At 48.0% G+C, this 71,915-nt stretch overlaps 2 protein-coding genes across 2 annotated transcripts; one reads left to right on the top strand and one right to left on the bottom strand.

Moving 5' to 3' along the window:
- The first annotated feature begins 9,720 nt into the window (after positions 1 to 9,720).
- Positions 9,721 to 38,302, top strand: LOC144153433 (NADH-cytochrome b5 reductase 3-like). Its single transcript, XM_077685079.1, has 4 exons — positions 9,721 to 9,942; positions 20,906 to 21,118; positions 35,025 to 35,290; positions 37,826 to 38,302. The coding sequence occupies exons 1-4, from the start codon at positions 9,721 to 9,723 to the stop codon at positions 38,034 to 38,036; spliced, it is 912 nt and encodes a 303-aa protein (XP_077541205.1). The 3' UTR covers positions 38,037 to 38,302.
- A 14,377-nt stretch (positions 38,303 to 52,679) lies between these two features.
- LOC144152827 (uncharacterized) lies at positions 52,680 to 54,952 on the bottom strand. The gene is made up of 3 exons (XM_077684308.1): positions 54,708 to 54,952; positions 54,348 to 54,580; positions 52,680 to 53,246 (listed from the first exon to the last, which is right to left on the bottom strand). The coding sequence occupies exons 2-3, from the start codon at positions 54,470 to 54,472 to the stop codon at positions 52,814 to 52,816; spliced, it is 558 nt and encodes a 185-aa protein (XP_077540434.1). The 5' UTR covers positions 54,473 to 54,580; positions 54,708 to 54,952; the 3' UTR covers positions 52,680 to 52,813.
- Between the last annotated feature and the right edge of the window lie 16,963 nt (positions 54,953 to 71,915).

The following is a 71,915-nucleotide window of genomic DNA, read 5'->3' on the forward strand; positions in this document are numbered from 1 at the left end:
TCCTTGGCAACGGGGGGAGATGGGCGCGCGCTGCCTGGCCGCTGACATGGCACATACCCACGTGGGGGATTGGCCAGGAATCGGGCGTTAGAAGGGCTAATGCACCCGCTTAAAGGAGTACTGACAGGAAATTTCAAAGCTGAGATCCGCTCTAGCAATCAAGTACAACGACAACACAAATAGGTGTCTGTGCATGGCACATACCCACGTGGGGGATTGGCCAGGAATCGGGCGTGAGAAGGGCTAATGCACCCGCTTAAAGGAGTACTGACACGAAATTTCAAAGCTGAGATCCGCTCTAGCAATCAACTACAACGACAACACAAATAGGTGTCTGTGAATAAATGCATCTTTCTTTCTTTGTAGTTGTGTGTGTGTGTGTGATCTCTCTTTCGCAAACATTACCGAACCGCGCAAATTCAACTCCTGCATTCGCACTTTCACATTCTTCCCCTCGGGGAAATGCGGGGAAATTTTTTGATCCTTCGCGTTTCTGCAGCGTGTTTAGGTGTTCTCAAGTATGTACCCACTCACCGAAACGACAATACTATTGGGCTATCTCTTTTAGCGTTCTGTGCATTCCAGAGCAATCAACGGATTCATTAAGCGTAGTCTTAACGACGCGTACTTGGTTTCTTTCAGTTTCTTTTTATTGTATTCTTTTATTGTATTTTTATTGTATTCTTTTATCTTTGTATTGTATTCTTTTACAGAGCTACCCTATATGTGGTAATTACAACTTTGCTTTACTAAAAGAAGCAATATAGATTTTAAAATCCGTAAACACGACGGCGCAGCGCTTGTGCCAGAGCACACAGAAGCCATTGCCGTTCGCGGCCTAAGTCAACGGTAATTTACTTAGAAAAATAAAACCCCATTGAAGGCAGGTGATATACACAATGACTGGACTGTTCATCGCTAACTACTACGCAAAAAAACACACTTAATCAGCGCGCAGAGACCAAAAGCAGCAAGCATTTGCACGCCAAGAGCTGGCCAATACGCCGCACGCGCGGCGGCTGCATGACCTTCGTGCGGCGGTGGCGCCTGTAGCGGCGCGCGCGGTCCCTATATGAAACGAGCGCCGAAGTTTCGTGACCAGTAAAACATTGAAAGACTCTGGTAGTAGTCTACGAAAGCTCTAATTGCAGTAATAGAGCTTTCGTGCGACCGAAAGCCACTATCGGCTTGTGTTCGTGTACCTAAATTCGGGTAAATGAAAGTGCAGGCGGGCTACGCGTACCGGGCACTTGCATGTGGCCAAGCACAAAGCCTGCTCTCGGTCAGCGCAGCCGCAAGTAGGTGCACTTCGCTCCTGGGCAATTCTGTGCAGAAGCGCAATTTGCGAGAGTGGCCTCAGGGGTAGTTTATCGGCTTGATTGATTGATTGATTGATTGATTGATTGATTGACTGATTGATTGATTGATTGATTGATTGATTGATTGATTGATTGATTGATTCATTGATCGATCGATCGATCGATCGATCGATCGATCGATTGATTGATTGATTGATTGATTGATTGATTGATTGATTGATTGATTGATTGATTGATTGATTGATTGAACGTTTATTACCATTCGTGACATGAAGGTTACAAGTGCTGATCGAACCCACAGCCAAAGGCTAGTGCAGGGTCCAATAAAAACGTAATGGACAGAAGCGGGAAATATCAATTGCAGGTGATACAGGTATAGGTGCACAAACACGGATAATGTCACTTACAGCTAAATATCAGCATGCATTTTTACCAAGTAGAGGCGTATTTTTCTCTCAAACAATCTGGTCACAAATAAAAAAAAACATGTGACCATACAACCAAAACGTTCCAACAGAGCCCTTCGCAGAGCAATTTATGAAATCCTTTATGGAGAGTTATGCCAAGGGAGGTGCCCAGTGTGTGTGCGATATTGCTTAAAAATTGCGTAGGTCAAAACGTCCACATACCCCCAAAATTCTCCTGTACCCGCTGAAGAGGCTTACGAGGGACGATGGCAGCGCCCGTCAGAGGTTCACGGGGAATTCATCAATTAGTATTAAGTGCGAATGCACTTTATAAGCGACCCTGAATTCCGGCGACCGCCGTCCGTCCACATAGCAACAGCTGCAGGTGCGCGCGCTCCTCGTCTTCCTTGGCAACGGGGGGAGATGGGCGCGCGCTGCCTGGCCGCTGACATGGCACATACCCACGTGGGGGATTCGCCAGGAATCGGGCGTGAGAAGGGCTAATGCACCCGCTTAAAGGAGTACTGACACGAAATTTCAAAGCTGAGATCCGCTCTAGCAATCAAGTACAACGACAACACAAATAGGTGTCTGTGCATGGCACATACCCACGTGGGGGATTGGCCAGGAATCGGGCGTGAGAAGGGCTAATGCACCCGCTTAAAGGAGTACTGACACGAAATTTCAAAGCTGAGATCCGCTCTAGCAATCAAGTACAACGACAACACAAATAGGTGTCTGTGAATAAATGCATCTTTCTTTCTTTGTAGTTGTGTGTGTGTGTGATCTCTCTTTCGCGAACATTACCGAACCGCGCAAATTCAACTCGTGCATTCGCACTTTCACATTCTTCCCCTCGGGGAAATGCGGGGAAATTTTTTTGGCAGCGACGTCGACCTACCCCTCACCCTTGGTGTGCAATTGTTCTGCCCATCACCTCATATCCCAACACCTCTATTTCTCAACAACCATGCTCTACATGCCATAGGTGAATTCGCATCAAGACTGGAAGGTAGAGAAGCGGTATGCAACCTTCACGACGATCACAAAGCCCACGATTTAAGTTCCCGAGTGCAGCCTATTTGCTTCTTATTCTTGGCCGCAACGACCTTCACTTTATAGTTTTTGCTATAAGCGTGAGCTTTTTTGTCCTGGAACTGTTAATAATTGGACATCACCTTGCAGAGGCGTACACTACGACGTGTCTTTCTCGTTCCGAGCAACTGTAGCCGCAATCACGGTGAACGCTGGAGATTTTTTTTTTTGGTCAATCATGGCCAATCTCCCAAAGTGATATGCTTGGCTTGACAGGGGCTGCCATGTACGATGGGCGGTGGCTGCGAGCACGCACACAACGGCGCCCGGCATTTTACTGGGTTTTTCAACTGCCGGGTGGTCGCCGTAAACGTGGCCAATCTTTCTAAGTGGGTATGCGTGGCTTGACGAACGTGCGCAGGGGACGCTGGGCGGTACTGGCGAGGCCCACGCTTCTTGGGTATGTTAATCGCCATAATGTAAAAGCATTTTCATGGTTGTGTTAACTGTTTCGTAAAAGCATTTTCTTGGTTATTGTAACTGCCGGACCGTCGCCACGAAACCCAGGCTCACCTGCGTGCGCTCGGCAATTTCTTGGCATTTTTAAGTGCGGACACAAATAAATACGATTTGCTAAACGGCTTCGTTGTTAAAAATGTTCTTCCATGCGCAACGCAGCGCGCTATAGGCTGCTAAACTTCTAGAGTCATGCACTTCATCTATATAGAATCGGCAAAGGGATAAAATGAATTATCATCAAGACTGACAAATCAGGCCCAATCACTTGCACTCAAAGAACCTCCCCGCTCTCCCCTGTTTACCACATGGCTCAAAACCTCCATAATGTTTTAATAAAGGTCTAGGAACAACAAGAAAGGGTTTTGTAGCGTCTACTTATATAGACGCTACATAATGTAGATGCCCAAGGAAGTGAGTTTCGGAAAAAATGAGGAACCACAAACAAGCAGGCTCCCTTCACACCTGTACCCAGAAAAACCAGCACTTGCCTAACGCCGAAGAAGTGCCGGGCTAGTTTACGACGTAGTCGACAACAGGAAGAGGAATCAATACAACGTGAAACTGAATTTTAACGATGCAATCGGGAACATTATGCAGACTTGAGACAACGCGAGACTTCCACAAACGTCGGAAGCGACAACAAACCCGCAACAATACCTTAAACGAGCCATGAAGAGAAAACACAAGTTTGGTTCATTCAAAAGATTGCCTCGTTAGAATGATGCTGACACCACTTTTAACGTAAACTTCGCTCAAATAAGCTACATAATTAGGAAAAAAGGGTATGGTCATGCGACCCACTAGCTCATTTCCCGCAACAGAACCTACGATGTCATACCAGACAGCTCTGTGATTGGCGGAGGGCGGAAAAAGCAAACACAAATTAGGCAGAGCTTATAAGCTTGCCGAACGAGCTATTTGCGCTTAAATATAGGGCACATTCTTTTGAAAGCCCTGAGACTGGTGGTACAAACAGTGGAAGTTACGAAAGCACACGTAAGCATAGAAGTACCGATGCGTATGCTGCTGTTGGTACTGCGCGCACCATGCTTTGTTTAGCTGCACAGGACTGCGGTGCTTTGGAGTTGTTTCAGACGACACTGGCCGATTGACGCAAGCGACGATGTCTTACGTGACCGTATTTGTCGAGCGAACACCATGTTTCACGAAACGATTGTCTCCATGAACAAAACAAGCCAGGTACAAAATTACGTTCACAAACTAAAGGCAGAAAACGGCTTGCCGTGGTGTGGTGGGGCCATCTAGGTTCACTAACGGTAAACAAAGCCTTTGATGTCATTGCAGACCATGAAAACGCATGATTTAGCGGGAAAATCAAAATTTAACCTTAAATTAATAAATTTCTCAGTCAATAAAGCATCGTTTGCATTCGGACAAGCGCTTGGGTTCTATAAAACACGTAATCTTTCGAATAACAAACTTGGGTTTTGTCATCATGGTCCTTTAAGCGTCTTTCTAAATTGTTGATCTGTGTACTGCATATTTTAATGCAACAGCGACGCCCCCCGTTCCACGTGAGTTATGAGTGGGGATACGCTAGGACGTCGACGCAGCCAATGCTATACGAGGCATGCGACGAGCAAAGGTGTCGCATCATTCCGCCCAAAACTGAATATCTAAAATGTGTCAAACGAAAGAAAACTAATGCTTAAGCCTTAGTGTAGCAGGTTAATAGCCCCTACATTTGAGGCGGTCTTTTTTCGGAATGAGCCTAATCCGCCTAAAGCAAGTTTGAGAAAAAAGCGAATGTTTGTTACAGGACTTAAATGCAACGCTGTTAAAGCTAGCATATGACATGTTCTACATGTGAGCTATAGGAGCTTTATGGCCACAAGTAAAAAAAAATACGCAGTGAATTTGAGGATTATGAGGATGATAAATTGGGATTTATCATCCTCACACACCCGCAAAGATGTATTTGTCGCCCATGGTAGTGCGCCTGAGAATAAGATACAACGAAACACGGCGAGCAAAGAGGAACCCACTTTCTGCAGCTAACACCACCACCAGCCGCACACCACCGCAATTACGGCGACGCGAAAGTTGCGCTCCAGGCATAGATGCCCATTTGATGACGAAGGTGTTGTCTCAACAAGAGATGGCATACTCACCCCACACATACATTTAGACTTCCAGGATAGCACAGTTTGAAAATGTACTCTTCCGCATCACTCCGGATATGTAGTATTTAGTGTTAAGTGTCTTTCTGAAGTTAACTGTTGTGGGTTATCAGGGAAGTAACACTGCTGTGGGAAGGATTATGTGGTTTGTGATTACAGATAAAGGAAGGACCAGATGGCCCTGACCTCCCTTTTTTAACAGCGCATAGGTAAGCGGTTTGCCCCAGATCAATAACCATTGCGTCTCTGTTTATTGCTGGTTCGAATTTCGCGTGTTAAAACCAATGGTCTGGATTCCGGTTCCGCTGTAGGAAAAGACCTGTTCTGTGCTTGCGCGACACGTCGTTCTCGACGTACAAGTTTCGTTTAATTTGTTTCGTCTGCTTTACTTTTGTCTGATACCCTTAAGCCTTTTCGGCACTGCTGTTTCGCCCGCCCAAGACTGTGCCGCGTTCTCAACACATTGCTACAGCCAAAGGGAGCCACTGGTGCCGGCGGAAACCTTGTTGTCGTGTGTACCTCCATGGTCCCCACAACAAGGACATCATGGCGGCGCACCTTCACTGCCGGACCCCAGCACGCTGGTGCTCTGCTGCGGTCCACCCAAGCTGCTCGGCGATATATGCTGTCCGGGACTGAATCAAATCGGTCACACGTACACCTCACCCGGTTCTCCTATTTTAGCCCGCATAAACAGCAGCCTTTTTGCCACTACATAGCGGACGTAGAAATTAAAGAAACGGCTGCATGACGAAGACTTAAATGGTGTCTGTTTATTGTGCATTAGTAATTACTCGCTACTGTAGCTTTTTGCTTTTGGTGGGGGAATTCACGAAAGCAAGCCACTGCTTTGTGCAAGAACCTTGCGAAGACGTCTCGGTACCAGCGCTATTTTTAAGGTCGATAGCCTCACGAAGCCCGTTCTCCGAAGCCGGAGGCGGGGGTGCGTGACTGTGATACTACGGCATTTGTTATTGACGGATATGTCAAGATACCCTCCCAGAATTCCCATTACTATGGCTGTATACACAGATATGTGCCTGCCTAACATGCCAATCCGATTTGAAGCGCCATATGGCCGCGAAAGCAGGCAAGATGGGGCCACGAAATGCTTTTAAGAAAGCGCGATGATGAGTATTGTTGTCCTTCTGACGCGTAATATGCGCGTATTGCATCGTGTCTCAGTCCTGCTTCAAATCTTCATGACAGCACCCAGCCAACAGACATAGTGAAATAAAAATAAAACAGTTATAAAATATGGGTGTTTAGTAACAGAAATAAATAAATTCGCAAAGATCGTTTTATTTGGGTGTTTAAGCGGAGTTGTTTTTAAAAAGAACAAAAGAAACAATCACCCACTATATATCTGCTCAAATCCCTGCATCGTCACTAAAACAGATCGCCGCTCTTCTACATTTCCTGTCCGAAATTACGCAGTATGTCCAGCTAGGAAAATTCACAAGCAAAATCACAGCCGTCGTCTTCGTTAGTGCCACACAAACCACGAAAGGAGACACTCACAATCCTAAGGTTCTTCGTCGACCCGGATGCATACATACGCTTCCTAGTCAGCACAGCCAAGTGATATATGACTCCATCTAGGGGCATGTTTGAAGCTATATCCACGTTCTTCTGGCGCTCAATTGAATCGCTCAGAGTTGCTTTGTCTCTTCTATTGGTATCGCTCTTGCATAGCGATAATCCCAACCGGAGTTAGAATTCGAGAGAGAGAGAGAGAGAGAGAGACAACTTTATTACGCAATAATGCGAGAGTGGTTCCTCAGTCCAGGAGCCCATGTGCTGTCTCGGTACCATGCCCTGGTGACCATGCCCTGGTCACAAGCAGTAGCTGGTCCTCAGGTCGACAGCTGGACAGCAGTATCTCCCACTGCTCAGGGGAAGGGGACGGTTCTCATTTTTCATGGTTTGTCATACGTGAAAATTAATATTTTCGTTGTGTTTACGAATTATAAATTGTATTTCGGGTAGCTTCCTTACCTTAGTTTTAGATACTATTTGTTATACGTTTTTTGTTATACGTGTGCTGTACTTCATAGGACACTACAATCTGCGTCAGCCAGGTCATTAGCCCGTTGATTCCGAGCGACGATGTAGGCCAGCTGCTTTGCCGGGAACGGGAGCTGTTGTGAATGGGTTAGAGAACATAGTTGGTGGCGAGATGGCGTAGGATTTCTCGAGTAACTGTCAGGGCGGCAACGTTATCGGCTTCGTAGGGTTGTGGCCTAATTGATCAATGATGAACTCCGTCGAAGCCGGTGGCTGCCGCTCAATGCCAATAGGACTGGTGGCAGATTGCCCATTTTTGTTTATTACTATAGCGGTTGTGTAGGGTTACCCGTAAAAGACGAATACTCATAAGTTCAACCATACACCCCATAATTGAAATGACAGAAACTAACTGTCCATCATACCGAGTGTTTGATGTACACTTCAGGTCCCAAATGCATCACGTTCCTTAAAATACACTGAAATATATTGTTTGAATTTTTGCTGCACTGTAGATGCTTCTTAGTAACTCAGATGCTGTCCTTAAAGGGGCCATGCATACAAAATACACGTTTGCTTTATTCGAAAGATTTTGTGTTTTATGGTGCCCTCAGCGCTTGTCCGGCAGCAAACGAGGCCGTATTCACTGAGAAATTAATCAATTTAGGTTAAAATTTTGATTCTCCCGCCAAATGGTGTGCTTTCGTGACGTCTGCCATGAAGTCGTGAGGGCGGGTATTCAGAGAAACTTCCAGTGCATCATTAGGCTCTGCAGCCTTTTTTACCGTCAGTCCTACCAGATAGCGCTACCATAGTCAGCCGTGGACTGTTTTCCGCCGTTGCTTTGTTTTTGACCTTATTTGCACCTAGCTTGTTTTTCTTACGGTAGAAAATTTAAGTTTCGTAAAACATGGTGTATGCTCGGCAAACACGGTCACGTAAGATGATCTGGGCTACACCAACCCCAAAGCGGCGGACTGCTGTGCAGCTAAAACAAACATAGTGACCCCAGTACCAACAGCAGGGTGAATCGGTACTTCTATGTTTACGTGTCTTTTCGTAACTTTCATTGTTTACCCCACCATTATTACTACTTTAAAATGAATATGCATTACATTTAAGCGCAAATAGCTCATTCGGCAAGCTTATAAGCACTGCCTAATAGGCCTTTGCTTTTGCCGGCCTCAGCCAATCGCACAGCTGGGCATATGTCATCATAGGTTCTGTTGCGAGAAATGAGCGAGTGGGTCGCATGGCCATTCCCTTTTTCCGTAATTATAGACCTTATTTGAACGAAGTGTGCGTTGAAAGTGGCGTCAGCATCATTCTAACGAGGCAATATTTCGAATGAACCAAACTTGTGTTTTGCCTGCATGGCCCGATTAAAGGTGGCTTTCAAAGCGATACTGTTGTCCCCTGGATTATGTGCTACTCTCTACAGTACTAGCAACTAAAGCATCAATGATGTTAGGACGCTTCGGCAGCTAAGGACAATCTAACTGGAACTGACTCAGTACATGTCCGTTCCTTTTTTTAAGTTAATATTTATTGCTGCCTATAATATTGTTGCTTATAATATTAAGTTAGTATTTATTGTTGTTAATATTTATTTACGCTGCTGTATTGTTGGCCAATCTCACTACGGTACATGATTCCACCTTCATTGAAGCCATCGTCATCATGATTACGTTAGGTAGTAGTCAGTGCACCGTTCTTAATTCCCACATTTACACTTGACAGTCGAGCTGATCTTGCATTCAGAGCTCCAGTTCCATTCAGCATTCAAAATGTGTCTTTTTCAGCGCACGTGAGGCTGACAAGCGTTTACAATAAGGACACTACTCGCTGACTGCCATTCTTGCGTAGCGAATATCACATGGACCGAAGGTTTGTTGAAATGCTCTCCTTTGAACTTGGTGGGGATGAGAAGAAACACTCACTGAGCTGCGCTACCGGAGTGCGAAGCTAAATGTACATCTCTTCAGCTCTGGAGTTTCGGCTACTGGACGGTATGTATGCTGTCAGGTCCTAGAATCAGTCAAACATTCTTTATCCTTCATGGCCGCCGTGTATCGGTGACTTTTTAAATGTAGCAGATTGGTTTACGGGCAACTTATACTTAAAAGAAAAATAAACCTCTTAGATCCAAAAGAGCACGGGCAACCCTTTAGCTATAGCTATATACGTGTCAAATCCATTGACAGTACGATCATCATCATGATCATATACGTTTCTCTGATCGTACATCCCCGTCGTCCCGTGGTTTCTTCCTGCCGAAGGCGAAGCTCCTCGATGGCACAGCGCCGTAACGGTCTTCTGCTGTTCGCCGCTGCAGCAGCTGTGGTGGGAGCCTTCGCGATGGCCGTCTACTGGTACCGAAAGCTGCGCGTGCTACTGGGCAATGACGTTCTTCTGGGAGACCCGTCCGCTGTGTACACCGTATCCCTCAAGCGCCGCACGCGCATCAACCACAACGTCCGACTGCTTACCTTCGCTTTGCCGAATTCTAACCAGGCAAGTTTTTCGTTGACAGAAGTCAGCGGTGGCGTGTAGTCCTGGGTAGTGCCCAAAACAATTCGCCTTTAGAGCGCGACAGACGCGTGGCAGCGTGGCGGGGGCTATGTTCCCACGTGACACGTTAGCTTTGTGAGTCGTTTGCAACCTACGGCAATTCCTCGCTTCTGTTCAGAGCTAAGGACATTCGCTTCCTGCTTAACTAGGTCACTAAAAACATACACAGAGCTTGGCCTTCGCACTCGTGTGCCGGTCACCGATGACCCAGACCGTGGTGCAGAGGCAAACATTTTCCTTTCGCTACCGTTATACGCTCAGAAAGACTGAGGAAATCATGGATAACGCAACAGCATAAACATTTGTAAAATAAAAAAAACCCATTACAATGCTTTTTAAGGACACGTTCGCAGGAAAAATTGAAGGATTTAAAGCCATCGGTAAATAAACTTAACGTAACGCTAAGGCAGGTTATAGCGCTGTAGTATAACAACGTATTCCATGTAAAGTACGCCCTGACCGTATGGAAAATCATAGATACACACAGAGCACAAATAAACCGAATTGGGAGTTTGTCTCACAAAAGGATTGTCTCATAACTCAATCCCATTTCCGAGAATATAATACTTCTTCCAGTAGGAGTATCGCCTTACTCCCCGTATTTCCGGGATAAATTTGGGTGATATGGGTGTAAAGTTTTACTTCCAATAAAATGGGAGTTGTTAAGGAGAGTATTGGGAGTATATTGTTACCTCTCTCTAGGAGTCCTCAGGAGGCGCGTTCGGAGTACTGTTCAGCTGCGTTTGTACTATGTTTGCTGTTGTATGTGCTTTATAGAAGTCCAGTAGGGGACTTTATGACTGAATTTGGGAGTTTTCATTAGCGTCATTATCCGTCTTTTGTCTTAAAACAGGAGTGTCGAGGAACCGCATTGTGGGTCATTTCAAGACATATTTTTTGAACATTTTAATGGCAAAACGCAAAACTAGTTCAGTACAAATACAATTTACCGCACAGCAATTGCATACATACAAAAAATGGCTCCAAACACATAAACAACAACACAATATAAAAAAGCTGAGTCAACAAAACACGTACATCGAGAATACAAGATATCTTGGTAAGAACTTTATCTACTACAACTCTCTTCGACGAAAAAAAAATCGAAGCCATTTGCAAACAATGAAGTCAGCCAGGTATTGACAGTTGCGCTGTTCGCTTGCTCTTGCTTCCCAAACACTGACTTTGCCGCCGTCTCCTGGCATGCCGCCCACGAAGCCATGGATGCACCGTCATTACAGGGATAACACAGCTCTTTAAATCTACAATAACAAATACCGGCCCATTTTCTGCAGCCGACCTGAAGAAAAGAGGCACACCATTGTAATTACGCGGCACTTGTTCCTCTGTGCTCAACTTCCTTTAATGTGTGAATTTTTATTTAAGGCCATCCAGTATTGCACTTTCATTAGGGACACCTCCGCTCACTAGCTGGTCAAGACCACGGAGGTCAAGACAAAATGCCTTTCAATACGGAATGCGACCCTCGTTGGAATCAACTTCTCAAAATGCTTCTGCATCTCCCCCTTCTCCTGTTTGTGTAGTGTTGTAGTAGCGGGATGTACGTTTTACCTCCTGCATTTTCCCCACTCCCTTCCTCAGCTGCAGAAAGCTTCCCGTCGTTGTGACGCGTCCGCTGAATGAACACTATTTCCAGCGCTCCCAAACGAAAAAGACGTCCGTCGACCCTACAGAATGGTCCCGCAAATGGCACCTGCTGGTTCCATTTGCACCCGCCTAGGGACATTCCCCGCGGGGCTCCAACTCTCTACCTCCCCAGTGAAACTAATTTGGCCGCCCGGTGCACGCGACGGTCATCCACCACGTACCACGCGCGGCGGGAACCACTCGTACTTCTCAAGAAAATCGGCTCTCCGGTGCTGGCTCGGCCGGCGTTAGCTTTTTCTGCAAATAATGAGGCACGCGTTTGCAGCGTAACAAAAACGCTTAGCTCTACTAGCTTACAATCTCCATCGCTGTCCACAGTGCGGAAACTTCATAACGCTCGCGATCCGCTCGCACAAAACTGAAGCTGAAATGGTTTATATCCGCATTCCTTTATCATCGTTCAGCCTCCCCAATTACGTTTCGGGCATGGCACCCTCTCTCACACACAACGCTTGCCTCTACAGGCGGATTATCACCGGGACCGTGCCGCGCAAACACACTCCGTTTAATTTGACTCTGAAAGGACCAGAGGTCGCCCAAAATGTTGAATATAAAAAAGAATTTGCTCCAATCCACGCTGTGAAGCTGATTGGAAAGCAAAGCTTTAAACGGCACCCACACCAATTGCCGATGCGACGTTACTTGAATTCACACACGTGGCTCTACAAAGAGTGAAAAGAGAGATTCTGCCAGCCGTTACTTCGAAATCGCGGGGGCGGTGTCCCGAACGCAGAAGCGTCGGTCACGGCCGGGCTAGAGTGGTGGACGCCGCCGCTGTAGTACGGCCGTGCGTCGGCAGAATGAAAACGGAGAGGGGCGTCTTTCGAGGGGTGAGACAGCGGAACTTAGCCATCCTGATGTGCTAGCTCGGGGCTGCACCATCGTGCGACACAAGCGTAGGAGCCAAAACAATTCCGCATGTGAGCTTAGGGATTCCCATTTATACCGATTTATACTGGTTTATAAAGTTTGAGAATTGGAAGAAAGCTGAGGGAACTGTTATAATCGCTATCTGTCAGGACCAGTTGCTCCTTACGCATTTTGCAACACCTCTTAAAAAACAACCGAATTGGTATTCATCAATTGCGAAAACGGAGTGCCATTTGTAGCAAGCAGTGCGCAAAAGATAGCTTCTGTAGCGGGCAGATATCTGTGTGTGGTCTCTACATTGTGTTTTCCCGCCCTTCAAACCAAATCTCAACGTTTATTTGCTGTACGACCACTTAAGTCCATCTGGTCCGAGTTACCCAGGAGGTGCTGCCGAACAAATTAATCAAGTAGTGCGAAGGGAGCGCGCAATGGACGTGAAGCTGCCCCAAAACAGGTCCAAAACAACAATCGCTAAGCAGACGACAATGCCGAACCGCCAACGCGCCCGCCGGCAAGCGGGCACCTCAGCACGGGGAAGGCTGGGTAATTTCACCGCGCCATCTACACTGTGCTCCGTGAGTAAAACCCTCCCCCCCCCCCCCCCCCCCCCCCCCCCCCCCCACCGCAGCCTTTGCCACGTTCGGAGCTTATTGTCCCGCACGCCGCGAAAGAACCATTGGCTGGTATAGGTAGAAAGCTTTGCCTTAAAAAACGTGTAATGCTTACAGTGAACCGACTGGCAAAGGCGTAACCGCATTGTTTTCAATGAGCCACTTGTAATGAATGTTGGGCCGGACCGCGAAGAAAGTCATGAGCCTGGACTAGGTTCTTGCAAACGCACACACATCAACTATAATAACCGGACTGATACACAAAGCGGGAATAGACACTACAGCTTACGAGCGTACAACACGCGGAAACACACAGGTGCGGATGACTGCGGATAAAGTCATGAAGTCATACGCTCACAGACGGCAATCGCAGAGACGAGACGGTCTGGATGAGACGACTCGGAGAGGCACTTCTCGGGCTGGCCACGGAGCAGGTTGCTGTAGTCGATGAGGAGGTGCCTCGCGGGACAAGGACGTGATGGTGCCCGATGGCTAGCGGCGGGACGGAAGGGCTTAGGCCGGCGCCACCGCGAGGCCCCGCTGCCCGCGCTCCACGCCACCGGAACACCGCTCACTCCGCCGGACGCAACAGCTTTTTGTCGTCCCGTCGGCCGTCGCCTCGTTGGAAGTCCGGGCAGTGGCTCAGACGGAAGAGCCGGCGATGGTCCTCGGGCCTACACCGCGAGGGTGGCCGTCTTGCTGCCTCCGAGAACGAACAGCTTCCTCCACCTCCTCTTCTTCAGACTTGCGTCTTCCGTAGGGTGCAGCCGTAAAATTCGGTGGATTGGCCTCTCCTTGATTTGGGGCAGCAACACCGCATCACACCACTCTCTGTTTCCGGTCACTGCATTAAAGACGTCGAATTAGCTCGCTGGCGTACTACGTCTGCTCGAAGGTCGGTGACTTTGAGGAGGAGTTGCAGTGCGTTGTAGTTAGTCCAGCTTGATTCCACAATGTTCGCAACGATCTTGGGTTGGCGGGAAGCACCTGGCATCCATTCGTGCGGCCGCAAGTTCACATCAAAACGACACCAACTGGCAGCCATTTTGTAAAAAGTTGTACTAGAGGAGGAAGAGGAGGAATATGAGGAGGAGGCGTTGGCAGCGTGGGTGTGTTTTATACTCCCATTAGGACCGGTGTGGTATTCTGTCGCGAAATTTATCTCCCTCCTTGACGGGTTTTGTCGCTGCTGGCCATTTTTGGGCCGAGAGAAGGCGTACCGCGTAGCGAATGAATGTTTTCGCCGCCATTGTCGCGCCCAGTTCGGCTGGCCATGTGTTTCGGGGCGAGAAGTGGGCGAGAGTGCCGTTGCCTACGGAAGGCTGCGCCCCGCGAATTCTCGGAAGACGCGCGGCCCGGTGGACTATGTGCGCGGTGCAGCGCGGGGTTTGCGGGGAGAATAGGCTGAGAAGTGGCGGTGGCCGGACGGACGGCCGGGACGCGGCGTCGGCCTTGAGGGCTGTTCTGGGGAGGCCGAGCGACGACGGCGGTTAACTCCGGGCCCCTGAAGACCGCCTCGAGGAGGTGAAGGTGCGCGGCCGAAGTTCGCCCAAATTGCGTCGCTGATGAGCGGCGCCCAACCACAGACGACCGACAGCCTCCGTCACCCCGGCGAGACCATCAGCCGGACCGCAGCTAAGATGTTCTCTCCTTCTCCACCTTTCTTCGGACTCTTTCTACTCATCTTTTCTGTTGTATTTCTCTAAGTGGACTGCACGGGCTTCTTATCCGCCTCCTTCAGTGCACCACGCTATGTGTTCTTCGCGGGCCTTTGTTAACAGTTGGGGGAAGCCTCCAACCCCGCCTATTGTACACTCTACTATCCCCTTCATTTACTGTCGCCTCCTCTTGGGCTCGTAACGGCGAGTACCGCATTCATTCTCATCAATGTGCTCAATGTCGGTCTCTTGTCAGCTCTGACCCCGACGGGGTGTCAACTGCAGTGTGTTATTAAGTTGTCAAACCTTCTGTTTGTCTGTTCTGGAATTCCTGTGTATGTGTATTAAGTAAATCTGCCTTGTTTTGAGACTGTTATCCCCTGCCCCGTCTCGCGCCTCACGCCAACGGCCAATCAGGCGTGGACCTATCGCCGGTTAGCAGGTCCGAACCGCATCCTCTATTCGTATCCAGGGGGGAGTTGTTTGTCGCTCCTCCCGTCCGAGACATCGGCCACTAAATTACTTCTCAATTCGGTGACATGTTCAAAGCCAGATATTCCGTTTTGCGGGGGAGGTACAATCGTGGTAAATCACCCTGTTTACTACGGCTTCTGGCCACCCGAGCAAACCGGTATTTTTTTTTCGCCATCATACTACCGAACATGGGGTTAAGCCGCCTCCGTGAGGACTTTAGAAGACATATTTCAGCCCCCCCCCCCCCAAAAAAAAAAAACGCTATTCAGGCTAATTTGTGTTTTGTGTGTACTATTCTTCGGAGCAACAGAGAAAACCAAAATCCTCAAACAATTAACACAAATGGCTGTGAACAAGGCGGAGCACAAGTTGCCGACTACTTCACTTCGCACTTTGTCATTGCAGCCTTATCGTATGAGCGGTGTCAACAGGACCGCACAACGCCAAACCGTAGCCCCAAAAAAGCTTGTTCCTTGAACCGACCAACGAAACTGAAGTTTTTAAGACATTCAGATGTTCAAACAACCGGGAAGCTCTAGACAAGCATGATATACAAATAACACCAGTAAAGCATGTCCGGGAATCAATGGCTACAGTACTGTCTTATAGTTATATTTTAGCTCTTGAATCGGACACGTTTCCGAGTGAGAGTGATATGACGGAAGCTATAAATTGAATAATTCATAAAGGCAGTAATAGAAACGACAAGAATGACTATAGGCCAATATCTATGTTGCAAACATTTTCCAAAGGTTGATAAAATTATTTTTTTATCGCGTAACAGATTTTCTTAGCAAGAATCAAATGCTTACTGCTTCGTAATTCCGTTTTCGCAAGATGCGATTACCGAAACTCCCATATTAGCCCTGAAGGAGCGTATAGCCCAAAATATTGACTGGTGTATTTCCCTTCACCTTTTCATCGCATTTTCTAAAAGGTTGGATTGCCGTTGTCGCGATATCTTATCAAAACCTTTCGTTTTACGGCATACGTGGTAGCCCGCTAAGTTTGATGACATCCCACTTAAAAAATAAAACTCAGTGCGTTTGCGCAGGCAACCTTAAAAGTCGCTGTCTCTCACAGTACTGAGCAGTGTACCACATGGTTGTGTACTCGGTCCGTTGTTGTATAATGTTTACATAAATGATTTAGTAAATATTTACGTCATTCGACATTACTGTATATGCGCAGATTAAATCACCCTGCTATTTACTGGCAGTGACGCCGACTACCTAAACCTACGATGTAATAGCACTGCAGGAATCACACTTGTCTAAATTAAACTCGATTAAAATAAATCCACTAAAAGCGAAGGCGGTCCTTTTGAGGCCTAAAATTAAGGTGTTCACTTTGCAGCGTAAAGTATTGCTCTGTGACAGGGACATTGATCTTCTCGGCGAAGAAATGGTTCTTGGAATTACACTTTCTTGTTATCTAAACTGGAATAATCACGTACACTCTCTGTGTCGACGCCTGTCGAGGTGGTCGCATTAACCTGGTGTAGAGCACTGATACCGGTAAATGCCAAAATTCAAGTGGAATTCTTGTTATCCAAGTTGGAATAATCACGTGCAATCTCTGTGTAGACGCCTGTTAAGGTGGTCGAATTAACCTGCTGTAGAGCACTGATACCGGTAAATGCCAAACTTCAAGTGGAATGTGCTCTATTTGGCCTCAAGCCAACTACTGCAGCCTTGTTTTGAGTTCGACTACAAAAAGAAACATCGATATAACTCCTGTACTTAAGAAGGCAACTTTCTGCCATATATCACGTGTTGGCCGGATGTAAAGCACTCGAGAGCTATTCAAAATATTTAATATCATTCGATTTGAATATCGCTATAACTACCGACTTCGGAACTGGTTCTTCTTCTCTCCATGTGATTTAAAGGATTTCGTAATACAGTCGAACCTCGTTATAACGTAGTAGTATCCAGACAGTAATTTATTTTGTTACATGCGATATGCGTTGTATTGTAAGAGTAGCGTACAAAATGTTCAAAGGAATCGGTAAACTTGCTCCCGCTAAACTCCTTGATAGAGAAATGCATTGTTTTAATCTTCGAACCTACTATAAACAAGGTAACACTTATATTTATCCTTCTGGCATTTCAAGCTCAATGAACCAGAACATGAAAGGGCAAATTACAACAGACCAAAGTTCACTTGACAAAAAAAGGCCTGCGGTCCTATTTTTTAGAGGAAGGATGTGATCTTTGTCGGGTGGCTATTGAAAGCACTGAGCAGGATGAAGTTTTCCCCAGTGTCCACGAACAAAGGGGGCGCCTTTTCTTCTCGTGCAATTTCTGAGCCTACTGGTCAAATATTTCGTCGTTATAAGCGATAGTGCGCGGGGCTCTCACAGGTTCACATTAGTTAAGAACGAATAAGTGTCATTGAAATGAAGCATGACCAACCAAAGTTCGTATTTTGTTCGCTATAGCCGATAACTCGCTATATCCGTGTTCTATAACGTGGTTCAACTGTACTGTTGGCATCACTGCGGCCACAAGATACAGCTCTGAACAATTCTATCATTAAAACACAATCTACCTGTACTACTTAATAAATATAAAGACGACAGTATCGTTTCTCGCAAGGGTTTACGCGAGCACTTCATTAACTTGCCGTGTACATCCTAGTGTATTGGTGTGAGAAAAATTGCCTTGTTTCCGATATTGCGCTTTTCTGACGTATGTTTTATTGTATATTCGTAATTGCACTTGAATTCCAGAATATCTATTGAGTGTACAGTGATTTATATATGTTAGTTAGACAAGTGAAGTTTCTCTGTTTTCTTTTTTTGTTCGTCAGTTTTAGCGAGCTGTGAGCATACAGTAATTTATTTTCTTCGTATTGTTTGCTTTTATATGCTTTCAATTGTCTGAATTTTTGCATAACCTTCTCTTATGTATAATTACTCCTGGGTCCCTGCCAAGCTGCTTAATGCATCTTTTAGCCGAGGAGACCATCTAGAGTTACCCTCAAGCGTGTCCGGGAAAATGAAGTTGACTTGACTTGACCTGTCTTGACTTGCTTTCCCAAATCCCGGGGCATACAGTGCCTCCCTACAACGCTCCAACTCAGCCCTATGGCAGCGGCTAGAGCACAATCCGACATCTGAACATTTAAGACTGAGCTAGTAACGGACATGGGTTGTCTTGGTGGAGTAGTGGTTCCGTCTTAGGGTCGTGATACTGAGGGTGGTGGTTCGAGACCCGCGCGTTCCTCGTTTATTGTGTTTTTCATCTTTGCTTTCAATTATAATTTCCGTGGCTTAGGTTAGTTTTGACTCTTTTAGATGATTGCTTTCAGGTGGTTAGGCTATGTTAGGACAGGATAGGGTACGTTGCGCTACGTTAAGCAGAGTGAAGAAGTGCCAAACTTTCATTTGCTAAACGCTGGTGAACGTCGCTTTAGTGGAGTGCCGGTGGAGGGCACTCTAGATACAGCCTTCCGGAAAATGGCCGCTGTTCCTCGTGAGATTGCACTTCAACAAATTGTGCACCGGGAGGGCCCAACTTAAAATTAAGTGCGCGATGTGATCTAGTGCGCGTCAGTGCGATTTAATTATATATGCGGGGTACCATTAACTCAACTAGGTTTTAGCTGACAACTGCTTTTCACCTTAGCGGACAGCTGACCCTGCCAGTGACGCCAGCCGGACCGCAGGTTGTTTGAAACACGTCGCGCAAATTATCGAGATTCGTATGTTCAAAACCAACGGTAGAACAGGAACACTTCCGGAGCAACTCTTTGCTCCGTCTGGAGCAAAAACGTTGCAATGGTGGATTGGGAGCACCTTGGGAGCAACTTTTTTACTCCGTCTGGAGCAAAAACGTTCCCATGGCAGATCGGGAGCCCTCCGAGAGAAATTTTTTCGCTCCGTCTGGAGCAAAACCATTCCAATGGCGGCTCCAGAGCACTTTCGGAGCAAAGGTTTTGCTCCGTCTGGAGGAAGAGCGTTCCAATGGCAAATCAGGAGCACTTTCGGAACCATTTTTTTCGCTCAGTCTGGAGCAAAAACAACGGCAGATCGGGAGCCCTCTGAGAGCAACTTTTTCGCTCAGTCTGGAGCAAGCCGTTCCAATGGCAGATCCGGAGCACTTCCGGAGCAACGTTTTCGCTCCGTCTGGAGCAAAAACGTTCCAATGGCAGATGGGAAGCAACTGACTACTGTTCCAATGGCAGATAAAGAGCGAAGTACGAGCTTGCCGCTAAGCCCAGCGTATAACGAACGCGGATATTATTAAGCCCGCTCGTCTTCAGAAAAATGTGATTCATCGTCATGAAACCGATTACCGAAAATTCTGCAGTTCCCATTTATATCTTCACACTGGCACTGACAATTAAAAAATTTGCACGGCTGGCAGCAGTATTGGCGCGATTATGCGACTGACAGCAGTCCTGAGGTCCATACCGGCAGCCGACAAATGATCCATACCGATCACATCAGAGCAACGCGAAATGAAAGTGGACCATGGGTGATGGAGCGGACCTCGTGAAGCAGGCTATCTTCGGAAGGCCCGACAGAAAGCATGCTGTGGAATTCCTGTTCCCGTCAAGCTTGGGCAGTAGGTTTCGGTCGGAGTGTGTGCGTTCTAAAGGCAGCTTCGGAGCACCTGGAACAGCATTCCCTATGAGAGCTTGGGGACCGCTTCGGATCCGCTATTAGAACTCAACCTCAGTCAAGGCACTTTCAGTGATTTGAAAAAGACAGCTTGAATTGCGAAGTACCTTGGTCACAGTGCTGTGGTCAATAAGCCAGGGTAAATTAAAAAATACTAGTCAAAGCATCGCACCCATGACAAAGTGGACTACCGGTAGTTTGTATATATTTAATGTCTGGTAAGATGAGTGGTCTCATCCACTACGCTAATTATACTGAATATAACACGCAAGACGCAACAAAGGGCTCTTGGCATCCCTTATCATTTTTAAGGAGTAGTGAAATAGTGCGAAGTCCAGGCTAGCTGATATATATATATATTTAGCGAGATCTCTATATAAACCAGTGTATCCTGCCTCTTTTTGTTCACCTAGCCAGGTACCGATGATTATCAGCCTATTGATGTGCACTGCAGCACTAAGACCTCTCCTGCAGAATTTGAACTGCTCCTATCCGGCGCTGTCCGAATCCAGTTATATCCAGCAATTAGTTGTCTCTCCATCGAGTACTCAGTCCCATCCTACTACTACTCCCGTCTCTTGGTAGCCAGACCTTTACTATGGTGGCTCACCGGTTTTCAGTTCTCCAAATTCACCGTAAAACCATACGCCCCAGTTTTCTCCTAATAACAGGTAGGACGCTATTCTACCCGAGTTTGCTCCCCAATCGAAGACGCTAGATTACTATCCTCAAGCGTTACTCTATCACACATCTTTCTACGGCTCGTTTCATTTCAGAGGTAATGTTTTGACGTGCTTAGTACGTCCAGGTTTGTGGTTTCTGCGACACAAGTCATCACTGGGAATACGCATTGGGTGTATAGCCTTTTTTATAATGACAGGTATTACTTTGTAATGTTTGGTGATTGGTGTCCAACCCATGACAACTGCGAACTCTAATTCCCATGCCGATATTACCAGCAAACGCTTCACCGCAGTTTTATCTTTTCCGTACAGAAGCTCGGTTTTCGCACCGGTCAGCACGTGCTGCTGCAAGCGAGGATCGACCGGCGCCAAGTGGTGCGGCCGTACACGCCCGTGACGCTCAGTGACCGGAAAGGCAGCTTCGACATCATGGTTAAGGTCTACCGTGCGGAAGAGAATGATTGCAAACATGGCGGCCTCATGTCCCAGTACCTGGATAAAATGAACCCCGGAGACACAATACAGGTGCGTAAGCTCGCACTCCAGGACGGTTACCGCAGTATGACCTCGAAGGGACACTGACGTGAATTTATCAAACTTCTGTTGTTGTTTTCGTTGCTTAGATTGGTTCCAATGAAAGCAGTTCTCTTCGTGTTTTGGTCGATCAAGCAGTATTTAATTTGTAAATTTAATTTGTAAAAACAGGAGTGACGTGCATTTGTATTGGGATTTGATTGAACCATGTCAAAGATTGCAGTTCAAACCAGTTTCGGTTTCAGTTCTGTGCAAGAACATAAATGACATCCTGAACTATAGTTGGTCCGGTATTTTCTATATATCAGAAATGGGCACACCCCGCTCCTGCCTTGTTGTCGGTGGTAGAATGGGTCAGATAAACCTGCTAGCCCTATTTAGAATCATAGCGTTCACTAGCCGGGGCATAAGTAGTGGCTGAACGCCCCCCGCGTCATCGGAGTCGCTCAACTGCCAGAAGCTTCGTCCCCACCTTTTGTGCTAGCCTGGCTCGTTCCTGTGTCGTATTAGGGGTTTTCGCACCAGGCCGACAGTAGGCTGAGTCGGCACTGTGCCCGCAAGCTGTCGGTGCTTATGTCAACACTGCGCTAACAAAAAGTCGCGAGCGCGTCATTGCCAGTCTGCGCTCTAACTCGCTCGTGGAGGAATGAAAGTTACAGCGCCAAATGGTGATAGCCGTATACAAAACATTCCGTAACTAAAAAGAAATCAATTCTAAAATAACCCGTGTTACCGTGGCATCGAACCTGCCCCTTACGACGCGCTACACATAGGGCTTCAGACCAATTGGCCATTAACCAGAGCGGTGTTGGAGAGGATATATGAAGTATATATCGCAAAGGCTGGTTATTTTTTTAGGTTCAGCATTGCCAGCAGCTTAGATGAGCTTTTTTTTTTAATAACACTTCTGCAGTACGCGTCCTCCGGATCGCCACCAATAACTTACGACTAACGGCTGCGTCCCTTAGGCAGGAAAGCGATCGCAAATGTGTGGTCTTGCGGCTGACTGCTGTGCTAGTTCATCCAGTGCAAAAAGAGCTTCCCGTAGCTTGTTTCTAAAATTTGCGAGAAAAGTTTCAGGTGATTTTAATCTCATTACCTATATTACTTTTTTGACTCTTCTCCCGGATACCATTTGCCCTAGATTTTCATATAGCATACCAGTCGCACAGGCATACGTAGCTAACAGCTCAAGAGAAGCGAAGCCAGTGAAGCGTCGCATGTGTGCCTGTTTAGAGATACTTTGACTTGATAGACCTTACTAAGCTTTATACAGTCAATATACTAACAACTAAATCCACATTGTACCGGGCACAAACGTTGTCGTGGCATAGTTTTGACTGAGCGAACGACTTCCGACTACTGGCGCCGGCCGCCCGAGCGAGTCTGTCGGAGCGTCAGCGAGTCGCGCATTCAAGCCAAGACTGCTAGAGTATACGTCACACAAAACGTCACTGGAGATCGGCAAGGAGAATGCAGACAGCAAGACGGCACTTTCGAATTATTTTTTCTATTAATTAGTCTCGTAAACGGAACCAGAGTGGTCGAAACACGGCTTAGGTACCCTAGACTTCAATTTGAGTGAGTAATTCCGCAATGTTTACAAATCACTTCAGTCTCCCTTTAAAGGGGTCATTAAGACATAATACTAAACTGTTCAGTTTAAAATAACCGTACTTCTGTAGCTCACTCAGCTCAATTCCAGCCTCTTAAAGACGTTTTGTGAGCAACAAATGCAAGAAATATTGAAATAACATTGAAATTTCGCTGGGAGGTGACGTAGTCCAGGCAGGAGTGACGTATTATGGCCCGGCACTAAATATTTTTACCAGTGTGTTTACTGAGCTTTAGCAGTCACGTGCTACGAACAAACGGATCCGGAGGCCCCATAACAATCGCCCAGGAATGTTTCTTTGGCGATGGCTTTGGTCGGCGGCCGTCAATCGCACCAACAAGATTACTGACGTCATACAAAATTGCCAGAAGTGGCTGTGGAGTCGCCGATGTTTAATATGTTTTGTTTATCATTTTGACTATCTGTTCGGAGTTTGCAATAGGTTAGTATTGTTGTTAACGAGACAAAAGAGCCTGTTCAATAAACAAAACTTGACTTTTAACTTTGTGGGCCCTTTAAGAAGCTCGTGCCGCTGAAAAGGCCGTGGTGGTGCCGTAACGTGAAAAATTGGCGCAGCTTGCACTAGTGATGCAAGGCTGGAGAAAAAGCAGAGCTGGCGGCCCCACGTAGCTTATTCTCGGCTCGGCTAAGACTTTGCCAAGTTTTCAGCGTGGTGACGTCGTTAGCCCCCCAAAACAACAATGTACACTCGGTCATTTAAGTATGTGCAATGTACCTGAGCTCGTAACTCCGGATCTGCTGCACCGCTCTGACGTTTTGCGGCCTCTTCGCCGGTGCGATATGCGCGATTAGACCGGAGTAGTCGCAAGTAACTCCGGATCTTCTGCAACGCTCTGACGTTTTGCGGCCTCTTCGCCGGTGCGATATGCGCGATTAGACCGGAGTAGTCGCAAGTAACTCCGGATCTTCTGCAACGCTCTGACGTTTTGCGGCCTCTTCGCCGGTGCGATATGCGCGATTAGACCGGAGTAGTCGCAAGTAACTCCGGATCTTCTGCAACGCTCTGACGTTTTGCGGCCTCTTCGCCGGTGCGATATTCGGGATTAGACCGAAGTTGTCGCAAGTAACGCCGGATCTTCTGCAACGCTCTGACGTTTTGCGGCCTCTTCGCCGGTGCGATATGCGCGATTAGACCGGAGTAGTCGCAAGTAACTCCGGATCTTCTGCAATGCTCTGACGTTTTGCGGCCTCTTCGCCGGTGCGATATTCGGGATTAGACCGAAGTTGTCGCAAGTAACGCCGGATCTTCTGCAACGCTCTGACGTTTTGCGGCCTCTTCGCCGGTGCGATATGCGCGATTAGACCGGAGTAGTCGCAAGTAACTCCGGATCTTCTGCAACGCTCTGACGTTTTGCGGCCTCTTCGCCGGTGCGATATTCGGGATTAGACCGAAGTTGTCGCAAGTAACGCCGGATCTTCTGCAACGCTCTGACGTTTTGCGGCCTCTTCGCCGGTGCGATATGCGCGATTAGACCGGAGTAGTCGCAAGTAACTCCGGATCTTCTGCAACGCTCTGACGTTTTGCGGCCTCTTCGCCGGTGCGATATGCGCGATTAGACCGGAGTAGTCGCAAGTAACTCCGGATCTTCTGCAACGCTCTGACGTTTTGCGGCCTCTTCGCCGGTGCGATATTCGGGATTAGACCGAAGTTGTCGCAAGTAACGCCGGATCTTCTGCAACGCTCTGACGTTTTGCGGCCTCTTCGCCGGTGCGATATTCGGGATTAGACCGAAGTTGTCGCAAGTAACGCCGGATCTTCTGCAACGCTCTGACGTTTTGCGGCCTCTTCGCCGGTGCGATATTCGGGATTAGACCGAAGTTGTCGCAAGTAACTCCGGATCTTCTGCAACGCTCTGACGTTTTGCGGCCTCTTCGCCGGTGCGATATTCGGGATTAGACCGAAGTTGTCGCAAGTAACGCCGGATCTTCTGCAACGCTCTGACGTTTTGCGGCCTCTTCGCCGGTGCGATATGCGCGATTAGACCGGAGTAGTCGCAAGTAACTCCGGATCTTCTGCAACGCTCTGACGTTTTGCGGCCTCTTCGCCGGTGCGATATGCGCGATTAGACCGGAGTAGTCGCAAGTAACTCCGGATCTTCTGCAACGCTCTGACGTTTTGCGGCCTCTTCGCCGGTGCGATATTCGGGATTAGACCGAAGTTGTCGCAAGTAACGCCGGATCTTCTGCAACGCTCTGACGTTTTGCGGCCTCTTCGCCGGAGTGATATTCGGGATTAGACCGAAGTAGTCGCAACCGTTCTAGAGTAGCGGAGCGGCGGCTTTCGGGACGGGCTTCTTCGTCGGGAGAGGCGTTTTTCCGTCGCCCCATCTCTTGATTCGGCGCTGACCCGGCTTTTGCACATCACGTGAATTTCCTAACTCGCCGCTGAAAGCTTTCCTTGACTAGAAAGCCCGGATTGTTTCGTCCGCAGCCTTTCACATCTCTCCCAAAGTGAACCTTGTTACCACGCGCTAGAACCAGCGGCAACCAGCTTCGCGAACTAGGCGTCTGTAGCGCGAGCTTTTCTGAGCTTCCCAGATGAGGCATGAACGCAGGTGAACTGGCGAGAAAAAGGGCACGCTAAACATCCCTCCGCGAACACTGGGGAGAGTGTTCTCGAAGGTGGAGCGGTGCCGGCGCGCGATGCCTTCATAGCTACGCGAGGCTTTGCGCCGCCTGCGCAGCTGCACGAAGGTCGTGCCGGGCACCTCGCGGCGGAGGAGTTATAAAGCAAATCTGCACTACTTTCGTCCAGCGGTTTCGCGGACGATGCGCAAGTTAACCTGTCGACCGGAGACACACCCCCGGCGACGCACCCCTCGAAGCTCATCCCGTGATTGGCCGGGACCGCTGTCGGCGCTGCACGCAAGTCCCGTTTTTAGTCCTTCTATTCGCGTAGCGGCGGCGACCGCGACGGGAGCGGCCACTCAGCTGATCAGCAGCCGACCAAGCGCGCAGCCTCCCACATATGCGCCGCTGGGTCATCTCGGGCTATGTAACTCATCTTGCGCCCTGTTTGCCGTGAAAGAAGAACGCCGCGTTCGCCGAGAATGAAATCGAGGCTGGGCCTCCTTCTGTGAACATTGCACGGCACCGAACGGCTTCTAGCCATGGTCGGCAGTACAGCTACGTCAAAGGTTATGCAAGCGAAATTAAGACTCAACCAGACTGAGCCAAGCTTTTGCTTTGCATATCCAAGGTTAGCTGAGCTAAGCCGCAACCTTTTTTTCCTAGTATTTTTTTTTTTGCTAACGCCAACTGACCAAGCTCAAGCTTAAAAATTCCCCGCATTTCCCCGAGGGGAAGAATGTGAAAGTGCGAATGCACGAGTTGAATTTGCGCGGTTCGGTAATGTTCGCGAAAGAGAGATCACACACACACACACAACTACAAAGAAAGAAAGATGCATTTATTCACAGACACCTATTTGTGTTGTCGTTGTACTTGATTGCTAGAGCGGATCTCAGCTTTGAAATTTCGTGTCAGTACTCCTTTAAGCGGGTGCATTAGCCCTTCTCACGCCCGATTCTTGGCCAATCCCCCACGTGGGTATGTGCCATGTAAGCGGCCAGGCAGCGCGCGCCCATCTCCCCCCGTTGCCAAGGAAGACGAGGAGATTCTTGGCCAATCCCCCACGTGGGTATGTGCCATGTCAGCGGCCAGGCTGCGCGCGCCCATCTCCACGTGCGCGGACATCGCCGGTGGACGCAGGTTCAGGGTCGCTTAAGAAGTGCATTCGCACTTAACCCCACGTGGGTATGTGCCATGTCAGCGGCCAGGCAGCGCGTGCCCATCTCCCCCCGTTGCCAAGGAAGACGAGGAGATTCCTGGCCAATCCCCCACGTGGGTATGTGCCATGTCAGCGGCCAGGCACGAGCATTCGCACGAGCGCGGACATCGCCGGTGGACGCAGGTTCAGGGTCGCTTAAGAAGTGCATTCGCACTTAAAAGCTCCGCTGCTAAAATGCTGATTAGTCGATTGCTGGGGGGAAAGTTTCCATCCGCTGCTCACTCCACTGTGTGGCGTTGAAATCCTGACGTTATTGTCCGCATGTAGAGAATGTGTAACCAACGCGGCCGCCTTGGCAACTACGCCGCAGGCAAACAGCTCGTGTGCGATGAATGTGGTCCTGTCGAGAGAGAGGGCGGCGCACTCCTCTGAGTCGTCCTCAGTTAGAACCGACGATGCATGTAATGTTGCTCTTGCTCTGGTATAACGTTTAAAGAGACCCTGCAACACTTTCGATAAGCGCTTTCACTCTTTCCTTCGCGTCTGGAACAACTGCGCAAGCCATAGTTATCGCCAGCAGAGAGCGGCACTGCGTGATTTGCTCGTCGCACCAGATACGCTTTCCGTTTCTGCTTTGTCTTTGTAGCGTTTTTAAAGTTTCTATCGCAATGCATTCATTGCTGCAACTGAAGGAAAAGCGACAAACAGCCGCCACGTGGGCTTAGGGACGTAATTCGAGCCGTCGAAGAACGTCAAGCCCAGGAAAGAGAGAAAAATCTCTTGAGCGAGTTTACAAATTATCTTATAGACATAGAGCAGTAATGTTTGGCTGAGGTACTTTGCGACCCCCTAATCTAAGTACTTGGTGCGTTGGGTGACTACGTTCTGCAAGCATTTAAGATTTTAAAAAAGGTAAAAAAAATGTTGGAGGGTCCCTTTAAAGGGATTCTGCAACACTTCCGATGAACGTTTTCACCCTTTCATACGGGTCTGGAAGCACTGTGAAATCTTTTGTTATCGGCAGCACAGGGCGCCAGTTCGGGATTTGCTCGTCTCATCAGATCCGCCCCCCGTCTCTGCTTTGGTTGTGTGGCGAATTTTTTTTTAAAGTGGCGGCCGATTACGTTTTTTGCGGCAACTGAAAGTAAGCCGGCCAATAGCTGCTAAATTACCGTGATGACGTAATTCAGGCGCTCAAATAACCCTAATACCGGGAAAGAAATAAAAGACTTTTGAGCAAGTTCCTAAGTTATGTGATGGGTATAAACGAGCAATTTTTGACCGGGGTACTTCTTGGCCCCCTATTGAAAGTAACGGATGTGTTTGTTGACTACAGCCTGAACGCCTTTAGAATTAAGTGAAAACTTGGGAAAAGTGTTGCAAGGTCCATTTAAAGTGAAACTTAATGGTCGTCCAAGATTTTGAGCGAAGCTATAACTTCAGGTCAAACCCAGAAACCTGCGGGTTCACTGCGGGTTCACGCATAGACCGCCGCCAGCTTCGAAGACCATCTGTGTTTTGTCTTACGGTGCAATTCTGTGCGTATTCACTGGGCGCTTTCGGCGCTAAAGCCGAGCGATATTATCCTCATTTGCACGCGTTCCACTGCGGCAAAATGTTTGCTCGTGCCCTGGGGACTCGGCATCATCGACTGCCGCGATACAGGCGTTTTAGCGCCGTTTATCCCCAGAAACGCCACGAAGCGTCTTAATCCAAGTCATGATGATGATGACCCTCCTCATAATACACAATGCCGGGGGTCCCCTATATTTCCTAATGTACGGCTTTAGCACCCATCTGCGTAATAACTCTATAAACACAGCAGAAACCATTGTACTGTATCGCATTGTTTTGTGTTGTGTAGTACTGCGTGATATTGCGTGTGTGTTTACGACGCAAGGGCATCCAGTCCAAAGAGTGCCAAACTGTGCCCAGGATCATTCAGTGTGCCATGCTAGTGGCTGAAAAAAGGACTGATGTCATCAGTATGTCTTGAATTCGATAATAACGTGCGCTGAATATTTGGACGGGGAACACGGACAGTGAAAAAGACAAAACCATATGGTGGTGCGCATGGTGCGCATGGTGCGCATGGAGCGCATACGACGATTGCGCACCATCGTATGGTTTTGTCATTTTAAATGTCCTTGTTCGACGTCCAAATATGCAGCGCACGTTATTATCGAATTCAAGACTGTACCAACTAGCCCCTAAACATGCCTTTATCAGTATGTCATTACATAAAGGGCTCACTATGGGGTGTTGAGGGCCCCGATATAAAATATGAAGGTGGCCATAACGGTAGATGAAGTGGACAACGGTGGATGCGCGAGAGACACCTGGAAGTGCAGGTCTCCTGGCACATATGAAAAAACCGTCAATACTGCTCTCAGTACTGAGTGAGTCCGAGGTTACGTGTAATAGGAGACAAAAACACCTGGTTCCAGCGACATAAACTAAGTGGCGTCTGTGGTTGAACGAGAGAGCAGCAGAATTATATTTATCCCAAGAAACAGTACTACTTAGAGTCGTCGAAATCTGTACTTTCAATCGAGATATTCAGAACCGAAAGTCATTCTCCGCCTCTGCGGCGAACTGGGTGTTGCGTTCCAGTTAAGAGATATGAGACACATAGCCGAAAGCAGCACAAAGCAAACAAGTACACCCTTTCTATAAGCATTATTGGCCTCAATAAACACTAAACGAACGGAGCTCCTTTAAGTGCAATAAAATTTGCAACGACAAAAGCCGTGAAAGACCTGTGTAAAATAAAAGCTGCCCTAAATGTCAAAAGCTCTGTCTAAAGGAAAGTAACATACATGTACGAAGCCGCGCTAACACTAACAAACTTATCAGACTAGTCGTGAATGACCTAAACAACCGCAAAACTCCCGAAATTCCAAAAACAGTTGCTGAAACCGACCTAAAGGGACAACAGTGCTCAAAATTTCTATTATCGTTCACGAAAGCGCTGCTGCGTATTTCTAATTTGCCACCAACGTGAACAGTAATGATGATGACAGAGGCGCCGACTATGAAGTGACGCGTTCGCACGCACAATGTGCACCACTGACCCCACCCGAAGACCATCGCAATCAGCTGCGCTGCAGAAACGCGACATGCTCCGATGCACGTGGCCACGCAAAATTGGCCCGCGACTCGTCAGCGACGTCCTACTATACAGACATGGATAACAACAACGTCACGCTGTTGCTACTTCCGCGGAGGCTTTGATAACGGCAGTCAGCGGGCATTCATCCCAACAGATGTGGCCTCTAAGCTCAAGTTAGCTCGAATTGGCGAAATGGATCTCGTCATAACTGCTTTCGGGCGATCTGGAGGTCCCAAGAAAAAGTGTGTAGTCGTCAGAGCGACCCTTGGCAGTCAACATGACAGTGCGCGTGCAGACATTGAAGCCATTGTCGTGCCTTACATCTGTGAAGACATGGCTGAAGCACCCATTGGCAATACGCTTCTTCAACGCCTGTTCGCCGGTGTGGAGTCACTGGTGACACCATCACTTTCCCAGGCATGTAATTTGAACCAGGTGTAAGCTTTCGCTTTGGCTCGGACCACATCTGGAAGTTCCCGTCGAAATCGAGCCAAGTACAGAGGGAAGAGAAGAATGCTGCTTTGGTGGCCGTCAGCACAAGCCTGGGATGGGCCTTGCAAAGTACACTTATGCATCTGTATATATCTGTTAATTTCACGTATATATTAGCATGTGTATGCTTTTTACCGTTGCCAGGCAGCTGCTGTGTTTACTGGCTGCCAGGCACCCTTCAAGTGTTCACTGACCACTTTTTCGCCTGGTGGACCCCCGACACTGTATTGTTGGAAAATAGACTTGAAACTTGAAACTTGATAGGAGTATTCATCCTGGAAAAGAGCAGTAGATTTAAAGGCAGCAGCCTCGTATGTGTTCTCGGGAGGTAGACACTGCTGGTCTCATGAACTCTCCGAACTCACATCCAGGTGAAAATGTATTCCGCATGTTGAAAGATTCAATTGAGTTGGAAAATGGGCTCCGTGAAACAGAACTCCGATGTACGCCCACATCAGTCTTTACGGCCGACGACCGTAACAATGGCCGTTCGAGACCTTATAGGTTACCTAGACGACTTTCTTCAAACGAAGAAGGGTTAGGGCATCCGACAAGGCAGAGAGGCAATACCAGAAGGATGGCCACTGAAAAAAGTGAAGCGGTCGTTCTGTCCGGAAAATGTCCACTACATGTCGAACCGTGAAGTCATCCTAGAGGCGTCAAGAACCAGTCACCTACGTGAAGCTTTTGACGCGTCATCACGAGCAGTTGGAGTTTCATCCTTCAACAGACACCTAAGAAAGAACCGAATCTAACGGAACTTTGGAAGAACAGAAAGGACCGCTACTGGTACACGGACACCGTGGTACTACCCACCTTATCGGGCACAACGCTCATGAGCGAATTCCTCACCTTGGAGAGGAGCGATACTCTCGCTGAAAGACGCAAGGGTCTCCAGGTTATTCAAAGCCGACAGTGTGCGAAGAAAGTCCTCAGAGGTTGCGATGTGCGTGCGCATTTCCAGCTGCTGCTATGGCCCAGAACACACCTCCCGAGTGACTCCCGAGTGACGGATTCGGGAAAATCCCGCTTACTTTTCGAAAACTCGGACAATCGGTGAAGTTAACTTAAAAAAGACCGTCACATTAGGCGATTAACTAGACCCGTGAAAGTTTTGGGACTGTGCTTTTGTAGCTATGCGAGAGAGCATTTGGTGGGCTTCAAGGACGTTACGGATTTCTAATTTGCCCCCAAACATGGACAGAAATGGGGATGACCAAGTCGCCGACAACGAAGTGGCGCATTCACATGCACGGGTACAACGGCAGGCACGCGCAGGAGTTCGGAACGCTGCGCTTGTATCCCAATGCTCGTATTGGCGTCACTCTGGACCGGTCTGAAACCTAAAGATCGGCTTTCCCGTTTTGTAACGAGAATTCCAAATTATACAGCCGAAATTTGAAAAATGATTGCGTATCTGCTGCTTTGTAAGCAAATGACGCCGTATAACTACAGTTTTCGGCCGTCCATGCAAAGTAACATACCTTCTTCTCCGGCCTCCAACACTTCACGCTCTTAACCGGCTGCAAATCCTTCCACCACACCCCGCTCTTAACAGAGAACAAGCTGTTTTGCTCACGCAAGCGCCGACAAATACCTTTCTGACGCTCGCAAACGCTAATCTCCTGAATTTCCATGCTTTAGATCCAACTTTCACTTCCTATCATAGTACAGGCTATCCCGACGGGATTCACGTAGTGTGCGAATGTACGCCCCTGACGAAGTTACGCATTCTGCCCAGCTTGGCTACCTAAAGCGACTATCTTGCTAGATGAACTAGCTCTAGTGGCACATAACCAGCGGTCGCTGGAACTGAGCCACAATCACAAAAGCATCCTGCATAATAAGATTTTTCCATCTATTCATGTTCCTCTCCCTCCTCGCCACTTTGAAGATTAATGCAAAGATTGTTTGCTCAGTTTACTTTAATTTTCCCGCGTTTCCACCGGTAGCATTGCACATTCTGGGCCTTTTTTGCCTGAGTTGGGCTTGAAGCAGTTCAAGCCGATATGATTTGTTTTAGTGTTTCTTTTATCTCTTATTTTCAGCAACGGTATAACGCATGCGCTGATTTTTTTTTTATTTCATTTGCTATCATAAAAAAGCTGGCGTAGCGCGCACTAGTAGTGAAAGGCTGGAGAAACAGCAGAGTTGACGGCTGCTCTACCCTCATCGGAGACCCGGCTGTATCATCATCAACAGCAGCCCACTAGGTCCACTGCAGAACGTAGGCCTCTGCCATCGACCTCCAAACGCTCCCGTCACGCGCCGATCGAGTCCAATCTTTGCAACCAAATTTCATTAATCCGTGCATCTATCAAGCAATTCCCCTTGCTGTTTTTCTATACCCGTCTTTCGGTCACCCTGGCGATTCACCGGTTGCCATTACGTCAAGCGCATGCCTTGTGCAGGGCCATTACAATTTCTAAATTTCGACTATGATATCTTCCACTCTAGTTTGCTCTATGATCCAGAAAAGCTCGTTCCTGTCTGTAAGTGTTACCTCGATCATTCCCCCATATGTCCTCACCTCACGTTTATTTTGGAACTTGCCGCTGAAAGTTCTGCATGCCTGGCAGGCCAGGGTCGTTTCGTCCGCGGGCTTTCACATCTCTCCCAAAGTGGACCGCGTTACCAAGCGCTAGAACCCGCCGCCAAGCCCAAAGCTAACGCCCGCGCTACGTACCCAAAGGAAATGCTGCTTGCCCTAAATGCGATGATAGCCCAATCGGATAGTCGCCGGTTTCATAGCGCGAAAACCCCAGGTTCAATGCCGACCGCGTGAATTTTTTTTTAGTTCAGTACACTTTATGAGCGCGCCTTGTCGCGGTAGCTCGCTAAGGGTGGATGTCAAGCGACTGCCGGAATCAGGCGTCGCTGCGAGATAACGGACCCAAGTAGAGCCTGGTGTACTGTCGATAGGGAGTCCCGATGAGGCTTCGAAAATCTTGGTGTTTTAATAGTCATCACCGTTCGAACCTCGTGAACCACTGGCGCTTGTCATATCCCCGTTGTTTAGCGCAAATAAAACTGCAGGAAAAATTTGAGGCAAAATTTGTGTATATAACCGGCAGCCCCCACGTTCATTTAGTTAGGAACGCTCACTGGGTTGGTCTTTACGATAGTAAGCAAAAAAAGCGGCCGCGCAAGAAAAAAAAAAAAAACGTCGCATTCGAAATGACGCAGAAAGGCTCCAGCCGCGCAAGAAAAAAATGACGCGTTCGAAATGCCCAAGAAAGGCTCCAGCCGCATAAGAAAAAAATTACGCGTTCAAAGGACGCAAAAGAGCTCCAGCATATGAAATTAAATCAAGCACAAAAAGAACACAGCTCCGGTGACGAAGTTTCAGGCGGGGGGCGCGCAAGCACTGCGAAGGCGGGAAATTTGAATAGCATATTCATCACGAGAGGGAGTGAGACAGTGCGGCGAAGAGCGTGATGGGTGGTAGCAGTGAGCGGATAACGGCGCCAACACCCATTAGGGCGAATCATTGCTCCGCATTTCCGACAGCTTTCACATTGAGTGGAATTTTTCTTTAATTTTTCTTTCCAATTGGCTGCATATGTTGTTCCTCCCCACCGCTGCTAACCCGTACCCCACGGGTCTTTGGGGTAGCCCAGTAGTTACGTCGCCAGTTTCAAGGCGTAAAAGTCCAGGGTTCGATCCCCGGGTCTTCGGAAACTACATTTTTTTCATCCGGCTTCGGGGTTTTGGAGTTCGACATTTGTGTTGGCCTATACAGCTCTGCTGTTGATGTTCAACCTACGTGGCTTCTTCATTGAAGGAGTCATGTTACTATCGATTACGGACTTTGATTTTTGCATCATGCCTGATGTTTACATCGCCATGTAAGAAAAAGGGGAAAGAGGGAGCTCTCTAATAAAAAATTCCCCCGCATTTCCCCGAGGGGGAGAATGTGAAAGTGCGAATGCACGGTTGTCGGCCCGCTTGCGGCGCTTGCGCTCGGCCCCCGCAGCCCACCGCCTCGCCGCCTTCTCTTCCATCTCTTCCATCGGGTTTGTAGTATCACGTGTACACCACGCAGTTATCAAGCCGCTATAACGCCGCTGAGTCGCCAACGCACGCCGCTGACGACGTAGTTTGAATGCGTTAAAGATATAAGGCGCGTCACTAACACTGATATCACGTCGCGTCCGTGGCTTGGTCGGTAGAGCGTCGCGCTGCGGCCGCAAAGTCCGCGGATCGAAACCTGGTGCCGGATGCTGTTTCTTTATAGAGGAGCACTGCGGACGCCGACGCCGCCGCCGACGCCGGCGGTGGATGGTTTGGGGTCGCTTATAAAGTGCATGCGCTCGCCAACATATTACTCCGCTGTAACCGGAATGTGAGGAGGATGATATATTAGTAAGAAGAGTAGCAGCACAATAACTGGGAAAAAGATTGAGATATGGTTAACGGCTTTCCGTTAAGAGGAGGGAGAGAGTCATGGTGGAAGGCACAGAAAAAGTGGTCTTGGGTCGAAACTTTAATACGGTGTATACGAAAACTTGCGTCTGTTCAACCGGAACTTTCTGGTAGCGCATCTTTGAGGGTTTACGGAAAACCATAGTTATCGCTATATGGCATCCAAGTCTGGCCTATACGATGTAAAAAAATTTTGAACGCCATGCTGAGCTGAAGTCTAGGGAACAACGTCCCCAGTCGGCGGAGTGGACGTACTGGCAGCCTCAATCTCATGTGCAGGTCAGTGGAGTGCAAAATATAGAGATGATGCTCCGGCAGGGATTATAACCGGTTTATTTCTGCCTTTATGAACTTGTATGGGCCATGGCAGCATTTTGAGTAGTTTCAACGCGTTCCACATCTTGCACTTGGGTGAGTTCTTTCCTTTATCACCAGGGAAGTGAGAGCGCACCCTATCTTCTATCTTCGTAACTTCTGGGGTCAATGTGCTCGCTTCCCGCAGATTGCGGGTCCGTATGGGAGCTTTGTGTACAAGGGCCGCGGCCGTTTCGCCACGTGGACCGGTCATAAGGTACCTCACGCCAAGCGGCTGGGACTCATCGCAGCCGGCTCGGGCGTGACGCCGATTCTGCAGCTACTGCGCCACATCGCAGCGGACAAGGGCGACCAGACACTCGTGAAGATGATCGACGTCAACGTGAGCGAGAAGGACATCATCGCCAACGAGGAGCTCTATAAATATGCCAAGCGCTTCAAGACCACCTTCAGGTGGGGTCGCTATTGTTAACCATTGGCTTAGTTTCGATTATGCTTGAAATATCACGTCGTTGCAGAGAACGGACTATTTAATACCTGAGATTCGTTCTGAAATGTAGACGTCTTGGGCAGTTTCTCCCCCTCAGCCAAGATTCCTTTGATCCTAGCGGTGGCTTCGGCCATCCGGACGGCGCTCAGTTGTGGCGCTGGTGTAGAGATGAGCAGAGCAGTCCCCCATTGTTTTATAGTCTTAATATTGTACCTTCTACGTATATAGATATCTGATTCCCTACTCTTGTCGATTGCATCTTCTCGCGCTTATGAAGAGACCAAACCATATTATATAGTTCTGCACAGGTGTTGCACAGAATGCAGATGTTTGAATGAAGGTATGGATAGCAACGTTTAAGAGAAATAAAGCTTGAAAAAGTGGTTTCTCTGCAACGGTCACGACGTGACTGCCTCCTTTATGGTAAGGGTGTGGTGGAACGGCGGATAGTTCAACCTGGCTAACCTGTAGTGACTTATAATATTTCTGTATGTGGCAAGCCTGTGTCTGGGTGATCTAATCATGCATGCCTGTTCTTTGCCTTCCTCTGCCGTCTGTATAGGGGTTATGGTGGTTCTGAGGGCGTTGTCGGTAACCCAGCTCGGTTGGCAGGAGCTTGAGCGGTTGCCCGGGCTGTTCATGCCCGGGTAGGCCGAAGTGTTCTGGAGTCCATATAAAAGGATTTTCCTTTGGTTGAAGGTCTTCTCTAGCAGAGAGGCAGCAGTAGGGGAGGTCCTGCCTTTCGCGAAGTTTAGTATGCCGGACTTCGACTCGCTTATTATTGTGGTGGCTCGTTTAGAAATGAGAAAAATGGCAATGGCCGCCTCCTCGCCTTGAGTGGGTTAAGCCGGCGTGGACGCTGACGCCACTGTGGCTCCTTTCATTCGTGGCGACTGCACTTGCCATGGTGTTGAGATTTGAGCCGCTCTCGTAGGAGCCGGCAGCGTATACGTAGACAATGATTTATTTAGCTAGAGAGAGAGCCAGGCTACCATTTTAACTCCCAACGTTAGAATTTTGTAAGGTACACTGCTGTAAACGTGTCACTGGCCCTCTGTGAAGGAGAGGGATCCATATTAACACGCAATCTTACCGGGTCATCAATTGGTTTATGGAAAGTTCAAGCTATGGCGATTACTTTTAATGTACATACATACGCATACAACGAACATACAGCTGCACGTACGTACGTACATACATATGTACGGGCAAATTTAAACAGGTGGAACGCGTGACAGGTGGAACGCATGACAGGTGGAACGCGTGTGACAAAATCTATGGGCGTCCCCGTTAGAACGCTGGATGGTTCTGCACGTGCAGAAACGTTATGTAAACAACAGCCATAAAGGCGACCTGTGGTTTCGTCTACTCCAAAGACTGTCACAACACTGACTCCAATTTAATGCATGTTATTCTTCAAGGCATCTGATTCAAAAGCTGATTTCCCGAGCTGTAGTTTAGTTTCTTGTGCTTCAGTACCAGGCACACGACTTGTTTCATTTCTTTGGTCTGTCACAGCTGTTTCGCATAAGTATTTATTTTAAAGATGGTAGTCTTTCTTGGGCTACACAAACGCGGAAATTTTGGTCTGTCTCTCTGTCTGTCTGTCTGTCTGTCTGTCTGTTTGTTACTTTGTTCAACCACCCGGCCAAAGTGACGCAGAGGCTGCGAAATAGTCTTATTTACCCACAGCCAAATCTTAACGTCTATATCCGGTCTCAATGTTCATACTCGTCAACATTGTCGTACAAGAAAAAGATATTACGGAAATATAAGGCCGAAAACCAATCCATGAGGGATATATGCAGTATTCCTTTATTCAAAAATATATTATTAAAAAATTCTATGAGGCTTGGTTTTTGCGATAGCAAATGAAATAGTGCATCAACTGCAGAACACTGTCGCCTGCTGTTGCCCGCCCTCCTGGTGGTATTTTAAAAATAATACGCTAACAGCAACGAAAGGTTCCATTAGATAGGTTCGACGTTTCGCTTGGAACGCTCATGGATAGGGCAACGTGGTTCCATAAATATTGTAGAAGACTGCCTCGATTCATGCACGTCTCTGCCGTACGGCAGCGCTGGCATCGGGTACACGACCTGGAGCAGTGGAACGCGGTGAATTTAAATTCACTTGAGCAAACCTCTAGCGTGTTATCTTAGGAGGAACGAGACAGGGGAAGAACAGCATGAGAGGTGAGCGAGAAAGAGAAGGGAGGCACTGACTTGGCAGGGGCGCTAGTCGACAATCGTCTTTTGTCGACAGTCGCAAAGAAAGAAGCAGCTCGCGCAATTTTTTAGAAGCCACATTTTTTCTACCTAAACTTTTGCTTTACGCAAGGATCAGCATGCAGCTGGTAGAAATGTTTAAAGAGTAATTTTGATATTTCCCGCCTTCTTCAGTTAGAGAGTGTCGGATTACTGGAAAACCTTTTGATTAGCTAGGCTGATCTACTTTGACACAAGCTCGGTAAATGTTGCTGTTCTTTTCTTTCGTAGCATCCGCCACGTCCTGGACATGCTTCCGCCGTTCGAAGGCACGGGCTACATCCAGGGCCCGCTGAACCAGGACATCATGGCGGCTCATCTTCCCCTGCCAGACCAGAGAACTCTGGTGCTCTGTTGCGGTCCCCCTGGGCTCATGAGCGACGTGTGCGCGCCGGCGCTCAGGAGCATCGGCCACAAGAGCAGCCACATCCTCTTCTACTGACGCCCGCCAATGCAGCGGAAAAACGGGACAGTTGAGCGCGCAAAACTTGCGCGTTCTCAATTCGTCTACCCCTCTTTCTTCAAGATTGAAATGCACCCAGTTGCACGAATGAGTGTGAAATTGCATTTTTTTGGCTTGATTATTTCTTCCGGGAGCTGTTGGAAGTCAATGGGAGGGGTCTTCGCCCATCAGTTGGCCTGAGTGGGGTGTTGATGCTGATGATGCTGACGACTTTTTTGGGTCTCGAGCACATCACAAAGTCACTCTTGTTTTAACTGGCTGCGCGCAAACGGCACCCTGTAAACGAGCTGGTCGTTCCCAAGCCGAAAATACTGATAAACATGGGTCATACTCGAAAGGTACAACACCGAATGTCTGAGTCACTCTTATTCTAGGACTGGGAAAGCACCTCGCAGAAATGCTTCAGCAATAGCTTAAAAATCTTGGCTATTTTCTGTTGATGTCGGATCATTTCTGAATCTCAGTGTGTGCCAGGGTGCTTAAAAATAATTCGTATTTTTGGGACCTCGGCGTGCAGCACTTAAAAAATAGACAAATTCAGATCCTGCTCAGAGAAAAAATATTTTTAGGGAAGAATCCAGTTTTGGACAACACAGTAGTTTGCAAACGTACAACGGGTTCCTCCAGCCCCAAACTGTCAGAGCGTAACTAGCGCAAGAACCAAATAAGGACATCTCACTTCTGACTGCAGACTGATTGGTACGGAAGACAGATAGATTAATTCGTAAACCAGTTATTTTCTACAAACAACGCTCTCTATTACAAGGCCGAAATCCTCAGGCGGGCATCAACAATCTTTCCCGCCATTTTTACCATTCAAACTATTCTTGTTCTGTGCCATAAAGCTAGAAGGGAAACTGTAAGAGCTTGCAGCAATGTGTACAACCCCGTAACCCCAACTTATTAACAGCCGAGCTGCTTAAGGTCGAGCCTTTTTTGTAAGCCTGTAGGAGGGCTTGCGTTACGCAGGAGTAGGAGCAGTTTTCTAGCCAACCGGCGTCCTCGCAGAAAACGGTTCCCAGGCCCAGCTACAGAGGGAGCAGGCGTTTCGATGGGGCTAAGGCCTTTAAAATGGCTAAGGAAGCGCTATTCTGCGATCTCGCCGCATTTCGCCCTCACCCGCGCTCCTTCCCTCCTCCGTGCATTGCCATTTTCTTGTCGCAGGCCAGCGCAGGCCGCCATTGGGCGGAGTAAAAGTCGCGTGGTAGCTCTCCGCCTTTTTATTAATTGCCCCTTCGCGGCGGGGTACAGATTTAAACGCGCCATTTTTGGCCCTGCAGACTCGGAGCCGGCCTCAACGGAGCTGCCACCAGATAACAACGTGTGAGTTAGCGGCTAGTTTCGAACAAGTGTCACTTCGGTGTCACGTGATTAGCTTCACGGTGCCGACCTATTGTGCCTTCGGCGGTTCAAATAGGGTCAGGGATGGTAAGACTCTTCGTAATTCCATCCGAGAAACGAGACTAGGGAATGATAAACGTAGGTTTGCATAGCATTGGAAGGGCCCTCGTCAAGCCTACTTTGTCATCACTTATGGCGAGGTGTGTTTTCGCCCTGATTTTTCTCGCTTTGTCAAATTGTGCGCGCAAGCTTAAGCGGTCACTTACAAAATAATGCGCATTCACTCCGCAATAGTAGTCCATTCTCTGTTCTGAGTAGGCATTACGCGCACCGGACAGTTTGACACGTTGTAAGCTTTGCTTTGGACCTGAGGCCGCGTATTTTTCGCTTTATTTGACGTGCAAGCCAAGGCTCGGCCGGGCTGGAGCGGAGGCGCCCGCTCTACAAACGTGCGCGCACGTCCGCTCTATCCCGGCCGTGGCCAAGAATTATTTACAGGCGATAGTCCTTCTTGGGCTTCTTGAACTCGGAAATTTAGTCCTGTCTGCCTGTTTCTCGACTAAACCGCCTTCCAAAGTTAAACAGATATTGCACAAAACGTTAGTTTAGCCTAAACCATTTTTAAACATCTGGTGGCAGTGTTCATGGTTGCTAACATTGTTGCACAAAAACAAAAAAAAAACATTTCTGATATCTGAGGCCAAACGCCAAACATCAATACATAGGTGATATATACAATGTCCCTATATGAAAAATGACATCGATGCTTGATCGTTGTGATATCAAATAAAATACTACCAGCTATTGTAGAAATGCAAAAAGCGGGGCACTCTGATTGATAGTCGTCGTTCCCTTTGGAGCGGCCGGGTGAGCCAGAATTATTGGGTATGGTGATCCCATGGCACCATGTCCAATTATTCCCCGTGGCCACTGGCGACCAGAAAACCCACTCCGTGGGTTTCACAACGCCACTGCAAGGGGGCACCACCGTTCTCGCCGGCACTATCTCTCGTGGCTCGCTCCGCCATTTGACTCTTCAGCCCGGTTAGGGACGACTCGCGACCACGTCTTTCAACGCGTCCTAAAGATCGCCAAAGTACTCAAGTACGCCTCGTACTTCAGCGCACACAGACCCATGTGTTTCGGCACCGGACTTCGGCACCATGTGAGTGACTTATTTACTGAGAACCGGGTGCTCTAAGCAGCCATCTTTTATGCCTCGCCTAGTCGTCTTCTTCTTCCCGGTATGTTCCGTGGAGCTCGGTGCCTGCTTCGTCCTTGTCTTCCCCGAAAGTTTTTACTCTATGCTCTGCATGGTTGCCAATGCATCGGACGGCGAGGAATGTGATGATGACAGTCACAGTACCACTTGTGCCAGTGCTACTGTGCATCTTCGTCCTGTCCTACACCCTGGCGTGAGCAGAGATGGCATGGCATTTACTTCTGCGCATCATTAGTACATGTGCGCAGCAGGTGACCCTTCCACGCAATCTATACATTCATGTTTCACAAATAGTGCTTTTTAACGTGAACGTGTTTTATGCCGGGCTACACATACCTCACCGACGCCATCTATTGGCGCGGCGGCGCTAGGTTTCGAGCACACAATCATTCTGGCCGCAACGGGAGGTGTGAAACGCTCTACAAACTGAGCCATGAAGCCATGGCCGGGTAGCGGTACGAACGCGCCTACTGTCCTTCCCTCGAACGTGTCCATTCAGATGGTGCTGCCGTCTAGGAGAGCTGAAGCGAAGTAGTGCGTCATGATGCTAATGAGCGCCGATAGTTGGCGCCTCGATAGCACAGCGTGTAGCAGCGGGAGCTGCTGTGTTTACCCGTCCGCCACCTATGTGGAATGCCGCTGAGCTTGTGGAACGCCGCCGCCGCGTTCCACAAGCTGAGTTCGTCGCAACGCAAGCGTCTGGCAGACACGCCACAGAGCAGGACCAATGTGGTCGCACCTTTGCCTAAGCGACCCGCAATCAGTGCGTCGTTCGCCAAGAGCACCCACGAGACTGCTGCCGACCAGCAAATCACGCTCCCTTCGCTGTAGCGTACTGTGACTCCACCAAACGATTCTCTGACAACCCGTTCGATGATGATGATGATGATGATGATGACAACTTTACTTTGCCCAAAACTGGGTTAAAGGAGGAAGGGGAAGTGGAGCCTTCCTGAGTTCCTCCCCCTAAGATGGCGGCCTGAAGCCCTTGGGCGCGAGCGGCATCTTCGGCCAGTTGGACGTTCGGTTTCGTGCGCACGGTTTGCGATCGCCTGTGGTTTCAATCGGATTTACGCAGTGTCTATTGTATCCAGTGTCTATTGTATATGCGCTTAACGGTGTCATTCTGACGAAATATAAATAGCGATGTGCAAGTTCACATCGACGCACAATAAACATTCAAATGCTCCTGTGAAGGCACATTTCACTTCTCGTGTTTTACCGATTCCTATGAACGACGGATCAACCACATTTTTTTTTTTTGAAAACTCTACAGTACCCCACGCAAGCCAAACCTTGCAATGACTCTCGAGTTACCGACACATGGTATGCGAGCAGAGAGAATGCGGCATTAACCCTCCTTGGTGCAACAAAGAGGTTAAAAAACCTCTGGAATTTCCAGGTTTTACCGACGCGCACGGGTGAAGACTGGAAGCCAGTTGGCGATCACTTTGTTCCAGACAAAACCCAGGGCAGCTTGACCGTCGACAACGTATCCAGAGAGGTTCCGCCGCGGCGTTTTAGAATGAAATGGGGCAGTTGGAGTATTCGATTTTGCCCGGATTTTCTTGTCACGTAAATAAACTAGAGCTACTCAAGGCAGTTTACGCAAATGCTTTGTGCATCTCTTACAAAAGCGAATACGCATTACAGTCGCGAAATGCTGTAATGCGTACTCGCTTGCAACATTCCAACAGTGAGGCAGACGGTGGAAGCAATAAAGAGGTACATAATTTTTTATCATCCAACTAAGAGTTTATGCAATTTGAAAAGATAAAAGGGCACGTACAATAAAAGGCCAACGAATTACAAAAACTGCCTGATTCAGCAGAACACAGGCTATCACACAACTATACGAACTGCACGCACTTAAATACTGCAAGAAATACAAAGGCATACTAGCTAGTTAGCTTGCTTCAATGCTGGTTCTCATTTGTCATTTAGAAAGTTACAAAAATAATATTCCTTGACATCTGTGTTCGTATACCGCAGTGCGGGCGAATTTTTCCCGTTGATTTCTTCCGGAATGTGGCGAAACCTGATTTTTCCACATAGGTTGGCATCTTCTTTGACAAAACCTAAATGTGATTGTCGAGTGTAGCGCAGTTCAAACAGATGAGGTTCCAACTCAAACAAATGCTTTTTAAACACTACTATCAACACCTCTACGATAACGCGTTCACTATTTGCATGTAACTATTTTAAGTCCTTGCCTTAAACCCGCACTTCGGAAAAACTCGACGCCACTCGCTCACACACGCTCAAAGTCCTATATTTTAACTCACGCTCCCAACTCACATTCGCCTCTCACACTCTCACACTCATCTCTCACTGTACTAGAAAGAAGACAATTAAAAGCAGAAATTTGGGCTAGTTAGTGATACGACTTCGACATTGTAAAAAGCGCACTAGACGGGGACAGAAGAAAAAACAGTGACACGGGATGAGCGCTAAATTAGCGCTCGTCCCGTGTCACTGTCTTTTTTTCTGTTCCCGTCTAGTGCGCTTTTAAAGACGACAGTCTTTCTTGGGCAACTTAAACCCAGAAATTTTGGTCTGTCTGTACGTATGTCTGTTTGTGACTCGATTCAGCCACCCGACCAAAGTAAAATTGATATTGCGCAATAGTCTTATAAACTCACCGCAAAATGTACACGTCTAAGCCCGGTTTATATGTTCATACTTGTCAACTTTGTTGAACAAGAACAAGACATTACGGAAATATAAGACAGGAAATTAGTACACGAGGGATATTTACATGGATGCTTGGTTTTTCGAAAGCAAATGATATTCTACATCTACTGCAGAAAACCGCCGCCTCCTGGCGGCATATGAAAAATCACGCGGCAACAGCAACGAAAGGTTCCACTAGCTAGGTTCCACGTTCTGCTTGGAACGCACGTGAAGCACGGCCACGTGGTTCTATAAACCTTGTAGTCGGCCGCATCCATTCACGCGCGTCTCCGCCGTACTGCAGCGCTGGCAATTGGGAACCCGGCTTGTAGCAGTGGAACGCGGTAAATTCAAATCGCCTTGCGCAAACCTTTAGTGTGTTTACCTTGGGAAGAGCGCGACGGTACAGGAACAGCATGAGACGTGAGCGGGAAAGCAAAGGGGGGCATTTCCTTGGCAAATTTATACAAAGACTATCGTCTTTGGACGATATTTGCAACGAAAGGAGCAGATACGCGGCCAATTTTTGCCATGTCGAAGTCGTATCACCAACTCACTGCTCACATTGGCCACTTCGACTCACTCACGCTCACCACTTGCATTCTCCACTCACATCCCCCGCTCACACTCACAACTCCCGACCGTCCCTAATACTTATTCGCATTCCCGCTCTTTTTGCTTCTTTCTTTACAGCATGGGGATTTTAACTGCGCTCGATGTTTGTAGACTACATGAATCACTATCGATATATCCAATGCAGCCACTTTGAGACCGATACCACAATTATATCAATACGTGCTGTGAGAGGAGGAGGAAAAAAAGCTTTAACGTACAAGACATGGTTAAAGGAATGGAAATGGTGTTAATTAACACCATTTCCATTCCTTTAACCATGTCTACCGTGATTCTCTTAGTCTGGGATCCCATTGGTCATGGCTGCCGCCGGTGCCCGCTGGACCAGAGCTAGCTGACACTCCAGGTCCAAGCAGCGGACAGTGCCGCCTCCCACCGATCCCTAGTTGGCTTCACTTTAGCTTTTTTAAAGACGATAGTCTTTCTTGGGCTACTTAAACGCAGAAATTTTGGTCTGTCTGTATGTCTGTTTGTCTGTCTGTCTGTCTGTCTGTCTGTCTGTCTGTCTGTCTGTCTGTCTGTCTGTCTGTCTGTCTGTCTGTCTGTCTGTGACTCGATTCAGCCACCCGGCCAAAGTAAAACAAGCCCTGCGCAATAGTCTTATATAGTCACAGCTAAATCTACCCGTCTAAATCCGGTGTAATGTTCATACTTGTGAACATTGTTAACAAGAACAAGACTTTACGCAAATATAAGACAACAACTTATTACAGAAGTGATATTGGCAGTGTTCCTTAATAAAAATCATACATGCTTCGTTTTTGCGAAATTAAATACTTCATCACTGCAGAAAAAAAATTCACTCCGCCGTCGCCTGCTGTCGCCCACGCCACTATAGCTCCTGGTGCCATTTTAAGAAATCAACCGGCAACAGTTACGAACGGTTCCACAAGATGGGTTCCACGTTCTGCTTGGAACGCACGTTTAGTAGGGCGACGTGGTTCTATCAACGTTTAAGCAGAGCACCTCGATTCACGCGCGTCTCCGCGGTACGGCAGACTTGGCATCGAGACACCCGACCTACAGCATTGGAACCCGGTAAATTTAAATTGACTTGAGCAAACCTCTAGCGTGTTGTCTTGAAAGGAACGAGACGGGAGAGGAACAGCATCAGATGTGAGCGGGCCGGAAAGCGAAGGCAGGCATTTACTTGGCAAAAGTCGATAAAGACTATCCTCTTTTGTCGACATTTGCAACGAAAGGAGCAGATACGCGGGCAATTTTTATTCCTGGATTATATTGGCATGCCCATACCATACGGTATGTATCTGCCCACTGGCCGAGGAACCCGAGAAGGACGGATTGAAGTGCGTGAGCCTTGCAGAGCTGTTGAAGGACCTCGTCTGTCTGTAGCCTACGAAGATGGCGCTTCTGAGTTCTCTCCAGGCCCTCGGCGTGCACCGGGAACATCTGCCTACCGAGAAAAATATGTTTTTTTACGAGCATAGCTCCTTATGGAATATGGAGGCATGCCAAAGTAGAGGGCTGAAGAATAATTTCGAGCCCCTTGGAATGAAATCGCTTTTAACAGCGGAACTGTTTAAGCTTGTCGTTCCGCCGTCCGGCGCTACCAGAAAAAAAAAAAATAGCGAGTGCAGGCGGCCGTGCGCCTCGTGAGCAGCGCCCAGTGCCGGCCAGCTCGACCTTCGAGAACAATCTTTCCAGAGGTCGTGGCGTGATTTCTCGCGTGCCGTTCTCGTGGCACGCCAGTTCACGTGCGTTCGCGCCTGAAGTGGTGTGCACAGATGCCGAATTCGAGCTACGGACGCCGAGTTCGCGAAACCGATTGCCTCGGATTCTGGCGCGCGCGAACGCGAGTTCATAAATGAACCGCTGGGCTTCTCTAGCCGCCAAGGGGCGCCTGCGCGGCGGCGTCGCCAACCGGACCCCTTCACCTGCACAGGCTCCAGGCTTCTGCCGTAGTTACTAAGCTGATAGTAACCGCTTCCAGGCTCCCATATTTTCTCCCGCACTTACCGTCAACAATAAAAACAATGTATTCGGCTGCACTGTCTCTACAAAAACTTTAGTAGCTGTAAAAAATGTGAAAGTATTACTCTAAAACGCAACTTCGTTTCCCCGCAATGCCCATTTTGAAACACACTAGCAACTGTGAATGCGTTGTAGCAATGAAGCGCGCTTTTTTCCTATTACCTGGAATTATTTCACTGTGTCTCGAATAATAATCTATTTTTGCGAATTTTTCTTTCGCGAAGTAGGTTTTCGTCACCGCCGTGGTGGCATCCGTGAACGTTTAGCGTGATAGTTCGAGCGGGGCTCGCCGCTCTCCCTCTCAACTTTCTGTCTCTGTTCTAATCCTCTCAAAACACCAAACCCCTCGGTTTTACCACCAAAGCACTTACCACAAAAGGGACGTCACAACTTGCGAGTGAGGATGGCTCATTAGGCCATACGAGGCCACTGATTGGCCATCTAGGTGGGTTCAAAATGGTCACGTGACCCACCTCTCTCCCTCTCATGCAGAAACCGCATGAGAGTCGCCAGGGTGAAGTCGCCAGGCTGAGACGCGTGACGAGCGGAAACTTCGCCCAGCAACTTTTAAAGTGTTTATTATGCGAAATGCAGATAACATGTGCAAGATATACAGAAAGAGGTCCCATAGTCAGAGACTGTAAGGGGACCTCTTGTACAATGTAGAAGTGAGAAAAATTGTAATGTACATAGCAGAGATACAGAACTACAGTAAAATGCAATTAAGACAAAGTAAGAAGAAACGCTTGTAATCTCACAGAAACATTTGAAAGCCAAGAATGACACGCTTATTATAAAAACAAGTGATTACAGAACGCACCTCCAATGAACCAGAAACAAATAGGAAACAGAAAAACAGGCTAGTTAGTTGACATGATATGATTTTGAAACTTCGATTTAATTACATTCAGGGAACGGGATGCTTTAAAGTCAGAAGGTAAACTATTCCAAGAATAAATTCCAGAAAAATAAATGGTTTGCTTGCCGTAATTAGTGCGAACTTTTGGCAGGAGGAAGTTATTGTTTAGGGCAAACCTTGTGTCATTCCTATTTAAAAAAATCGCAGTTAAGTGCGGAAGTTGATTGTTTGTATTTTATTCATATAAATGCCAAGGTTATATTTAACTAGTTTGGTTACAGTTAATATATTGTTTTCATGAAGTAATGACGTAGCGTTAGTGAGAAATGGGCTTGACGTGGCAAATGTCACTGACACAGACAGCACGTCTAGTGACCTCTTCCCATGCTTGACCCAAGGTTTGACCCCTTGACCGACCTTCAGCTCCCGTCCGTTTCGGGGATTCTCGTGGCGGTAATCGCGGTCGTTAACATTTTAACAGTCACCCTCTGCCGGCTTCTCAAACGAACCCAAGAAAATCCTCCTTCCAGAGCTTGCATAGCTTTAAGCTATTATGGGGTGACCGACGCGTTTGTATGCGTCGTCTCTGGGCCCGCTCGTCGGGTAACACAAAAGCGCGGCGAATAACAAAGAATCCTCCGCGGTTTCTCCTTACCCCCCTTGCACCCAACTCAGCTCGGCCGGTGTGAAACCAAACAGCATACAGGTAAACAAGCTAACCCCAGCGAAAGATATCTAGTTGCCGGGCGGTTTTTATTAATAAGTGAAGAGCCTGAACTTAACGCGTGAAAAATTTAGTGTACCATCAATGCTCCGCACTATCATCAGTGGTAGTCACAACTATCTCCGTCATCATAATGTCCATCATCGCTTTCCCATAATCATCATCATCCTCTAGGGTTGTTCCAGGGCCCAGTGTCGGAATAAAAAGTCGCCCAACTCTTGTCTCTCAATGTTAATAAATCATATGCTAATACTAATGTTAATACGAAGATTAGTGTAAGCCTGAGAGCATTGCTAGCCACCATTCCTCGAAACCCGCACCCACTACTTCACGCTTGCTAATCGGGTAATGCAAGGCACTTATAGTCGCAATTACCACAAATGTTTCAGCTCCGTGGGCACGGCTCAGCTTTTGAGTAACGGAAGCCCCTGATTGACCAGTTCACTCGCATCACAAACCACTGTGTTAACGCTAAACGTTCTCAAGCAACTCGCTCATCACTTCCACACTGCACGCGGCTCATCCTCCAAATAAAGTGCAAAACGAAGGCACCGACCACGGACTCAAAAAAAGGAAAGACATTTCGGCTACTACACCCGTGGGAGAGCGAATATACGGCTCATGAACACTAGCCAAAATGTCTGTTCTTTCAGTCCTTGCGGTGCCTTAATTTAATGTCCTCGAAGAGACGGACATCCGTCAAAGCTTGAACTTCGAGCCATTGTGATCCAAGCTATTGAGAGGCTTTGATGAGATATTCATATGGAGAGTGAGACGAGGGCAAGTGTAGAGTAAGGGGGAGGGCCGCGCAGCTGGTATGACGTCACTAAAAGCATTCCGCGGAACTGGAACATTGTCGAAAGGCACGCGTTGCTGCGGACGCCGCGGTCGCTAGGACGCACAATGAATGCGTCATTTGCTTCGAGGAAACTGGATAGCGCTGCAAAAGCAGGAAGCACATCGCCGCAACATCGCCGTTGATGCCTTGACAGAGCGTAATGCTTCACTTGAAGGCTGTGTATCATCACAGGCTTTAATCATACTAAGGCTGCAATCGGACCTCAATGACACAGAGCAGTACAGCAGGTCGTCAAATCTTGAAATACACGACCTCCCCGCTACCCCTGACGAAAACCTCGGCGTATTCCTGTCAGACTTGAGCCACAAACTCGAGATTCCTTCATTTTCACCAAATCAGGTATCCGCTATTAATAGGCTTCCCAAGCGGAAGAGCGGACCTGCAACCGTGCTGGTCAGGTTCACAACTAAAGAAGTTCCTGGCCGCTGGTTGTCTGCTCGCTCTAAGCTACGTGCTTTGACCCGCAGCAAGGATCACCCCCTCTCTATTTCTCGGAGAACCTTACCGGATCAAACAGTGAGCTTATCTTTCTCGTCCCTTTCCGCTGTTCCGAGAATGTTATACCAACACGCCCAAGCTTATATCTTAGCTTTTCTTTGTTTCGCGTGCAGTGGCTGAAGAACACAACATCCAATTTGTGTGGGTATAGAACGGCCGTATCTACCTCCGGAATAAGGAAGGTGAACCGCCCATTCGAGTTCATCAGCTCTCAGATCTCGAACGGCTGAATTAGTCGGCCCGTTTCCTTCATCACTTCGCGCTTTCATGGCACCTGACACACTTGTATTCAGACATTTCGATGCACTTCAAGACTTGCTTTTTGCAACCACGGATGGCTCTTCCACCTTCATTCATGTGAACATTCGCAGCATTCGGATACATTGGGACGAACTACGCTTTATTACCGGTAAACTAAAATAATCCTGAGACGCCACTGTTTTGACTTAAATAAATATTCCTGAATGCTTAACCCAACAATTTTCAATTGCAGGCTACGACAGCTATTATTTTACTCGTGCTAACGGCTTGGATGGGGGAATTGCCATTTTTTTCGAGCGGAAATGGCTATCTTCTTCCGTAACGACTTCCTTTTCTAGTGCAGAATCTTTAGCTGTTGCGCTGCAGAACCCACTCTTCGATATCACACTACTCGCATTCTATCGTCCACCTAATCAAAATGCTTGCCAATTAATCGAAGATTTGAAGCAATTCCATTGGCCTGCTGGACGTATTTGCATGACTGGTGACCTAAACATCGACCTTTTAAAGAACAAGAGACATATTGTGGTAGGTTATCTAAACACTCTGGCGGACGTCGGTGTCGAAGCTGCGATTAATCTTCCTACTCGCATTGAACTTTCGCAAGACAAACTTGTTTCTTCCTGTCTTGACCACATTAACGTCCATCTGGATCAGAGTAACTACACAGCATTTATAGTCGAACAAAAAATGTCCGATCATTTTTTTACCGGCTGTTGTGTTTTCTCTCCTTCCGAGGCTGTGTGTCAACGCCCCTTGCACTCCGATAGAGTGGAAATAATTGACAGAAAGCAATTGACTTGGCAGGGGAGCATCACGATTGGAATTCCCTCCTGACTACACACCCAGTTGATGAGCTGTACAACTGGGTTCTAGAGGCATTTCAGTATATTCGGAATTCATCGACAAAATCAATTCATATTAGACAAAGACAAGTTGGATGTGCCTGGATTACTGCTGCTGTGCTATGTGCCATTGCCGAGCGGGCATTGGCTTGGGCTCGATGTAGGCATGCTACAAAGAATGCTTATTTAAGATCGCTATACAGAACCACCCGCAGTAGAGCAAACGCCTTGAAACGTGCAGAAAAGCGCAAGCATTTCAACAAAAAGTTCAGGCTTTCTAGGACGAATCCGATTAAAACGTGGGCCACCGTTAATGAACTGCGCGGCAGAAAATCCACAGACGCATGTGCTACCGTCGCCCGAAACTTCGGTGCTGCGTCAATCACGCTCGCTGACCAATTCAGTGATTTTTTTCCCTCCGCTGGCCAAGCAACGCATACGCGTTGCCACCCCGCTAATAGGCTGCAGTCCATATCTGAATCAGCTTTTTTACCCTCCTTTACCGAAGATGATCTTTGTTGCATCTTATTCAGCTTCAAAAATAATAATAATAATAAAGCTGCAGGAATTGACGACATTTCTGTTGCAGTTCTCTGTTGGCATTTTGAGTGTATTAAATATGTATTACTCGCTATAATCAACAATGTCATTGATACATAAATTGCACCTTTGGGCTTAAAAAAGGCCGTTGTCACCCCATTGTACAAAAATGTCCCGAAACATTCTGTTACAAACAATCGGGGAATTTCCATTCTTGCTACCATTGCCCTTATTTTAGAAAAAAAACACATTCCAACAGTGATGCTGAGCTTCTTTGATGCACATGTTGTAATCTCACCCAAACAATTAGGTTTTGTCAGAGGGCGTGGAACACAAAAAGCTCTAGAAGATATTTCTGATCATCTAAACACTGCTTTAGAACATAATGAACTTACCTGTGTCATGTTTTTGGATGCCTCCAAGGCATTCGACTCTATTAATCACTCAGTATTATCTGATAAACTGTTCCAGCATGGATTCAGAAGACCGTTTCTATCTTTCATTAACCATTACCTGTCCAATCGTCCTCAAATTGTTGTGTTGCTTTCGATCAAGAGCAATTCACAGCATTTAACCTCAGGTGCCCCTCAGGGGTCTATTCTTTCTCCTGTTTTATTTATTATGTATACGTGAACGACCTCAGTGGTTCTGCACTCATTGCAGAATGTTCCAATATGCGGACGACACGGTATACTGTATCCAGACACAATAACTATGAACTAGCAACAGAATACCTGCAACATGACTGTATGCAAATAATGCGGTGGTACAGCGATAATCTAATTACACTAAACAAGTCACAACTAGTCTGTTTCTATAATCCAGCTAAGGTTATTCTTCACCACGTTCCAATTTTTTTGCATACTAGTATTTGTGTCCAATGTGCGTGTACACCTCTTCCCCAACAATCTACTGTCAAATAATTAGGTTTATTATTTGATTTTGATATGTCCTGGAATAGCCATGCAGCGTAGGTATGTACCGAACTCAGAAAGGTTGCTTGCCTCCTGTTTTCTATGAAATCCTTACATCCGGTATAAATACGCAAACAAATATCACATGCACTTGCTTACAGCGTCTTGCGGTATGGCATTTGCACTTTTTTCATCTGTATCGCCTCCTGGAAAAAGAAAATTAACTGTCTGTTGAAATCTGTTCTTAGGTCAGTAATGTATGGTGCATCGCTTGAGTCGCACGTAGACGTTTTTCAGTAGTCAAGAAAGCCCGATTTCTTTGTCTTGTTTAAGCAAACACTGGTGTTCAAATATATTTTGTCCCATGAACCTTGTATACTGTACACGCCGCAACGTGACCGCTGCTTACGAGATCGCTTTGTTCTGCCGAGGGTTCGCACTAAGGATGGTGAGCGGTTGCATACTTTCTATGTGCCTTGTATCCTCAACTCCCTTCCCCCCGAACGGTTTTCTCTTAGCTCCCGTGTTCAAGTTAGAGACCTGTTTTTGTACTGTGTGGTTGACTGTTCAAAGGTTGAAGCTGTTGTATGTATTTCCTGGTGCTTGCTTTATTCCTCAACTCCTCTTTCTACATTCTTTTCACTTTTTAAGTGCGAATGCACTTTATAAGCGACCCCAAACCATCCACCACCGGCGTCGGCGGCGTCGGCGTCCGCAGTGCTCTTTAAAGAAGAAACAGCATCCGGCGCCAGGTTTCGATCCGAGGACTTTGCGGGCCGCAGCCCGACGCTCTACCGAATAAGCCACGGACGCAACGCTGATATTGTCAGTAACGCGCCTTATATCTTTAACGCATTCAAACTACGTCGTCAGCGGCGTGCGTTGGCGACTCAGCGGCGTTATAGCGGCTTGATAACTGCGTGGTGTACACGTGATACTACAAACCCGATGGAAGAGATGGAAGAGAAGGCGGCGAGGCGGTGGGCTGCGGGGGCCGAGCGCAAGCGCCGCAAGCGGGCCGACAACCGTGCATTCGCACTTTCACATTCTCCCCCTCGGGGAAATTTTTTCCTTTATTTTTATTTTTCTTTGTGTTTTTGTTTTAATTTAGAGACACCAAAATGTGTATTCGCTGCGTCCGTGATGGCCAGCAACTGCCGGGCACAGCCCCACAAGCCTTTTTTGGCTTGTTCTAGCCAGAATATGTATTCTGTGCAGTGAAATAGAGATTATTATTATTAGGCACGATGTCACGGGGAAACTGAAATAGTAATATTGGTCTGCGTTCCATATGTTTTCACGCGTTCTACACAATTGTCTGGTGGCTTCTCGCCGTACGTATCTTATAACAAGAAAACAAAGGATTCAGTTAGGGAAATCAAATCCGCCTATAAATCAAGTTTCGATGAACTCTGGGCGCCGTTCTCGTCTGTCGGCCCCGTCCACGCAAGCCCTCTCGCAGGCGCGCTCGTCGTCAAATCGGTTCGAGCCGATCAGGCATCGGTGGGTGAGAAGCAACGCTTCGGAAGCCCGGATGCACCGAATGCGGCCGTCGCCTGCCGACAGCTGGGCGAAGTACGGGAACCTGAGCAGGTCGGCGCTGCAGGTTGTGGACGCTGCGGGCGCCCGGCACGGAGCCTGGCTCCTCCTGGTGCCGTGCTTTCGGTCGTGCAAGTGCGGCGCGTTCTGCCTGGAGCAGCGGCGCCGGCACTCGTCCAGGTTGTGGAATACGTCGCCGTCCGAAGGGCTCGGACAGAGGCCCTCGGGAAAGTGCCATGCCCGGCAATGGTTGCCGTCGAAGAACCACCAGCTGACGTTCAAGTCATGACTGCGGGAGGTATGGAAATGCGAAGCGTGAGGTTCAGAGGACATTTTCATTCTGTGGATGCTGACGAGGTGCCGTGAGGATTCAATGACTGCCCGTAGTCGTTGCGCGAACCACACCACAATTCGAGCGAAATCCCTCAGGTGCACTAGAGGTCGAATGAAATGGATGGGATACGGTAAGGTATGGTCATTTTTAGACTGCGATTTCGGGATACTTGCAGTGGTGGGACGGCGGTGGTGACGCCACGAAGTAAGCATAGCAAGCACAGGCTGGCTCGCTGACTCACTCACTCACTTTCTCACTTCCTCGCACGCTCACACACTCATTCAATCATCCACTTATTCACCCACTCAATCACTCTCACTCACTAACTCAGTAATTCACTGCCTCGCTTGTGCAACGCTCACTTTGTGTCCTAGAAAACATGAGGCCATTTCTGTGGCATCTCTGGCTGCGATGAAGTGCTCCAAATCACTCTGGAGGGTCACTCCACACCGTAAACGCTTTTCACCTACCTTGCTTTGAAGGAAGACACAAGAAGACAGAGAAGACGGCCTTACCAAACCATAGCACGTAGCTCCTACCCACTGTTGACTAATCCCCGATAGTGTAACACCGACCATTCAATAGCATCGTTCTAGCGTCGTCGGAAAAGCACGGCACCCTTCACGTCTCGGGTATAGCCTTGCCTTCATTGCCTTCAGTGGCCGTCGTGTATGGTTCCTCCTACTTGGGCGAAACACACGTGCGGAGAGCGACGAGTTGCGCACGCGTTTTTTTCCCTCTCCAGAAGCGGTCCTGCAGCCCTCATGCGTATTCCTGATGGCTGCCGGACCAGTTTCCAGAGAGGAAAAACGCGCGCGGAAACGCGTCGCTCTCCGCACGTGTGTTTCGCTATTAATCATGTATCTCGGCGCATAACCCGGCGCACAGCAGCACGATTGTGTCATTTCGCTCTCTGCACCAGTACTGCCTTTTTACCGAACGTAAGAACGTAACGAGCTCATTATGTAATTCTCACGGGAACAAGGCAGTGTCACCCACAAAGACTGTTGGAATAGGCGATAAGGCTCAGGCCAAGTGCGGAGCCTTGTGGGATACCTGTTGCACCATGAGAAGATCGTCCTGTCGAAGCACCGTTCCGACGGCTGCTGGCTCAGGACGCACGTCTCTTGGCATGCCTGGGGCGTGGCGAAGCGGTTGGGCGAGTGGTTGCACACGTGCATGCGGTCAGTGATGGTAGGCACACAGGTGCGCGTCACGTGGCGGAAGTACACCTCGTTGCGGAACGACGAGCAAAACGTGTAAAAGGCCAGGCCACACTTGTGCCTCGTCTGCGAGCATGACAAAATGGCGGATGGAAGGGCGATTGTTAGTTAGCTCCTGGTTTCGGCTATTCGCTTTCGGGGCGACCATCAGTGGCAAAATAAATTAGAAGAGAAGGCAAATTGCGTTACAAACCGCTTTTTCCGGGCTCCACAAAATAATTAAGGTTCTCTTGCAGTTCAGGATGCCGAAAAGTAGCTGAGATTCGTGTCTTGCGGCCGCCGGTGGAAGCACGATTCGGCGGAACAGCTCAGACCCGCCTTTCTCGGTTTCAGGGGAAAACGTTTTTCTGACATCTTCAAAAGACGTAAAATCTCAAAGATACCTAAAGATTTACAGATTTCATGTTCAAGGGGGCGTTCCGCCAATCCTGCCACATTGAACAGTCTCCGACGCTCATCTAGGTGGAGCCGTGGTCCTTCAGAATAAACAGGAATCAAAAGATGGGCCTGGAACACAACGCTTATCTTTTTTTTTCCACTATTCGTCGTTTCTTGCTGTATTTTTGACCTGCCTGGCTTTGCCAAACTGGCGGCCCAGTAACATCGTGCTTGCGTTGATCGTCGCTTCCAAGAATTACGAAGCATTTGAAGAACGTATTTGAAAAAGATATCAGTTTATCGAAGAATATCGCAAGCATAGAGGTCCTTAACAGGATGGAACGTTGGGCGAGTTGGTGTTGATTGAGCCAAAACGCGCCAGTTGCGATTAGCGCGTCATCCTGTGTATATCTATTCTTAGGCAACGTCCTTCCACGCCTGTTTTCAAGATATAGGTCATTTTAAATGTTTGCTCATTTTTATTCGTTGATAATTTTCAGCAATATCACGCTAATAAAACGTCTTGCTTCTCAATTATTTGTAATCAACCAGAGAAACTACAAAAAAATCCCAGGGGCTATTGGCGAAATTTTTAGAAACGCGAATAAAGGAAGTAAGGAAAAAAACGTGGTCGCAGTTGTAAAACGCGCTGTAAAAAATTGGCGGTGAGTAACAGAATCCAGCATTTTTCACATTTGTACATCTCGGATGTAACAAAGGGGCTGTGGTCCTCTCTGTACGTTTTTTTTGATGATCCCGCAGTGTTTGAAATATCAAAAGAAGAATGGTTCAACTCAGTTCTAATAAAAACAACGCCATGACGAGGCAAACATCACATGCACAACCCTTTAAAAGTGCTGAATAAATGAGCCGCCTCGAGCGGGACGTCTTCAATACGCCCCATTCCGTGAAGTGGCGCTGCGAGGAAAAGCAATGAAGCGCCCTGACCGATAGCACTTACAAACTGACTCTGTGACTACTCTGAACATGTTGATCATTTCAAAGCTGACGAGTCACCGCATATTTGAAAAAACACGATGTGACCAATTACGGCCGTTCGTCTACGCGGGTAGCAGCGCTATGAAGCAGCTTCCGCAGCCGGCTGCCGGGGCGGTTCTGATGATGATGCTTAGCGGCTTCCCCTTCGTAACGAAGAACCGTTGTACAGCGGATTTCGTCGCAACGCCACTGTACAATCACCTCGCCAAAAAATGCAAACAAAATAAATAAAAATAATATAAAAAGAAAAAGAAACTACATTTACGAAAGTTTTGCGCATATCTTCCCAGATTCTTCTCTGCTCTTTCCCTACCAACATTCTAACCTTCTTTTACTAACCTCTACGGCTGTCCGATTCATTTTTCCGCTAATCTTAAGGCCGAGCGCCTCCGGAAGCTGGATTGCTCCCTTACTGAGGACTGGACGGATACTTTTGCACTCCGTTACAATATGTCGCATGGTTTCTGGCTCCTTGCCGCAGCCTGCGCATAGTTCTTCCTGTACGGGATCGCAGATAGGCGTTTTTGTCCGCAAGCAACCCGCCCGGGTTTCAAAAAGCAATGCGCTCCCTTTGGTACTATGGAAGAATTTTCCCCTTGTGATCTCCTGCTTCCCGATCCTGTAGGTATCTAAGGACTTCTTCGCGTCCATTCTTTGTTTCCAGGTCGTTATCTCCGATTCTTTCACTTCCCTTTTATTGCCTTGGTCGTTTCCCCTGCACTTCCAGGTTTCATATACTTTGCTCTTTCACCGATGACCAGCGCCAGGTCCGAAGCTGTGGCGGAAAGGGAAACTGGCGCCGTCACCGACGGAGAGGCGCATTCGGGTGTCCGGGCGCCTGGTCTTATTTCGTCGCTGCTCTTTTTTCGCGCTGTGTTACTCATGAAAAATAGTGTTAGTAGAAAGCATTGGCAGCGCCATATAGAAAACAAGCTTCCCAACGATCGCAAAAATAACAAAGAAGCGATGACAGGCAGACTCACAATAGCGTGCCTTTGATTCCCTGCTTTCTGGGAGTTAAGATTGCAGCTTCACAGTTTTTTGAAAGGCAGCACCAAGACTACTGGGCTGCCATTATCGTTAAAAACCTGTATAGCCATAAACCCGGAAACTTGAACAATTGTGGGAATAGGTCGGAGCAGACTTGACGCCTCCATTAGGTGATAATAAAGGGTGCCCCTCGCACCGCCCCCCCCCCCCATTGTCCTCTCCATGCGCAGGCCTATTATTTGCCGTCGTAAATCTATCAAGCTGATATATTATTTTGGTTGATGGTTTCGGGACTTCTGCGATAAATCTGCACCACCAGTTCTCAATACAAAGACATGTATGCAAAGACATATAGCATTTTTGCCTTCAATGAACGAGCATTAAATAATGAGATAAAAGGAGGAGGTCTTTCCGTAGTGCTTTTTTGCCTATCGCGAAGCCTACCATGAACCCATTGCAACTAGGCTGGATTGAGTGATAATCACGCAAACACACCTCTTAAAAAACTTACAGGTTTGTGCAATGGCGCCCACATGACATCCTCGGGAATTTCCTCGTCTTGATCGGGTGAAGGTGTCGTTTCCCGAGGATGCCGGCCCTGCTTCAAGGATTTCGTCATCATGGTTGTCTGGGTTATTCTTCCACTTCGACTTGCCTTCAGGGACGTGAATGCATTGAGAGGAGTAATGTCCGTGACCACGCCAGCATCTCCACCATCATCTGTCGATCCGAGCGTCACACGAACATCCGGTGCAACAAAGAGGCCTCTGGCGTGTTTCGAAATGTGTAGGTGCGTGGGCACTTGCATGGACGTCATCGGTGAAGGCCCCGAGCTCAACGTTCCATCGTACGCAACAGTTTCGGTGCCGACCTGGTCGTCGAGTTGTGTGACCTCGCCTTCGGTAAGCGTCATCCACTTGACGTGAACGACGACAGTCGTCGCACAGGCCACGAAGAGAGTGATGAGCAGAGTTGGCAGACTACATCGCGTCCAGCGCCCTTCTCCGACAGGGTTCTCTTCGACGGAGATCCTGCCCTGCGACAGCGACGCCAGGTCGGTCTCGTCTCCGCACGTGGATTGCGAGAACAGCCGGCTGACGCTCCGCTGGTTCCAAGAGCTCTCGTCTGTGTGCGGTGAAAGGCTTAGGCCCCGGCCGTAGCTCTCGACGCTTCGGTCCGGATTGCGGGTGACCAAGCTCGAGAGTGATCCCGTTGGGGTGGAATCGTCATGGGCACTTGACGTTGAGGCCTGATGCTGCAGGAGGGGCTCCGCTAGATTCGCAGCTGCGTAGTTATCGGAAGGACACTCGAAGCCTTCACTGAAACAGCGCGTAGATGCGAGCGAGAAATCCTCGTGAAATACGAAGGTTGCTGAGTTAGCTCCAAGCTCATTGACCATCGATAAGCGCTCGCTCTGGTTGGCAACGCCATGAAAAGGACCGGGTGGCATCGGAGGAAGGTCTCGTTGCATGTCCTTGCCTTTGCTTTTCTCGCACACTCAAGGCGATGAGACCGACACACCTCATCGTTTTCTTTGTCAGCCGAGCTGAACGGTTCGGTGGGAATTTTTGTACAGCAGCAAAGGCGATCGGATAATTAAGATTATCTTCTACTTACACATTTTATTCGGTATTGTAATTGTTGCGTGTTTATGGGGCTTTATTAGTTTTCACGTCCTAATTTGCATGTTGAGCAATGGCTAATACACCTATGGGTACGTGTCAGTTATTATTTGATCCCCCTCGTCTTACTTCTAAGTTAGAAACGGGATGAAGCTGCGCAATAATCAGTATCATATTCCTCGAACGCTTTCGTGCAAAACTTTATACTCTCACTTTCAAATCCATGTGTGAAAAAAACCTTGGGCTGAGGCTGATTTTTTTTTCGCAGGTGCGCACGCGGGCGTTGGTTTGTGGTGTTGCAGTTCGAATGAAGCTCAGTATGTGGCTCTTCTGAGAGGCACTGGACTTTGGTCATGATATTCCGTTGATACAAACACGTTCTGTGCTAATACCTAAGTACAGATTATGCAGGTATTCCCTATGTCATCGGAGCACCGATTCGGCACCCATTATAGAACTCTCTTAGATAAAATACTTTAAAGGGGCGTGGAGACAAAACACAAGTTTACTTCATTCGAAAGATTGCCTCGTTAGCATCGTACGGACACCACTTTGAACGTAAACTTCGCTTAAATAAACTATATAATTAGGAAAAAAGGAATGGCCATGTGACTCACTTGCTCATTTCCAGCACTAGAACTCTATAACCTCTGGTGCAATATGCCCAGATGTGCGATGTGCTGATGCTGCCAAAAGCAACGCAGATTATACAGGGCTTGTAAGCTGGCAGAACGAGCCATTTTCGTTAAATCTGATGCATATTCATTTTATACAAAGCTTGCACGTGACGTCACGCTCGAGCGCTCGCGCGGCGGTAGCCATATTGGTGCAGTGGTGCCGGCTGCGGCGTGAGCAATTCGGGGAGCACACGCGTTTGCTGCTGAGCTAGTCGCTTTTCGCGCTTTTCCTGCAGCATGCCGCTGGCAGCGAGCAAAAAACCTTTAAACGCGACCTACCGCTCGGACCTTACGGGGCCTGCACGCGTGCGGTATGCGGAAAAGGTGCGGCTGTGCGACAACGAGGACCCATTCATGCTACGACCGGGCATGGACACGGCCGGCGATGTGGACTTGTTTCCGGAGATAAGTTACGGCGACATCCTCAACTACCTCGTGTTTTCTGCGAACCAGCTCACAAGAGTGGTATTTTTCCCAGCCAGCTGAAACAGGGCAAAATTGTTCCTCTGTTTAAAAAGGGAGAGCGTGTTATGTTGTCCAATTATCGTCCAATCACTATCTTGCCGTTTTTTAGCAAACTCCTAGAAAAACTCATTGTTAACCGCCTGATCAGCTACCTTAACAAGTTTGACTTGCTCACATCTAAACAATTCGGTTTTCGTGCTAACTACGCTACGGAATTAGCTCTGATAACATTTACTGACGCGATGAAAACATTTATTGACAAGGGATTCTGGGCCGGGGCCTTGTTCATTGATTTCACAAAGGCATTTGACACGATTAATCATACTATACTTATTTGTAAATTGGAATCGCTCGGTATATGTGGGCCTGTCTTAAACCTTTTACGCAGTTATTTGACTAACCGGAATCAAGTGGTACAAATTAAAGATTCTTTATCACAACCAGCAACTATTAACAGAGGTGTACCACAGGGTTCCCTGTTAGGCACTCTCCTTTTCCTCTTGTACATTAACGATTTACCTAATTGCCTTCAATACACTAATTGCATCCTCTATGCCGATGACACCACATTATTTGTTGGGGACGAAATTTTCACAAATGTAACGGGTCGACTCAACAACGATCTAAAAAATATTTGTGTTTGGTGTGAAAAAAAAAACCAGCTTCATATAAACCCCGCTAAAACCAGCTTTATGGTCTTTCTCTCACATCAAAGGCAGCTTCCTTCAGCTCCCTCCGTTTTTCTTCGTAATCACTGCATAACCGCATCTAGATCAGCTGTATTTCTGGGAATTACATTAGACCCCCATTTGAAATTCAATCTGCATGTTAAATCCCTCACTAAGAAAGTATGCTTTGGTATCCGTGTCTTGTTGCGATCACGTTTTAATTTCCCTGTTCACATACTTCGTTTGCTTTACTTTGCCTTCGTTCACAGCCACATTTAATATTGCATTTCATCATGGGGAAACACTTACGAAGCGCATCTATCTGGGATTGTGCACTTACAAAACCAAGCTATTCGCGTAATCAGCTTCAGCACTTACAGGGCACCTACATTTTCCATTTACAACAGCTTGAAAATCCTTCCGCTCAGACACTTAGTGCTAAGCAAGTTAGGACTACTGATCTATCGCCTTGGCTCTCATGTCATTGTCATTGACGGCTTTCCCCACGATCACTTCACGAACTCTAACGTTACCAGATTTTCTGAACATCATAACTTCCTCCTTCCAAAAGCACGCACCAATTACGGCAAACAAACAGTTCTGTTTTCAGGAATTGCATTCTGGAACACAATACCGGTTGAAATTAAATTGTCTCGTTCCCTAAGTTCTTTTCACTGTAGTTAAAAAAGCTTTCTCTTTCAGAGCTATTCGGATCTCGGCACTTAACGCATCAGTGTGTTGTACACCGCCTAAACAACTCGCACAACAAATCCTATACCATGCCTTTTCTTTCTGTGCTATGTTTTCACTTTCTATTGTATAATTTTATTGCACTACCGCAATCGAATGCTGCTTCACCTTTGGGAATTTTGCACCATATAATGTTGTTACAGGAGGTCCCCCCGACAGTGTTTCACTCTGGGAACTCCTTCTGTATGTATCCATTATTGTATTTCAATGTAACAACTATATTTTTTCAATAAACCTTCAAACCTTCAAACTAGAAGAGATGAAGGCATTCAAGTCTACCGAAGCACACAATTACTTCACGAGCGGGTGGGTGAAGTCCCTGTCGGCTAAACAGCTACAAGACGACAAAGTGCTTCTGCTCGGAGAAGTAAGCAGCCGGGACCTTTTTTACTATTTCGTCGGTTCGGAAATCTTGCACGGAATGCGCGAAATAGAAACGGTCGCGCTAGAACAACTCTTCGCTGTTGCCGGTTACGTTTTGAGACACGATCAACAGTGGCGAGAGCTCGCGCAGAGATGTGGGCAAGGAAAACTTGTGCATTGCATTTTTTTCTCTCGCAGATGAACCATTCACAAAGGTTTCAGGACTAGCATCTGCATGTGTGGATTTTGTGCCAGAAAAGCGGGGTCGTGCTCACTGCTCATCGCACCTGTATGGCAGGAGCAGGTGAGGCCTGTTCTCATGTTGGAGCCTGCCTGTATGCAGTTGAAACAGGTGTGAAGAAGAAAAACGCTACAAGGTGCACCTCAAAAACGAACATCTGGCTTCCTGCGTACGTGGAGAAGGTGGAGTTCAAGAGGCTAAAGGACATCGACTTCACTTCGTCGAGAGGGAAAGAGCGAAAACTGGACGACATCATTAACAGCAGCAGTTCAGCAGTGAACGAATAAAAAAAACGAATGGACATCCCACCAGCAACCCAAGAGGAGCTTGGCGACCTGTACAGAGCATTTCAGAGCACAGCTGTCACACCTGCAGTATTTTCTGTGCTTCCAGAGTATTGCGAAAGCTTTCAGGAGCCTGTAAAAACACAGCCTGCCCACTTGAGGAAGCTGTATCTCGAAGAGAACTTGGAAGACAACCTCGACACGCTTTGAAGAGGGCTGACGACTTTCTTGCCACTTTTTCCATCAGGGACGACACAGTGAACACAGTTGAGGCTGCAACAAGGCAACAAAGTAACTCGCCAGACTGGTTCCTTTACCACGCTGGCAAAGTGACTGCGTCAGTGATGAAAAGTGTGTGCCACACGAGTGTGCCGAGTCCTAGCTTATCACTGGTAAAATTGATTTGCTACCCTGAAAAAAATTCCCTCAGAGTTCCTGCCGCCGTCAAGTGGGGCTCATGTGGGGCAAGATGCTTTCGAGGCTTACAAAGCCAAAGAAGCTACAAAGCACCAGAACTTTGAGTGCCACAGGTCTGGACTCCACCTGAGTGCTGCTTACCCGTTTATGTCTGAGTTACACTGGCGGAAAACTTCAACTTTTGGACAATCACGCGTACTACTACCAAATTCAGACTCAGATGACAGTGTGCCATGTTGACTTTTGCGACTTTGTGGTGTGGGGACCAAATGTGCTGCACATCGAGAGATTGAGACGCAATGATAAGTTTTGCAGAAACATTTTTTCTTCCGCAAGACAGTTTTTCCGGAACGTCATTCTGCCCGAGTTGCTCAGCCGATACTACACGAGGCAAGACAGAAGTCGTGAAGAACAGCCAGCAGACACAGTAGCGTACTGCTTCTGTCGTGGATCGGACACAGGCAAGATGGCAGCTTGCGACAACGAGGCGTGCAGCTACAAGTGGTTTCATTTCTCCTGTGTCGGACTGAAACGGGCACCAAAAGAGAAGAAATTGTTTTGTCCCGAGTGCAAATAAGACAAGGACTAATGTCAGGCTTCCACAGTTTATTTCACCACAGCTGTGCCTGCCAGTGTGAAGCAACAGACTATCTTGATGAAATTTGCTAAAAGAGCACGCTAATGTTTCTTGTGACGGGAATGTAGAACGAGCTTGCAGTCTTAAAATAAAGGACCACGTGGAGCGACAGCGACAATTGTCGCTCAAGCGTAACTGAATGGATGCGGTGGGCTAATACGAGCGACGAGCTGTGGCCAACACCCCTTCATGCACTGACTTCTTTATAAAGCCCTCAGTGCTATGTTTCTTTCAAAACGAACACTCTGCACATGACCGCCAGACAACATTGAACACACGTAGCATCAGAATACAAAAATGTGTTGAAACTGCATTGTACAATAATTGTATTACTGCCAACCTACAAACAACGCCGAAGTAATGAATCTCAAGAAGTCACATCAAGTGCAGTGGCAAGGGCAGTTGCACAAATTTGTAAATTCAAAGAGTTGTAAATGTAATGCACGACACACAGAATATGGTACGCCTGAAGCACAGCAGCGCATAAGATCCGAACAAAAACGTAAATGGTCACCTTGCCACTTCAGAGTCGTTGGCTGGCAAAAGAGTATTCTGCCGAGAATGCTGCTCTACACATTTCGGACAAAACAAACAGCAGAAACAGAACTAAAAAATTCGAGCGTAACCACAGTGGCACTATAGAAATTCCAGTTTGCGTTGTAGTGTAACAACAAAGTAGTGCAATAATTGTATACAGACGAGGTATCTACAGCTGAAAACTAACTAGTGTCCAACTAATTTTCAAACGCACAATCACGTGGGATATATCTTCCTTTCTTTGACTTGAACCATAACTTTGCTGCTGTTTGAAATCATAGTCGGTACAACATGTTCCATTGCATTCAAATTATAAGTGAAATAACTGGAGTAAAAAAAGTTTCCATTGATTATGAAGTTTAACGAGCCGACGCTACGCAGGCGATGAGGCACACCATACTGGAGATCTCCGGATTAATTTTGACCACGTGAGGATCTTTAACGTGCGCCGAAATCTCGTACACCCGGGCGTTTTCGCTTAAAAAGAATGTTTCCAATCACAGCTGACGATATAATGTCATTCGTCAACAGAAAGCACTTGCTCAATTTGCACTGTTTTAGTGATGCTACTATTGAAGGGCACAGATTAGAAAGGGCACAGCAAACAGTAACAATTTTTTAAAGTGGAGTCAAATTATCTCCAGGTCGGCAAACCACGTAGTCGATGGGCAGCGTGGCCTTCAGGATTACATACTTATTTCTGATCAGCCCGGTCACCCTCTCGACATGAATCCTGACATTGGGTAGTTTCCTGGTGCTTCGAACGTCTGCTGCCGACAGTTGCTTCTTGCCCTTGGTGAACGCTGGCACGTGAAGTCTCGCACAGTAGAAGCCCACACTTTCAGACACATTGAACCCTCGGTCTGCAAGAACTACGTCACCCGGAAGTAAGTTGTCCAAAAGACCGCAGTGATCTGTTATGTGTCTCGCTAGCACGCCCTCCCCAGCCTTCAGAGATGAAGTTAACAATGCCTTGAGGTGCAATGCCAATCAAATACTTTACCGTTTTGCTGCCTTTGTACTGAGACCATGTCTCACTTCGGGGCAAGTATGATGAAGGCCTTTCTATCTTTATCTCAAAACAGTCAATGATGACTGCAACGTTTTCCCCAAAAGAATCGTAGAAGGCTTGAGGCATTGTGCGTTGCAAAACACTTCTAGGCGGCCACAATATCTGAGACTTAAGGCGGCAGTAGGCAGCATGCAGCCATTTGTCGAATATGCGCGACACTGTGGCCTCTGACACGTTAAACCTAAAAGCAAGGTCAGTGATGTGCAAATGTAGCTTTAACTTCATCAAGAAAAGCAGGAACTCCAGAAACATCAGCAAACTGTTGTTAGCGTTATGCGACACAAACCCCGCTACAACGTTGAACAGTGCTTAAAGGATGTGAACATTCGCCATGCCGGTATAGTACACAACTTTGGTGTCGCTACATTTCAGGGCATCTTCAGTCAGCTTCCAGAAGCTTGTTTTCATTTCGCGCAGCGTAGAGGCGCTCGTTTAGGCATAAGCACTCCATCTCCATGGCTTTAGTGTCACTCATTGTCAGGTCTGTCTGGACTGCCATCCCTGGAACAAAATTAAGTTGTTGCATGGATGATCAAGCAGCGCGAAAAATTCACTTGAGATGCGGAGAGGAGTTATTGGCGACGGACTGGCAAATAAGAAAGCGGAGATTCAACATCTGAGGTACTCCACCGGATAAAAAAAAAAAAACTTTCTCTCCACTTTTGACACGCTCGGTTTCAAACCACGACGACGAAAGTAGAGAACACAGGACTAGCGCTAGTCCTGTGTTATCTAATTTTGTCCCGTTTTTATCGCGCTACTTAACCATGTTTCACAGTTCGAACCAACAGGCCCACATTTACGTGTTGACGAAAAAACGCTCACCTGTTTCGTCACTGTTCTCTACCCCGACTCCGTCTTCCGCTGTCGCCGGCGACGACGAAGAAACGGCAGCTCCGTCCGGATGCGTCGTCTGTGTTGTTGCCATTGCCTCGGCTCTACGCTCGGCGTCAGCTGCACGGGCCTTGTTCCGTCGTCTTTTTGCGCGAGCGTGGCGTTCGGGATCTCCCTGTTTCGCGCTGTAGCCGAGTAACAGCGTTGGGGCCCAGTCGGGGTCCGCCTCCTCCCACAGCTGTGACGGTCTGCCTACGGACGCAAGGGCATGTTTAAAAACGAGATTCTCCGTAGTGCTCCCAAGTCTCACAGATAAATAATTATCGCGCACACGCCGATGCCTTACCTTTTACAAAGTGTGCGCCACAAACACGTATGCCAGTCCTTTTGGTGTTGAGATCGGTGCGGTTTATCCGCGCCAGCCACAGACTGCGTCGTTTCACACATACCTCTTTCGTGCGGTCGCCCTGCTGCTTGATTACCTTCGGAAGGCGAAAAAAGTTTTTGTTTGTTGATTTGGTCCAACATGTACGGTTCGAGCATCCAACAACTGCAGAGATCACCATTGCGACGCGCTGACAGTAGACGCACGATCGCAACGGCTGACTGCACCACTGCACCGGCATGGCGGAATGGTATCCCAGGGTTCCTCGCCGTGACGTCAGTGCAAGCCATGTATATCAGTAAGAATGGCGGTGTACACAATGGAAGTCAAGAAAGTACAACTAAACATAGGAATACCATTGAGTACGGTTATTGGTACTGCGCGTACTATGCTGAATATACCTGCACAGTAGTCTGGCGGTTTACATTATCTCACACGACACAGGTCGATTGGCGTAGTGACACTGTCTTACGTAACCCTGTTTTTCGAGCATGCCCCATGTTTTACGAAACGATTACTACGTACCATAACAAAAGCAAGCGAGGAGCAAGTATGGTCAAAAACATAGCCAGGGCGGACAGCGGTCCTCCGCAGTATGGTGGCGCCATCTAGGAGGAATGACGGTAAACACGGCGTTCAGCAGTCCGCCACAGCTAAACAGCGCACTAACGTTCGCTTGAACACCTGGACTTGTTATGTCATCGCAAAAATAACGAAACACAGTATCTGGCTTGAGAATAAAGGTTTTTCTTAAAGTGATTAATTTCTTAGTGAGTAAAGCATCGTTTGCTGCAGGACAAGCACTGGCGGCATTTTAAAACACCGGATGTTTTGAATAAAGCAAATTTGTATTTTGTCTTCACGGCCCGTTTAAGGCCACGAGCTAATAACGCGTATTTGCGAGTGCTACGACATTAAGGTTCATTTTTGTGTAACGCCATTTGTCTTGAATATATTCGTATTTTTGACGTAGAAGGTGCCCACCAAAAATGCTTGCAGATTTTTTTTTAGATTACATTTTCTTACTTGGCCCATATTTTGTGTCATCAATATTTATTTATAAGCGATGCGCCCAAATAAGCTGCTGAATTACACGCCTCCTCCGAATACCTACACGTCCCCCTCCTTCCAGTGTTCACCCGTGTTATAAAAAATGTGCTGAACCTCAACTTCCAACGAATAAGGATTAAAGTCGTCCTGAAGCCCCGGACGCGGGGACGTTGTTGCATAAAGCATTTCATTCGCCTTTGTACCCCGGAGGAATGAGAGGTGAAGGGGTGCGTTTGCTGTGATGTCTCCGGGACTTCTGTCCCGGATGAATGAAAGATAACGATGCATGAAAGCCGGGTACAGAGTAAGCGGTCATTCACACAGCCATCAGCTTCTCCGTCACAGCACTGTCACGTCAAAAAATCGCGACGGTGACGTAAACGGAGTAGCGTTCGTACTGGAGCTCTCCGTCAGAGTACAGGGTTACCCGCCGCGGTGGCTCAATGGCTAAGGCGTTGCGCTGCTGAGCACAAGGTCGCGGGTTCGATTCCCGGCCACGGCGACCGCTTTTCTGGTGGAGGCGAAAAGCAAAAACGCCCGTGTGTACGAGATTTCGCCGCACGTTAAAGATCCCCAGGTGGTCAAAATTAACCCGGAGCCCTCCACTACGGCGCGCCTCATCGCCTGCGTTGCGTCGGCGCGTTAAACCCTACAATCAATCAAATCAATCAGAGTACAGGGTCGTCAGCATAGTGATCAGTTTAGCCAGAGAGCGTGCTTTATCTTAAAAGCAAAGAAAATGGCTTATATTTTTACGTATGCTCACTTTTCGCTAAATTTAGCCGTAAAAATGTGGTTTCTGATTGGCTGGTTTACCACGGGCGTGGTACCGTCGCGTTGCTGGGCGGAAACGTAGAGCTCGGCTTCCCACTCACCGTCGCACCGTTTTCGGCGAGAAATCGCCAGAGAAACCGTCGCCCATGACGGAAGACGGTGACGTAACGGGGAGAAAAACGGCTGCGTGAATGAGGCCTAACCCGACAGACGTTGTCAGGTGCAGTCTTTCCTAAAATTTTCCATGCCATGCTGACGGCTTCCTGGTCACAAATACTTCAAGGGATTAGCTTAACACTTACCTGCGACCAAATTATTTTATGACAGTAAGAAAGAAAGTTGCTTTATCCAGCTTTCTGGCATTAGACGTTTCATCCTCGCCCAAGGGGAAAACTTTCACTTTTAATTTTTGCGGGCTATAGACTTTTGGGACGGCCTAGCAAATTTCGACATAGACTGCACGTTGTAAGCGCCGAGCGAATTCTCAGACAGAAGCATGCTAAGGAAAGTTTGACATCCACCCGAACGCAGCCGTACGGCTACAAAGGAAAGCCAAAGAGCTTTCTTAGAAACATAGCAGTTGAAGGAAAATTCGATTGAGGCTCTACCAATCCTGAAACTTCGAAATACCGCAGCATCGGAATTTGCTTTTGGTATGCAGGTAATGAAACCCATAGCATTTTCGCAAGCGCTACCATTCTTCGGACGACCTATGCTGTACTGAAACGAACGTGCTGTTAAGCGCGTGACGTGGAGACATAGGTCCCACTGTTTCAATACTCAAAAAAAGCCTTCAAGCCGTAGTGCTCGTTGTCTTAGTGTATTTTATTTTCAATTCAAGAGTAGGACAACTTCATAAAGTGTAAAGGAGCGCACATTCGCATTCTTTCTTGGATTTGTGGGGCCTTGTTACCGTGTAGGCCTCTTAAAAACTTCATCTCAGGAAGCGTACCCACGTATTGAGAGCACTGCACTTAAGAGATATGTGGGTCGGGTCCCTACTTGAAAAAAAGCGGGAAGTGAGCGCCAAAAGAGAACGATGCGCGCAATGAACAACGCCGCGTCGACCCCCTCAGAAACTCTCATAGGTCTTCACCACCACGGTGCAGCCCATTCGTCAACCAATGCTGCTGCAAGCGGGTGACTTCTTCAAAGGCGTCACTTGAATAAAAACATTTCGCTTACATTGAGCGAATATGCGAAGGACGTGTTCACCGATCCTTTTCCCGGCTCCTCTGGCAAATATATAGTTAGGGAGTCCTTGCTGCTCTGATATGGGGTCAGGCATGCCCTCAGCAAAGCTTGCTCTTGAGGTGAGAACAGCATCACGAAGAGCGCACAAGTTTAAAGTGCACTGGGAAAGCTGCGAACAATTCACTATCAACCGTGAGCGCCACTAAGTGAAAGCACTGAACTTGCGAGGGGTCCAAACGTACCTACCTCGTAGGCCCTAACGTATACTGGTACGGGGCGATCTTCAGGTTGGCGAGGGTGCAGTAGAAGGGGATGGTGACGATGATAATTAGAAGCCCTCCCTTTATAGCGGGACGGCGTTTGTCACCAACTGACTTGCCTATTTTATCCTACTTATTTGCCGTACCCTTAACCACGGAGCAAGAACAATATAGGAGGGAAACGAGGCTTCCTAACGCGGCCGGATAATGTCAGAAGGGCTCGTCATACGTTAAGCTAGCGGCATCTGCCGCGGGTGAAGAAACTGCGGGGCCGCCGCTTCCGGCATTGCACTGCACAGCCACCGAAAGAATTGCGGCCGCTATCATTTCGTCCATCAGGTGCCGCTACCCTCTCCTTCCCCGTCGCCGCGACGAAGCTTTGCAGTCCGGCTCCGGTTTTCTGGTCGCTCGCCCGCGCTAATCGCGATGGGCCGTTTGGCCTTCTATATATTCTTGCTCCGTGCCCCTAACTAAGCTGCTGCGTTAGCCCTCCGCCCCCCTCCATCTTTTAAACTCCTTCACTACCCCCTTTCCTGCCCCTGCACACCTGTTTAACCCCTCCTCCTTCTGTTCTACATTCTAATTCGGTATATTACTCTTCCTACGTTCCCCTATCTTCCCTACTTGTCTTCCACAACCACTGCAGCCGCCTCTTCGTCACCTCTATGGCCTGCAGTTGAGGTTCCCTCTTACACAAATTCCAAAGAATCCGTAAACGTCGCTTCCCCGTCGTGCCGCCGCTGTCGTATCTCTTTGCACCTTATGACAATATTGTCACGTAGCCAAAGACGACGCAGCTGTCATGAAGAAAAAACAAGTTTATTGGAGCGAACTTGTGCTCCTCTAACAACTCAAAGAAAGCACAGACGGCGAAACAGCAGTCAAAAAAGTGACGTGCGTAGACTGGTGTCGACGATTCGAATGCCGCGGCCCTGCTCAGCGGGAATCTATCACTCGGCGCGAGGGTTTCTGGAATAGTCGAATTGAATCCAGAACACTGTAGATCAACGAAGATTATTATAGGCTGTTCGCGTAAGTTCGGAACGCTCTCCCTATCAGAAGAGATAACACATGCGGCACAGAAAGAAAGAAAAGAACACGCAACACCTATAACGCAGACGGGCGCAGCCGGGCGGAAAAAGCAAAACAGAAATAAACAAACCCAATGCATGGTTCGCGGCATAACCCCCCTCTAAGAGTGCATCGACCCGATGCTAACACAAGCGACAGTCAGAACAAATAAAAAATAGAAGTCCGTCATCGTGCGTAGAAAGGTTTTCAGCTAACAACGTGGACGACTTCGGGCCGCGTGCGTCGTCGTGATGTTCCGGAATCACCATCGGGGATCACCTCGTAGGTAAGGGGGCCAACACGTTGTAGAATCGGGTAGGGTCCGAAATACCGTCGCAGAAGCTTCTCACTGAGTCCGTCTCGCCCGATGGGAGTCCAAACCCACACACGATCCCCAGGATAGTACTCGGAGTCTCGGCGTCGGAGATTGTAGCACCCGGCATCCATCAGCTGCTGGTCCGTTATACGAACTCGAGCGAGCTGGCGGGCCTCCTCCACACGTAAAAGGTACCCTTGGACGTCGGCGTTGAGGTCCTCGTCTTCTACGTGCGGAAGCATGGCATCGAGCATCGTAGTCGGCCGTCTTCCGTAGACAAACTCGAACGGTATCATCTGCGTAATTTCCTCGGTCGCTGTGTTGTACGCAAACGTGTCATACGGGAGGACTTCGTCCCAAGTCTTATATTCAATCTCGACGTACATAGAAAGCATATCCGCAATCGTCTTGTTCAGACGTTCCGTAAGTCCGTTCATTTGGGGGTGGTACGCCGTCGTTCTTCGGTGATCCGTGTTGCTGTAGCGGAATATTGCTTGCATCAGCTCTGCAGTGAAGGCGGTTTCTCGGTCCGTGATTAGAACTTCAGGGGCTCCATGTCGCAGCACAACTTGGTTAATAAAGATCTTGGCGACTTGTGCAGTCCCGATCGGAAGAGCGGCGACCTCTGCGTAGCGCGTCATGTAGTCTGTCGCTACGACAATCCACTTGTTCTGTGATGGTGACGTGGGGAACGGGCCTAGAAGGTCCATTCCGATCTGTTCAAATGGCCTTGACGGGACGGCGATCGGTTGCAGTATTCTTGCGGGACTTGTCAGCGGCGTTTTTCGTCGGTGGCAGTCACGGCAACTCCGAACGTAGTGGGTGACGTCGGATGTAAGTCGGGGCCAGAAGTACTTCGCCTTGATTTTTGAAATAGTGCGAGCTGTTCCGAGATGTCCGGAAGACGGGTCGTCGTGGCACGCTTCCAAAATGTCGTCACGAAGGTCTGGGGGGATGACAAGTAGATAATTCGTTCTCGTTCCAGGGCTGAAATTCTTCACCAGGACGGAGTTTTTGAGGGTGAACACGGGGAAGTTCCTCTTGAACGCCCTAGGCACGGCGAAAAGAACGCCGCTAGGTGGCCGACCGATGTGGGCCTGCTTCACATCGGCTCCGTCAAAGACCGCCCCAAAGACCCACCAACGGCCTGCACTGCGACGAAACTATCACCGGTCGACAGAGCCTCGTCAGCGCGTTCCCCGGATACCAAGCATACGTCAGGCAAGCCACTATTTTTCATCTGACAACGCCGAGAAATTTCGAAGCGGCGACCGCCACGCTAACCCTAAATGGAGGGTTAGCTGCGCTGGCGTGGTGGCTCGCCTCTGCAAGCTCGCCACCTCGCTCGAGATTGCCCGCAACAAAGCCGCCGCTGCTACCGGGACAACGAACAAGTTGCTGCGGTCGCCTCCCTACC

Source organism: Haemaphysalis longicornis, unplaced genomic scaffold (assembly GCF_048455015.1).
Source record: "Haemaphysalis longicornis isolate Haplotype H1 unplaced genomic scaffold, Haemaphysalis longicornis Haplotype H1 scaffold_9, whole genome shotgun sequence".
Classification (NCBI taxonomy): Eukaryota; Metazoa; Arthropoda; class Arachnida; order Ixodida; family Ixodidae; genus Haemaphysalis; species Haemaphysalis longicornis.

Bases quoted from the DNA above. Each gene is read 5' to 3' on its own strand.
- LOC144153433 (XM_077685079.1), top strand. From the start codon at position 9,721: ATGGCACAGCGCCGTAACGGTCTTCTGCTGTTCGCCGCTGCAGCAGCT. The intron at 9,943-20,905 runs GCAAGTTTTTCG...TTTTCCGTACAG, and splicing joins CTTTGCCGAATTCTAACCAG to AAGCTCGGTTTTCGCACCGG. The intron at 21,119-35,024 runs GTGCGTAAGCTC...CGCTTCCCGCAG, and splicing joins ACCCCGGAGACACAATACAG to ATTGCGGGTCCGTATGGGAG.
- LOC144152827 (XM_077684308.1), bottom strand. From the start codon at position 54,472: ATGCACGTGTGCAACCACTCGCCCAACCGCTTCGCCACGCCCCAGGCA. The intron at 53,247-54,347 runs GTATCCCACAAG...TACCTCCCGCAG, and splicing joins ATCTTCTCATGGTGCAACAG to TCATGACTTGAACGTCAGCT.